Consider the following 60948-nt stretch of genomic DNA (forward strand, 5'->3'; position numbering starts at 1 on the left):
TGAAAGGGGGAGGGGAAAGAAAGACCAAAAGGGAAGGTCTGTGATAAGGTGGAAGACAGGAGAGATTTGAGAGACAAAGGGGATGATGGGCCGACTTGAGATGGTAATGGCAGAAGTTAGAAAAAGATGAGTCTAGATAGGGTGTGAGTGGCAGAATAATGCCAGCTGCCATGGGAAACAGAGAGAGAAAAAAAAATACATAAGAACGGGGGAGGGCGGGGAGGGGGGGCGGCGGAGTGGGGGGGTGGTGTTTGTAGACAGAGGAAGTTTTGAGAAGAAGAGGATAGAGAAAGAGGCCCTGGAACTCCGGAGTCCAGAAGGGTAGAACGAGGGCAAAGATTGGGCTGGACAGCAGGAGCCTGGAATGCTGGGTGTCTGTCCTTTTTACCAATTGTTGTGAAATTCCAAGGGTACACTTGCTTCTTCGTGACATCACTCAAGAAAGACTTGGATTTATATAGGGCCTTTCACGACCACCGGACGTCTCAAAGCGCTTTACAGCCAATGAAGTACCTTTGGAATGTAGTCACTGTTGTAATGTGGGAAACGCGGCAGCCAATTTGCGCACAGCAAGCTCCCACAAACAGAAATATAATAATGACCAGAAAATCTGTTTATTTGTTATGTTGATTGAGGGATAAATATTGGCTAGGACACTGGAGATAACTCCCCTGCTCTTCTTCAAAATAGTACCGCAGGATCTGTTACGTCCACTTGGCAGAGCAGGCAGGGCCTCGGTTTAACGTCTCATCCAAACGACGGCACCTACTGACAGTACAGCGCTTCTTCAGCACTGCACTTGAGTGTCAGCCGAAATTTATGTGCTCAAGTGCCTGGAGTGGGACGTAAACCCACAACCTTCTGACTCAGAGGCAAAAGTGCTACCCACTGAGCCACAGCTGACAGGAGGCAGGACTGGTGGGATAGCACCCTTCCCATCAGAAATCCCACCCTTCCCTGTGGTCACGATGATGTACACCAGCATGAATCAGGCATTCTTACAAAACCAAGCTGGAGTTGAGGCTTAATGCTGGTTTCCTGTCACATAGAGGTCACCTGCCTTTCAGAGATTGGCATTACTAACATTTAAAACAAATATAACTATTGAGCTGCAACATCCAGCCTCTTCCGCCCCTACCCCACGCTCAGTGGCAAGGTCTACTCTTGAACTCCCTGGTTTCCTTGGGGACGGCATACAGGAAGTACAGTAGGTGGCAAGAGGGCTTTTGTGCTAATGACCTTGGGATTTGTGACAGGTCAATATTGGACCACACTGGTGGCCAAAAGCCTCACACTCCTGCACTGAGGGAGGCTTGAAAAATGTCATTCCTGGAACCATAGAGATTACAGCACAGGAGGAGGGCACGCAGCCCATTGTGCTTGTACGGGCGCTGGCTTTTCAACTGGACTTGTCCACTCTACTCCCATTTCCTTACATTTTCCCTGTATCTTTTCATATTTCTCCTTTTCAAATACTTATCCAATTCTCTGTTAGATTTTGCTATAGCCTCTGTCTCATTAAGCCTCTTATGTTGAAGTAATTCCATGTTTTTAATTATACGTCTGTGTGAAGTTAATTCTTCTTACCGACCCCTTCATTCTTCCAGCATTAACGTTCTGTCGACTCCCCTCCCCCTTATTCCTGACTCGGAGTTGTCCCCTTTTTTAAAGATGGTCACGATTACTGCATCTCTGAGATCTCCCGGCATGCTCTCCTCCTTCCAGATGAGAGAGATGAGGTCATACATTCGTGCCAATAGTGCCTCTCCGCCATATTTTAATGCCTCAGCGGGGATTCCATTTGCTCCCGAGCCCCCAAATCGCAGTTGAGTCCCCAAATCGGTGGAAACAATGAGGGTAATCTTGACTTTGTGCGCTGGTGTAAAACATCTGATAGGCAGTCTGTCTCACACCTCCCCCCATTTTTATTTCCAATGCACTGTCGCACAAAATCAAAATTACCTCCAAACTTTCACTATCCTCGCAACAGCTTCATCATCCTGAAAACTTTTAATTACATCCCCCTCAACTTCCTCTGTTCAAGTGAAGAAACCTATTTTTGTTTTTTGTTTTGGTCATTTGTATTTTAATTTTTACTATTAGAAGATTCTTTTGTTGTTTCAGATGCAGCAGAAGGTGTTACAGGCTGGACCCAATTGACTAACTTTATAAAGCTGAGACACTGGACCTGAAATTGCTGTCAGAGGTTTCCCACGAGTGGATGTCTCCGACCTGCAAAAAACACGAACCTGCCTGATGGTCCCGGAGGTTCAGATACTTGAGTTCCCGGACCTCTACGCACAGGCCTACGTATCTCTGGGCGCATGTGGTTTGCAAGTGCCTCTGATATCACGTGGACCAGCCCAACCAATCAAAGAAGGTGGATCCCCATTCATACTTATGGGGATTCCGTATGTACAGAACTATGTATGAATGGGATACCCCCAAAAAATACATGTACACTTAAAATAAATTTAAAAAACATCACATTTTTAAAATTAATCAAAATGGCTTTTAATTAAATATTTAAAACAAAACTTAAATATTTTGATAAGTAAATTAACATATTTTAAAAAGTCTAAGAATAAATTTACCTTATTTTACATGTGTTTTAATGTTTAAATGAATGAAAAAAATGTACTTTATGTCTTTTAAAAGTCTTACATTGGTAAAATTATGCTTGCTTTTACCAGGCGTAATAATTTCACGAGCATTCGCTGGGCAGAAGTTGAGCAAATAGCCCAACTCTCCGCCCGCGGAGGCCCTTTTCCCGGGAAGGCATATGATCTGCCAAGAGGATTCTTAGGTCGCAAGTTCTGGGTTTCAGCGCATGCACTTCGCGTGCCTAAACCCAGAACCTGTGCATCCCCTACAAGCATATCCACACCTCGTACTCGCACCCGTAAGGGTCGCAAATTACGGCCCACTATAAGTAATCAGTTCCAACTGTCCACCGTTTGTTGTTTAATCCCCATGTGTGTTATAAACACAATACAAGTCTCACGTTTCCTACCCCATCATCATAGGCAGTCCCTCGAAGGAAAGATGACTTGCTTCCACGCCAAAAAGGGATGAGTTCACAATTGTTTCAATGTTCCTGATCCCGAACTAATATTCTAGATCCTGAACTACATCTTGAAGGGTGGAAGATGCCTGTGCGTGGATTTTTTTAACATGTGGTGGCCATTGCATACCAGCCACCACATGGGCTTGACAGAGCTAGGCCTTTATCCAGCGGCAAGGATTACTCAAGACGACTGGAGACCTGCTCTGCTGCACAGACCTAGCACACACACATATCGCAGTCTGGGCTGGCCCGTGCTGCCCCTGGGCCCTCGTCTCTTCTGAGCCCCAAACTCACGCCTCTCCCGGGCCCCGGTCACTTCCCTCTACAAACTCTTGCTGCTCCTTCGCTCCTCCTGCTGTGCCTGCCCGCACTGCAGTCAGTGACCTGGCTTCGCAGCCGTCGCCCTCCTGCAGCAGCATGCGCTGCTCCCTGCAGGGCATGCCGCCGTACATTGCTCCCTGTAATGGCCCCGGCCTGCTGATGGTCTTGCAGGCCAGGATCACGCCGATTTCCGGGTTGGGTACCCACATTGCTCCCTGTAACGGCCCCGACCTGCTGATGATCTTGCAGGCCAGGATCACGCCGATTTCCGGGTTGGGTACTCACATTGCTCCCTGTAACGGCCCCGACCTGCTGATGGTCTTGCAGGCCGGGATCACGCCGATTTCCGGGTTGGGTGCCCCACATTGCTCCCTGTAACGGCTCCGGCCTGCTGATGGTCTTGCAGGCCGGGACCGTGCCGATTTCCGGGCCGGGCCACTGCACGCTGCTCCCTGTTTCCTATTTTACAAAGGTGACTGCACATCAAAAGTACTTAACTCAAAGGTTCGATAGAACTCAAAGTCTTTCTTTCTTTCTCAGCTGTGGGGTAAATTTTGCATTCAGTCATTCGGTTATCGTGTGTCCTCTCACACTCTGACCTCTTTAGAGAGTCAGATTTGATTACTATACAATGGGAGGGTTTGAACAATTTGGTTTACTTGCAAAAACAAGGTCATCACCCTTGCCCCAATGATGTTTTCAACTTTTAGACAGGGAGAGAAAGATGAGAGAGTTGCTATCAATCTCTGTTTGCACAACAGAGGACATTTCGACTGACAAGCACAGAGAGGTAAAAGCATTCTAGAATTCAATCTATTTTACTGTTAATATTATTTTAATGGTATGTTATTCCACAGCTGGGATTGTTGTTTTATACCAGTCGCTGGTATCTCTTTCAAATTAATTGAAATAAGTCAAACCAGAACTATCTTCAACAGATGATACCAAGCTAAATGGTGTCAGCCATAGCTCAGTGGTAACAATTTCTTTCCTCTGAGTCAGAAAGTTGTGGGTTCCAACCCCACTCCAGGGAGTTGAGTGCAAAATCTAGGCTGATACTTCAGTGCAGTACTGAGGGAGTGCTGCGCTGTCAGAGGTGCTTTTTTTTGGATGGGACGTAAAGGATTTATGACACTATTTCGAAGAAGAGCAAGGGAGTTTCCTGACCAATATTTATCTCTCAACCAACACCTGAAAAAACAGATTGACTGTTCATTTATTTCATTGCTGTTTGTGGGAGCTTGCTGTCATGTATTCAACCAGCATTGTAACCCATGTATAATCTGACCTAAGTTGTACACTGTGAGAACAATGACTACTAGGTGGGAGACACTCCTAACCTGGACCTTCAGGTATAAAAGGGGAAGCTCCACCCACCTTCATCACTTGAGTGCTAAGGAAAAAGGGACAAGTCACAGACTGACCTTCTCTCAAGCATGGACCTCGTGTGCATTTATACTGTATAGTAAGGACGTATCAATGGTGACGAGAAACTGGGATTTAAACCACGCGACCATGGCCACTAGCAGAACAGACGAGAGGTACTGTGTTAAGGAATGGTTGGGACAGAGATTCAACATTGTCAAAGCAGCACACAGTTCTCCAGGCTGACAAGGTCAATCGGGCATGCCCCAACATGTAGTCGAACCCAGAGGGGGAGTTCGGTAGAGACAATGGCAAGCTGATCGGCGATTCACGCCATTGCAAGAGACAATGCGGCCAGTAATGGGGCCATCAACACCTGTTAATGGCGCATTCAAGGACAGTCACAGGGGCAGTCAGGGACGATCGACTGGCAAGGGACCTTTTGTTTCAAACAACAGCTCATGTTGGAGGCGTGGAGGCACACACTCAGCCAGAGTTTGCAGAGATGAGCAAAATACCTGCAGAAATTGCAGAAGTGAATGCTGGGGGAAATCGCTGGAAGCTGAAGTTCAGCGAGTTCATGTGGAGCAAGTATACAGTTCATACACCAGGACGCAACTGATAATGATGAAAGTGCTCCTCAATGGCATCCCAGTATCAATGGAGTTAGACACGGGGCTAGCCAGTCCCTGATGGGTATCAAAAAGTTAGAAAAGTTGTGGGCGTCCAAGGCCAGGAGGCCACAATTATCGGCAATTGATGCCCAGCTACGAACTTACACAAAGCAGATTATTCCGGTGCTAGGCAGCGCCACGGTAGTCATGACCCACAAAGATTTGGAGAACAGGTTGCCACTCTGGATTGTCCCAAGGGACGGTCCTGCACTAATGGGGAGGAGTTGGCATGCTGTCATGAACTGGAAATGGGGCGATGTCAATGCAATTTTCTCTGTGGAGCGAGTATCATGCTCACAGATCCTGGACAAATTTGACTCATTATTTCAACCCGGCGTCGGCACTTTCATGGGGGCCAAGGTAGTGATTCACATAAACCTGGACGCCAGGCCAGTACACCACAAGGCCAGAGCGATGCCATATGTGATGCGGGAAAAGGTAGAAGGCGAATTGGACCGCCTGCTGAGGGAAGGCATCATCTCGCCAGTCGAATTCAGTGACTGGGCGAGCCCGATTGTGCCGGTGCTCAAGGCGGATGGGTCGGTCAGGATATGTGGTGATTACAAGGCTACCATCAATCGGGTATCACTCCAAGACCAGTACCCGCTACCGAGAGCGGAGGACCTCTTTGCGACGCTATCCGGTGGCAAACTTTTTTCAAAATTGGACCTGACCTCAGCTTACATGACCCAGGAGCTGGCGAGTGAGTCGAAGAAGCTGACCACCATCAAGACACACAAGGGGTTGTTTGAGTACAACAGATGTCCTTTCGGGATTCGCTCGGCCACCGCAATCTTCCAACGAAATATGGAAAACCTTCTCAAGTCGATTCCAGGGATGGTGGTTTTTCAGGACGACATCCTCATCACGGGTTACGATACTGAAGAACACCTCCACAACCTGGAGGAGGTGCTACGCAGACTGGACCGGGTAGGGCTGTGACTGAAAAAGGCGCAGTGCGTCTTCCTAGCTCCAGAGGTAGAATTCCTGGGGATGAGGGGAGCAGCAGACGGGATCAGCCCTACTGCGTCCAAGACGGAAGCGATCCAGAGAGCACCCAGACCCCATAACATGACGGAGCTGCGTTCATTCCTGGGGCTCCTGAACTATTTTGGTAACTTTCTTCCCAAATTGAGCACGTGCTCCTACGCAAAGGTCGCGAATGGGTCTGGGGGGACAGCCAGGAAAGGACTTTTAATAGAGCACGCAATTTGTTATGTTCCAACACTCTGTTAACACTATACGACCCATGTAAGAAACTTGTGTTAACGTGCGATGTGTCGTCCTATGGTGTCGGGTGTGTGTTGCAGCATGTCAATGTCAAGGGTCAGTTACAGCCGGTAGCTTATGCCTCCAGGAGTCTGTCCCAGGCAGAAAGGGGCTACGGGATGGTAGAAAAGGAGGCGCTCGCATGTGTATATGCTGTAAAGAAAATGCACCAGTACCTGTTTGGCAGGAAATTTGAGCTGGAGACAGATCACAAACCCCTAACGTCCCTTTTGGCCGACAACAAGGCCATAAATGCAAACGCATCGGCCCGCATACAGAGGTGGGCACTCACGTTAGCCACCTATGACGATACAATTCGGCACAGACCGGGCACCGAAAACTGCGCCGATACACTCAGCAGGCTCCCACTAGCCACCACTGAGGGGGCTACCGAGCATGCTGCTGAGATGGTCATGGCTGTTGAAGCTTTTGGAAGCGAAGGCTCACCCATGACAGCCCGTCAGATTAAAGTCTGAACAAATAGAGACCCACTATTGTCTCTAGTCAAGAAATGTGTCCTGAATGGGGACTTGGCAGCCACGTACAGGGCATGCCCTGAGGAATTTAAACCATTTCACAGGCGCAGGAATGAACTCTCAATTCAGGCCGATTGCCTACTGTGGGGAAACCGCGTAGTCATGCCCCAGATGGGCAGAGAGGTGTTCATCAGAGAACTCCTCAATGAGCACCCGGGCATTGTCATGATGAAGGCAATTGCTAGGTCACACGTTTGGTGGCCAGGGATAGACGCAGATCTGGAACTTTGTGTCCGCAGGTGCAACACGTGTGCCCAGCTGGGCAATGCGCCCAGGGAAGCCCCCCCTTAGCCCCTGGCCATGGCCCGCCAAGCCTTGGTCACGCATCCATGTGGACTACGCAGGTCCTTTCATGGGAAAAATTTTTTTGATTGTAGTAGACGTCTACTCCAAATGTATCGAGTGTATCATTTTAAATTCAAGCACAGCCTCTGCCACGGTCGAAAGTCTACGGGCAATGTTCGCCGCCCACGTTCTTCCGGATGTCTTGGTCAGTGACAATGGCCCGTGCTTCACAAGCACTGAATTCCAGGACTTCATGGCAGGCAATGGAATTAACCATGTTAGAACGGCACCGTTCAAGCCGGCCTCAAACGGCCAGGCAGAACGAGCAGTGCAGATAATCAAACAGGGGATGCTCAGAATCCAAGGGGGTTCCCTACAAACCCGCTTATCACGCCTCCTATTGGCCTATAGATCCCGACCACACTCACTCACAGGGGTTCCACCCACAGAGCTGCTAATGAAAAGGCGCTCAAAACCCAGCTATCCCTTATACACCCCACCATGAAAGAAATTGTCGAGAGCAGGCACCAGCCACAATATAACTACCATGACAGGAATGCGAGGGCGCGGTGTATTGATGTAAATGATCCTGTTTTTGTCCTCAACTACGCTGCAGGGCCCAAATGCCTCGCAGGCACTGTGATTGCCAAAGAGGGAAATAGGATTCTGGTAGTTAAACTTGCCAATGGACAAATCTGCCACAAACACATGGATCAAACAAAAAGGAGGTTCAGCAACCCCATAGAAGAAGCAGGGGAAGAACACGATGTAGAGTTCACTCCACCACAAGTGACCGAACACCGGAACCAAAGGGAGGAGAGCCCAATCACTGTGGGCAGTCTGGATAGGCCTGAGGCACTGCAAACAGCAGACACAGCAGACACCGCCCAATAACCGGAGCCCCAACTCAGGCGCTCTACAAGAGAGCGTAAACCACCAGAGAGACTCAACCTGTGATCCCAATAAGACTTTGGTGGGGAGGTGATGTCATGTATTCAACCAGCATTGTAACCCATGTATAAACTGACCTAAGTTGTACACCGTGAGAACACTGACCACTAGGTGGGAGACACTCCTAACCTGGACCTTCAGGTATAAAAGGGGAAGCTCCACCCACCTTCATCACTTGAGTGCTAAGGAATAAAGGACAGGTCACAGACTGACCTCTCAAGCATGGGCCTCTTCAAAAGTATTTCATTGACTGTGAAGCACTTTGCGACGCCCTGAGGTCATGAAAGGTGCTATATAAATGCAAGTCTTTCTTCTTTAACTAATTATCACCCCTCGCCTTTCCCTATCTCTGTAATCTCCTTCAGCCTCATAACCCCCCGAGATTTCTGCCCTCTTGAGCATCCCTGATTATAATCGCTCAACCATTGGTGGCCGTGCCTTCAGCTGCCTGGGCCCCAAGCTCTGGAACTCCCTCCCTAAACCTCTCCGCCTCTCTACCTCTCTTTCCTCCCTTAAGACGGTCCTTAAAACCTACCTCTTTGACCAAGCACCTGCCTTAATTTCTTCTTATGTGGTTCAGTATAAAATGTATCTGTTTTGTCTTATAGCACTGCTGTGATGTGCCTTGGGAAGTCTTACTGCATTAAAGGTGCTATATAAATACAAGTTGTTGTTGTTATCACTGGTATATTGTATTGATTATATCTGATGTTTTTATTTTTGGCTTCTCATAAACATGTTAAGGCCTTTTGAGCGTGCAATCCAATCTATCACGCAGTCCAGTACTAAGTAGACTTCTACGGGGCAGTAGTTATCACACACCAGTAGGTAGCTGTTAACTCTGTTCCTTTCCATCGAAGGAACAGGTACATAAATTATTATATTTTCAAAAATATATGCAAGAAAATAAAATTAGTTGCAAAGTAACAGTAGCAAAGAAAACACATTTTTCTTTTAACCACGATAGAGTTCCCCTTGTCCTCACTTTCCACCCCACCAGCCTCCACATTCAACAGATTTCCACCATTTCTGCCACTTGCAGCAGGATCCCACCACCAAACACATCTTTTCCGCCCCTCCCCTTCCCGTGGCTCCTCCCCATGTAAGCGCAGGAGATGCAACACCTGCCCTTTGACCTCCTCCCTTCCCACCGTCCAGGGCCCCAAACGTTCCTTCCGGGTGAAACAGCGATTTACTTTTGATTCGGCATTTTACAACATTCACGCCTGAACATTGAGTTTAACAATTTCAGATATTAACCTGTTGGCACCCGAGAAATCAGCAAGCAAGTCGTTTGAGGAGTTGAGCACACTGGTGAGAGAACACCTGAAGCCAGCGAGCAGCCTACACATGGCCAGACACAGGTTCTACAACTATAGACGCTGTGTGGGCCAAAGCATACCCAACTTCATGGCGGAACTTCGGAAGCTGGCTAGTTCATGTGAGTTCCCCGATGAACTAAGGAGAGAAGTAATGAGAGACTTTTTCATTGAAGGAATAGGCCATGCAGGCATATTCCGAAAGCTTATAGAGGCAGCAGCACTGGTCGCACAGATGTTCTTGGCAGGCGAAGAAGAAACGAGGCTGATCTTTACTTCGGGTACGACAACCATCGAGGCATCGGAACAAGGGGTTCACATTGTGAAACAAACCGCTATCCCCACACATAGGCAAAGGCAGGAGAGCAGGCCTTCAACAGCAGACAGTGGCACCAGAAGCCATCAAAATCAAGGGCCACATGAACGGCTGATCACACCTCATCGACCCACAATGCGAGCAATCAACAACAGGTTGAGAGAAGCTCAAGGGAGATCAGCCAGATGCAGCTCATCCTTCAGAAACAATGGAAACGGTCTGTGTTGGAGATGTGGGGGAAGGCACTCAACCAGGGTGTGTCGATTTCTGCATGCCGTTTGCAGAAACTACACAGGGCATGCGCAGAAAAACAGCAGCTCGGCTGGTATACAAATCGGAAGGGTCAGAAAGCGGACCAGAAGATGGTTGGAACAGTGCACGGGACACCAAGGTACAGCGGGTTAACATGATCAATGTCCACTGTTCTTACACCAAGACGCCTCCAATTATGATGAGGGTTCCACTCAACGGGATACCCGTCAACATGGAACTGGACACGGGGGCCAGTCAATCCCTCATGAGCGTTCAACAATTTGAACAGCTGTGGCCGCACAAAAGCAACAGACCAAAACTCACAAAGATCGACACCAAACTAAGGACCTATACTAAAGAAATCATCCCAGTCCTTGGCAGCGCCATGCTCTTAGTCACACACAAAGGGATGGTACACCGACTTTCCCTGTGGATTGTCCCTGGGGATCTCCCAGCCCTGTTGGCTTGCAGAACTCAATTGGAAATGGGATGATGTTCACGCCATGTCGTCAGAGGAACGGACTCCTGCTCAACAGTTCTAAGCCGTTTTGAACATCTCTTTCAGCCAGGTGTGGGCACCTTCAAAGGGGCTAAAGTTAGAATCTACATCACACAGAATGCCAGACCGGTCCATCACAAGGCTCGAGCTGTGCCTTATGTGATGAGGGAAAAGATTGAAAACGAACTGGACCGGCTTCTGCGAGAAGGCATAATTTCTCCCGTGGAATTCAGCGACTGGGCAAGCCCCATCGTCCCCGTCATGAAGCCTGATGGATCCGTGCGAATCTGTGGGGATTACAAGTCTGCCATAAACAGAGTCTCCCTACAGGACCAATACCCGCTGCCCAGAGCGGAGGACCTATTTGCCACGTTGGCTGGAGGAAATCTTTTCTCAAAACTTGACTTCACATCTGCGTATATGACGCAAGAACTGACTGAAGAGTCTAAGCTACTCACCACCATCAACACACATCAAGGCCTTTTTGTGTACAATCGATGCCCGTTCAGCATCAGGTCGGCAGCTGCTATATTCCAGCGCAACAGGGAGAGTCTACTCAAGTCCATCCCGGGGATAGTTGTGTTTCAAGATGACATACTCATCATGGGCAGGGACACCAACTCTCATCTCTGCAATCTTGAAGAAGTACTAAGTCGATTGGATCGGGTAGGCCTAAGAGTTAAGAAATCCAAGTGTCTGTTTCTCGTGCCTGAGGTTGAATTTTTGGGCAGAAGGATTGCCGCTGATGGAATCCGCCCAACCGAATCCAAAACCTAAGTGATTCGCCTGGCCCCCAGGCTCCGGAATGTCTCGGAACTGCGCGCCTTTCTCGGGCTACTCAATTCCTTTGGGAACTTTATGCAGAACTTGAGCACGCTGCTGGAGCCTCTCCACGTGCTACTCAGAAAGGGGTGCGATTGGTTTTGGGGGGACGCCCAAGAACGCATCTTCAATAAGGCACGCAACCTCCTATGTTCCAAGAGTGTTTTAGCCTTTTTTGACCCAGGTAAAAAGTTAGTTCTTACATGTGATGCGTCAGCATATGGGGTCGGGTGCGTTTTACAGCACGTCAATGATGCGGGTAAATTGCAGCCCGTTGCTTATGCCTCCAGGTCACTTTTGCGGGCGGAGCACGGGTACGGTATGGTTGAGAAGGAGCGCTCGCGTGCATGTACGGTGTCAAAAAGATGCACCAATACCTTTTCGGGGCCAAGTTTGCATTAGAAACCGACCACAAACCCCTCACATCCCTTCTATTCGAGTGCAAGGCAATCAACGGCAACGCCTAAGCGCGCATTCAGCGGTGGGCACTTATGCTGGCGTCTTACGACTAGACGCTAAGGCACAGACCAGGCACAGAAAACTGTGCCGACGCACTTAGCAGGCTACTCCTGGCGACCACAGAAGGGTCTGACGAACAGGACTGTGAGATGGTCATGGCAATGAATGCCTTTGAATCCACAGGTTCGCCCATGACGGCTCGCCAAATCAGAGCCTGGACGATCAGCGACCCCATGTTTTCTCTAGTTAAAAGATGCGTTTTAACCGGTGACTGGGCAGAGGCTCATGATGCCTGCCCCGAGGAGGTCAAACCCTTCCATAGGCGCATGCATGAACTCTCTTTGCAGGCAGACTGCCTGATGTGGGGCAGCTGAGTAGTTATGCCCTTACGAGGCAGGGAGGCGTTTGTCCGGGAGCTCCATCGCGAGCACCCGGGGATCGTCCTTATGAAGGCCATAGCCAGATCTCATGTCTGGTGGCCTGGCATTGACGCGGACTTGGAGCTCTGCGTCTGTCGGTGCACCATTTGTGCCCAACTCAGTAATTTCCCCAGGGAGGCCTCCCTAAGCCCCTGGCCCTGGCTCACCAAACCGTGGTCGCGGGTGCATGTAGACTATACAGGCCCATTCATGGGAAAATGTTCCTCATAGTCGTTGATGCATTTTCAAAATGGATCGAGTGCACCATTTTAAACTCGAGCACCACCTCCACCACTGTGGAAAGCCTTAGAACCATGTTTGCAACGCACGGCATTCCTGACATATTGGTCAGTGATAATGGTCCGTGCTTCACCAGCGCAGAATTTCACGATTTTATAGTTGACCACGGTATAAATCACGTTAAGACGGCACCTTTCAAGCCGGCCTCCAATAGCCAGGTGGAGCGAGCAGTGCAGATCATTAAACAAGGCATGCTCAGAATCCAAGGTCCCATGCTGCAGAGCCGCCTGTCGCGACTGCTGCTGGTATACAGATCTCGTCCGCATTCGTTGACTGGGGCTCCCCCCGCGCAACTATTGATGAAACGAACCTTAAAGACCAGACTCTCGTTAATCCTCCCAGACATGCATGAAATTGTTGAGGCTATGCGTCAAAAGCTAACTGAGTACCATGACCGAAATTCGAGGGGGAGGTGGAATGAGATAGGGGACAAAGTGTTTGTGCTAAACTATGGCCGGTGTCCCAAATGGCTTGCAGGGACAGTAACAGACAAAGAGGGAAACAGGCTACTGGTTGTACAAATGGACAATGGCCAAACCTGCCGGAGGTATGTAGAGCAAGTAAAAAGTAGATTCACTGATAACACTGAAGCACCAGAGGAAGACTACAATGTGGAACTCACACCACACCTGGTGGACAGACAAGTGGAACAACCTGAGGAAAGGGCAGTCTCAACAGACAGCCCACGCGAGATACCAGCAATCACACCGAACGAAACAGAATCCCCAGGCGAGATACCAGCAATCACACCGAATGAAAAATCGGCACCAAGACAAACAACTGAACCACAACTAAGACGCTCTACGCGAGAGCGCAGATCACCTGAGAGACTGAATCTATAAAGGCAATAAGACCTTGGGGGAGGGTGATGTCATGTATCTCACAGTACTGTATATAACTGTATCTTACCATGCTATACATGACTGTAACTGGATATGACCTGTAACAATAAGCATACCTTACCACCAGGGGTGCACTTGCAGGAGACATTCCATACCTGTCCCACTGTGGTATATAAAGGGAGGTCTCAGACAAGTGCAAGACTGGGGAGAGCTGGAATTAAAGGTGCAGGTCCTGAGTGACCTTGACTTCAGCATGTGTCTCGTGTAAGTCAGTACATTAGAGTCAGGACTTAACAATTTTGGTCTCAGAGGGCTAGAAATTCGTGGCCTTAGTGTCACTGCATAACGCCTTTAAATGGCGCTAAAATGCCAGCAGTTGCTCTTTCGCCAGTTGGTGCTGGGTCCTTTGCAGCCGTAGTTTTGGTCCCTACCTTTGCGCTTCCGGTAAATGTCAACACCATTCCAAACAAAATGGCAGTACTATGACGTCAATCGGTGTGCAACCGCAACTTAACGTAACAAACCCGAACTTCGAGCCTAATGTTGAATTCAGCGCTGGGTCCTAAGCACACTGACATTGACAATGTCACCACCTCTTAAAGGGACACATACATCTTTCAGGTAAGTTTGTATTTAAACTTTTGGACTGGGTCCTTTTGATTTTATTGAAGTAATGGCTTGCTGCAATAGATGCTAAAGTTTTTTTAAGTGTATAGGGAGCGCTGCTGGACACTTGCAATACTTCGAATGGTAAAAGATGGCCTCTGAGGAAACAGAAAATGCTGCAAATACTCAACAGATCAGGCAACAGCCATGGAATGAGAAAGAAAGTTGACATCGCAGGTCAAAATGCTGCCTGACCAGCTGAGTATTTCCAGCATTTTATGCTGGCATTTCACATTTACACATCCACTCGCAAAGAGAAGAGGAAGACACAGATGAGGAAGAAGCCAAACAGGAGGAAGCAGAAGGAAGGCTGTATACAAGACTGCCCCTTTCTGGCCGGGCTATCTGGGATGGAATCATCCGCCTCTGGTCCCAGTGACCACAACCCTAATTCCCCTTTCAACATTAGACCCCACCTTACCATCCCTCTGTTACTGACCATCACAATGTCCTCTTGGTCACAGTGCTGAAATAAAAGCCACCACAAAGCAAACTTTCTATTATGCATGTAAACATTAAATGTGTAAGACTTGCACCAGGGGGCGCACCTGTGGGAGACCCAAGAGTCACCTGCACACCCTAGGCAAGCAGGTATAAAAGGCAGTCTACCATGCTGCTTCTTCATGCTGGAGTTACAATAAAGAGACCAAGGTCAGAACAGTTTGAGCTGAAGATGTGCAGTCTTGTGGAGTTATTCTAAATGTAACAATTAGCAACAAGTAACCGATCATGAACATTCACGCAGTTATGGCTGCCGTTGGTATTCTTGAGAGATTTGTTGAGGGTGATGATTGGGAAGCCTTCATTGAGCGTCTTGACCAGCAGTCCGTGGCCAACGAGCCGGAAAAGGAAGAAACCACGATCAAGCGCAGGGCGATTCTCCTCACCGTTTGCGGGTCCACGATATATGGCCTCATCAAAAGTCTGCTAGCACAGATGAAACCAACAGAGAAGGCATATGAAGAGCTGTGCATGCTGGTTTGGGAACACCTCAAGCCGAAGGAGAGTATCTTGATGACAAGGTATCACTTTTATATGCACCACCGCTCCGAGTCGCCTTGTGGGACCGTGCGTATTTGCTGGATTTTTGGGGAAAGTGTTGCGGGACTTTTTCGTGCTTGGAATCGTGAACTGCTGTCTGCCGAATCCCTAGATCTGAGCAAGTCCATCATGATAGCCCAGACTTTTATGTCCACGAACGATAAAACAAAACAGTTATTATTGCAGCATTGGAACTCACCGGCAAGTACTGTGCATAAAATAACGCCTTCAGCAGACAGAGCTGTATATGGCAGGGCCTACACACCTGCAGAGGCCAGACCTCGGATGATTCAAAGCCCGCCGTGGGGCGTGAATGCGAATCCATTTGCACCATGTTGGCGCTGCGGGGATAATCATCGAGCCCATCAATGTCGATTCAAGCACTACATGTGCAAGGGCTGTGAAACAAGGGGCACCTCCAGCGAATGTGCAGACATGCTGACTCACCACGTGGCAGAGTCGGCAGAAGATGACCGATCCGGCGTGGATCACGCTGAACAAGTAAGAGAGGCAACTCAACCCGAGGCTGAAGAGGAAGGGTATGGGGTATACACTTTCACCACCAAAAGCCCTCCGATAATGTTAAAAGTCAAAATAAACGGCATTCCAGTTTCCATGGAATCGGACACGTGGCTGAGTCAGTCAATTGTGAGCCAGAAGGCTTTTGAGAAACTGTGAGGCATCAAGGCACAAAGGCCAAAACTAAGCCCGATCCACACCAAGCTGCGCACTGACACCAAAGAACTCATTCCAGTCATTGGCAGTGTGGCAGTGAAGGTATCGTACGATGGAGCTGTGCATGATTTACCACTATGGATTGTACCAGGCGATGGCCCAACATAAGAACATAACATAAGAATTAGGAAGAGGAGTAGGCCATCTAGCCCCTCAAGCCTGCTGCGCCATTCAACAAGATCATGGCTGATCTGGCCGTGGACTCAGCTCTACTTACCCTCCCGCTCCCCGTAACCCTGAATTCCCTTATTGGTTAAAAATCTATCTATTTGTGATTTGAATACATTCAATGAGCTAGCCTCAACTGCTTCCTTGGGCAGAGAATTCCACAGATTCACAACCCTCTGGGAGAAGAAATTCCTTCTCAACTCGGTTTTAAATTGGCTCCCCCGTATTTTGAGGCTGTGCCCCCTAGTTTTGGTCTCCCCGACCAGTGGAAACAACCTCTCTGCCTCGATCTTGTCCATCCCTTTCATTATTTTAAATGTTTGAACTCCAACGAGTAAAGACCCAGTCTGCTCAATCTATCATCATAAGGTAACCCTCTCATCTCCGGAATCAGCCTAGTGAATCGTCTCTGTACCCCCTCCAAAGCTAGTATATCCTTCCTTAAGTAAGATGACCAAAACTGCACGCAGTACTCCAGGTGCGGCCTCACCAATATCCTATACAGTTGCAGCAGGACCTCCCTGCTTTTGTACTCCATCCCTCTCGCAATGAAGGCCAACATTCCATTCGCCTTCCTGATTACCTGCTGCACCTGCAAACTAACTTTTTGGGATTCATGCACAAGGACCCCCAGGTCCCTCTGCACCGCAGCATGTTGTAATTTCTCCCCATTCAAATAATATTCCCTTTTACTGTTTTTTTTTCCAAAGTGGATAACCTCACATTTTCCGACATTGTATTCCATCTGCCAAACCTTAGCCCATTCGCTTAACCTATCCAAATCTCTTTGCAGCCTCTCTGTGTCCTCTACACAACCCGCTTTCCCACTAATCTTTGTTTCATCTGCAAATTTTTTTACACTACACTCTGTCCCCTCTTCCAGGTCATCTATGTATATTGTAAACAGTTGTGGTCCCAGCACCGATCCCTGTGGCACACCACTAACCACCGATTTCCAACCCGAAAAGGACCCATTTATCCCGACTCTCTGCTTTCTGTTAGCCAGCCAATTCTCGATCCATGCTAATACATTTCCTCTGACTCCGCATACCTTTATCTTCTGCAGTAACCTTTTGTGTGGCACCTTATCGAATGCCTTTTGGAAATCTAAATACACCACATCCATCGGTACACCTCTATCCACCATGCTCATTATATCCTCAAAGAATTCAAGTAAATTAGTTAAACATGATTTTCCCTTCATGAATCCATGTTGCATCTGCTTGATTGCACTCTTCCTATCTCGATGTCCCGCTATTTCTTCCTTAATGATAGCTTCAAGCATTTTCCCCACTACAGATGTTAAACTAACCGGCCTATAGTTACCTGCCTTTTGTCTGCCCCCATTTTTAAACAGAGGTGTTACATTGGCTGCTTTCCAATCCGCTGGTACCTCCCCAGAGTCCAGAGAATTTTGGTAGATTATAACGAATGCATCAGCTATAACTTCCGCCATCTCTTTTAATACCCTGGGATGCATTTCATCCGGACCAGGGGACTTGTCTACCTTGAGTCCCATTCGCCTATCCAGCACTACCCCCCAAGTGATAGTGATTATCTCAAGGTCCTCCCTTCCCACATTCCCGTCACCAGCAATTTTTGGCATGGTTTTTGTGTCTTCCACTGTGAAGACCGAAGCAAAATAATTGTTTAAGGTCTCAGCCATTTCCACATTTCCCATTATTAAATCCCCCTTCTCATCTTCTAAGGGACCAACATTCACCTTAGTCACTCTTTTCCGTTTTATATATCGGTAAAAGCTTTTACTATCTGTTTTTATGTTTTGCGCAAGTTTACTTTCGTAATCTATCTTTCCTTTCTTTATTGCTTTCTTAGTCATTCTTTCCTGTCGTTTAAAAATTTCCCAATCTTCTAGTTTCCCACTAACCTTGCCCACCTTATACGCACTGGTTTTTAATTTGATACTCTCCCTTATTTCCTTGGTTATCCACGGCTGGTTATCCCTTCTCTTACCACCCTTCTTTGTCACTGGAATATATTTTTGTTGAGCACTATGAAAAAGCTCCTAAAAAGTCCTCCACTGTTCCTCAATTGTGCCACCGTTTAGTCTGTGTTTCCAGTCTACTTTAGCCAACTCTGCCCTCATCCCACTGTAGTCCCCTTTGTTTATGCATAATACGCTCGTTTGAGACACTACCCTCAATCTGTATTATAAATTCAACCATACTGTGATCACTCATTCCGAGAGGATCTTTTACTTGGAGATCGTTTATTATTCCTGCCTCATTACACAGGACCAGACCTAAGATAGCTTGCTCCCTTGTAGGTTCTGTAACACGCTGTTCGGCAGAAGCTGGCTAGGAAAGATCCAATGGAACTGGGGTGACATCAAAGCACTGTCTTCGGAGGATGACGCCTCGTGCGCCCAAGTGCTAAACAAATTCCCGTCGTTATTCGAGCCAGGCATCGGCAACTTCACAGACGCCAAAGTGCAGATCCATCTAGTCCCTGATGCACGACCCGCTCATCACAAGGCCCGATCGGTTCCACACATGATGCGAGAGAAAGTCGAAATTGAGCTGGGCAGACTTTAACGAGAGGGTATCATATCGCCAGCCAAGTTCAACGAGTGGGCCAGTCTAATTGTGCCGGTATTGAAGAGCGACTAGACGGTCAGAATCTGCGGAGACTACAAGGTAACAATCAACCGAGTCTCGTTACAGGATCAGTACCCACTACCCAAAGCGGATGACCTGTTTGAAACACTAGAAGGAGGGAAGTCGTTCACCAAGCTGGATCTAACTTCTGCTTACATGTCACAGGAGCTGGCTGAACCTTCAAAAAAATAGACGTGCATCAACACACACTGAGGACTATTCATATACCACAGATGTCCCTTTGGGATACGTTCGGCGGTGGCCATCTTCCAGAGCAACATGGAGACTCTGCTAAAATCGGCTCCATGCACCGTGGTGTTCCAAGATGCCATCTTGATCACTGGCCGCAACACCACCGAACACTTGCACAACCTGGAAGAGGTTCTCAAGCAACTGGACTGAGTGGGGCTCAGGCTGAAACGCTCCAAGTGTGTTTTCCTGGCGCCAGAGGTCGAATTTCTGGGGAGAAAGATTGCGGCGGACGGCATCAGACCCATGGACTCCAAGACGGAGGCTATCAAGAATGCACCCAGACCACAGAATGTGACGGAGCTACATTCATTCCTGGGACGCCTCAACTATTTTGGTAACTTTCTACCGGGGTTGAGCACTTTGCTGGAACCATTGCATTTATTGCTACACAAGGGTGATGACTGGACTTGGGATAAATCTCAAGAGACAGCCTTTAACAAGGCCAGAAACCTGCTATGTTCAAACAAGCTACTTGTATTGTATGACCCTCCAAACCGTGGTCAAGGGTCCACGTAGATTTCGCTGGCCCCTTTCTAGGAAAGATGTTCCTAGTAACAGTGGACACTTACTCTAAATGGATTGATTGTATAATAATGTCGTCATGTACGTCCACTGCCACCATTGAAAACCTCCGGGCCATGTTTGCCACCCATGGTTTGCCCAAAGTCCTTGTTAGTGACAATGGACCATGCTTCACCAGCTCGGAATTCAACGAGTTCATAATTCACAATGACATCGAGGTCTGCGCCGTTTAAGCCCGCATCCAATGGTCAAGCGGAACGGGCAGTCCAAACTATCAAGCAAAGCTTGAAACACATGACGGACGGTTCCCTGCAGACCCGGTTATCTCGGATTCTGCTCAGCTACCGCAAGCGACTCCATTCACTTACTGGTGTTCCCTCTGCAGAAATGCTAATGAAGAGTGCACTCAAAACCAGGCTCTCCTTAGTCCACCCGGATCTCAATGATCACGTAGAAACCCGGCGTCACCGGCATAACATGTACCATGATCGTGCGGCTGTATCACGCGACATTGACGTTAATGACCCTGTGTTTGTTCTTAATTATGGTCATGGGGCCCAAATGGGTTGCTGGCACAATGTTAGCCAAGGAGAGGATTAGAGTGTTTGTTGTCAAACTTTTGAACTGACAAACATGCAGAAAGCACTTGGATCAGACCAAACTGCGGTTCACTGACAACCAAGAACAGTTTGAAGAGGACATTACCATCATTGATCCACCCACACACACCCAGCCAGCAATGGCTGCTGACTTTCAGTGCGGGGTACTGCACCTGGCCTTGTTGGTTGATCTTGAGGAGCTGGTGGCTGGGAGTGTCAAATCAATCTTCTTCTTTTTGTTCGTCTACACTCTCCTCCCCCCCTTCTTGATCACCCACTGGCTCTTGGGTGTGTGAAATGAGGGAGGCACAAGGGTGCAGTTGTGATGACAGGATGTCAGGAAAGTACAAATGCATGCCAGAAAGAGGATAATGTATGAGAATACCAGCATCTTGTATCCTTTCAGCCCCAATGCTGGCCAATGCCTCTACCATGCCCCTGCCAAGAATGGTCTGCACTATCTCCTCCAAGGGGGTGAGGCTAGGAATGGGAGATGTGCCTCGTAATTGGTGCAGATTGTTGGGAGGTGAGCGATTGGGAATCATGCATTGAGTAGTGTGTGAGGCTAGTGGACCAGTTGGTAGGAGACGGCTTTTGAAGATGTATTCATTGACCTTGACCACTGGTCTGAGGTTATGAAGCTTCTTTGGGCACTGGAGCCAGGCACTGGAGGTGACACTGCTGCCAGTGAGGGCCTCAGTGATGTGGTCCCACATCCTTCTGTGGAATTTGCTGCCTCAGAGAGCTGTGGAAGCCGGGACATTGACTAAATTTAAGACAGAGATAGACAGTTTCTTAACCGATAAGGGATTAAGGGGTTATGGGGAGCGGGCAGAGAAGTGGACCTGAGTCCATGATCGGATTAGCCATGATTGTATTAAATGGCGCAACAGGCTTGAGGGGCCATATGGCCTGCTCCTGCTCCTATTTCTTATGTTCTTATGTTCTTTCTGGAGGGCCTCCTGGCCTCTGTGGGTGGAGGACCTCTCTTGCAATGTTGACCCCCTGCACAAAGCTGGAGTGCTGCGTGCAAGACCCTGGGTGCCCTTTCCCTGGCTTGCTAAACTATTTGTGTTACTGCTGAGGCAGTTTTCCCATTCTTTGAGGTCAGGTATGGAATTCAGCTTTCAAAGCTGAATATTCAATTTTGGGACTTCTTTTAATGTTAATTTTTTTTAAGCCAGAAAGGGCTGAAAACTGCATTGTTTCATTTCATTTGAATTTGTACTACTTCAGAGCGCATGGCCCCTTTAATTCACAGGCCTTTTCATCGCTTCCGGCGGCTGTATGAAGCTCGACAGGAACTTTGCTTCGGAGATCTTCACCAACACCACTAGGGGGGGTGTTGCACAGTAGGTTAGCGCTGCACCAACAATCTCCAGCCCCCCAAACACATTTTGCCCCGTTCGCGGCGGCCATTTTCAACGCCATTAACACCAGTTGCCGGTAACACACTTTACTGGCAAACACGTATTTCTCCCCATAGTCTTTACTTCTGTTATCCAGCTCCCCTCAAGAAATCTAATGAATTGGGTGCAGTCTGTGATCGAGCAAATTGTACATGCTCTCTTGTAAAATCCAATTTATAAATTGCACCTTCAGACAGGTACATATCACCTGGAAACTTAGGGATAGAATTTGATTACTGTTGCAAAGAATCCCTCACTGCTCAATGAAAGGCTAAACTAATGTCTTTGCTTTACTATAACTAATTCACAATCCACTATAGTATGTGCCTCCTCACTGAAGTCACAACTCTAAAAAAGCACTGTTGGGAAGGGACAAGCCAATAATCTGTTTAATAAGGAAACTTAGGCAAAATGCCAAGATACATACCGGAGGACATCACACATTTTGAAAAGAATAGGAGAGAAGGTGAGGTAAATCAAGAGGTAATGGTTAATTAGTTGCAAGCGTGGGTTTCAAAGCTTAGAGTTTGTCGGAGAACGTAAAGGCTGAGGGAGGTTCCACATTTCTGCGGTCCCGGGAAAGAATGAATTAGGAAGGGGCGCAGAGAGAAGGAAGAACATAGAGTAGGAATCGCAGGATAGCACAGATGAATACCTGGCTTGAGCAGTGGTGCAGCAGGGAGGGATTCAAATTCCTGGGGCATTGGGACCGGTTCTGGGGGAGGTGGGACCAGTACAAACCGGACGGTCTGCACCTGGGCAGGACCGGAACCAATGTCCAAGGGGGAGTGTTTGCTAGTGCTGTTGGGGAGGATTTAAACTAATATGGCAGGGGGATGGGAACCAATGCAGGGAGACAGAGGGAAACAAAAAGGAGGCAAAAGCAAAAGACAGAAAGGAGATGAGGAAAAGTGGAGGGCGGAGAAACCCAAGGCAAAGAACAAAAAGGGCCACTGTACAGCAAAATTCTAAAAGGACAAAGGGTGTTAAAAAAACAAGCCTGAAGGCTTTGTGTCTTAATGCAAGGAGTATCCGCAATAAGGTGGATGAATTAATTGTGCAAATAGATGTTAATAAATATGATGTGATTGGGATTACGGAGACGTGGCTCCAGGATGATCAGGGCTGGGAACTCAACATTCAGGGGTATTCAACATTCAGGAAGGATAGAATAAAAGGAAAAGGAGGTGGGGTAGCATTGTTGGTTAAAGAGGAGATTAATGCAATAGTTAGGAAAGACATTAGCTTGGATGATGTGGAATCTATATGGGTAGAGCTGCAGAACACCAAAGGGCAAAAAACGTTAGTAGGAGTTGTGTACAGACCTCCAAACAGTAATAGGGATGTTGGGGAGGGCATCAAACAGGAAATTAGGGGTGCATGCAATAAAGGTGTAGCAGTTATAATGGGTGACTTTAATATGCACATAGATTGGGCTAGCCAAACTGGAAGCAATACGGTGGAGGAGGATTTCCTGGAGTGCATAAGGGATGGTTTTCCAGACCAATATGTTGAGGAACCAACTAGGGGGGAGGCCATCTTAGACTGGGTGTTGTGTAATGAGAGAGGATTAATTAGCAATCTCATTGTGCGAGGCCCCTTGGGGAAGAGTGACCATAATATGGTGGATTTCTGCATTAGGATGGAGAATGAAACAGTTAATTCAGAGACCATGGTCCAGAACTTAAAGAAGGGTAACTTTGAAGGTATGAGGCATGAATTGGCTAGGATAGATTGGCGAATGATACTTAGGGGGTTGACTGTGGATGGGCAATGGCAGACATTTAGAGACCGCATGGATGAATTACAACAATTGTACATTCCTGTCTGGCGTAAAAATAAAAAAGGGAAGGTGGCTCAACCGTGGCTATCTAGGGAAATCAGGGATAGTATTAAAGCCAAGGAAGTGGCATACAAATTGGCCAGAAATAGCAGCGAACCTGGGGACTGGGAGAAATTTAGAACTCAGCAGAGGAGGACAAAGGGTTTGATTAGGGCAGGGAAAATGGAGTACGAGAAGAAGCTTGCAGGGAACATTAAGGTGGATTGCAAAAGTTTCTATAGGTATGTAAAGAGAAAAAGGTTAGTAAAGACAAACGTAGGTCCCCTGCAGTCAGAATCAGGGGAAGTCATAACGGGGAACAAAGAAATAGCAGACCAATTGAACAAGTACTTTGGTTCAGTATTCACTAAGGAGGACACAAACAACCTTCCGGATATAAAAGTGGTCAGAGGGTCTATTAAGGAGGGGGAACTGAGGGAAATCTTTATTAGTCGGGAAATTGTGTTGGGGAAATTGATGGGATTGAAGGCCGATAAATCCCCAGGGCCTGATGGACTGCATCCCAGAGTACTTAAGGAGGTGGCCTTGGAAATAGCGGATGCATTGACAGTCATTTTCCAACATTCCATTGACTCTGGATCAGTTCCTATGGAGTGGAGGGTAGCCAATGTAACCCCACTTTTTAAAAAAGGAGGGAGAGAGAAAACAGGGAATTATAGACCGGTCAGTCTGACCTCAGTAGTGGGTAAAATGATGGAATCAATTATTAAGGATGTCATAGCAGTGCATCTGGAAAATGGTGACATGATAGGTCCAAGTCAGCATGGATTTGTGAAAGGGAAATCATGCTTGACAAATCTTCTGGAATTTTTTGAGGATGTTTCCAGTAAAGTGGACAAAGGAGAACCAGTTGATGTGGTATATTTGGACTTTCAGAAGGCTTTCGACAAGGTCCCACACAAGAGATTAATGTGCAAAGTTAAAGCACATGGGATTGGGGGTAGTGTGCTGATGTGGATTGAGAACTGGTTGTCAGACAGGAAGCAAAGAGTAGGAGTAAACGGGTACTTTTCAGAATGGCAGGCAGTGACTAGTGGGGTGCCGCAAGGTTCTGTGCTGGGGCCCCAGCTGTTTACATTGTACATTAATGATTTAGATGAGGGGATTAAATGTAGTATCTCCAAATTTGCGGATGACACTAAGTTGGGTGGCAGTGTGAGCTGCGAGGAGGATGCTATGAGGCTGCAGAGTGACTTGGATAGGTTAGGTGAGTGGGCAAATGCATGGCAGATGAAGTATAATGTGGATAAATGTGAGGTTATCCACTTTGGTGGTAAAAACAGAGAGACAGACTATTATCTGAATGGTGACAGATTAGGAAAAGGGAAGGTGCAACGAGACCTGGGTGTCATGGTACATCAGTCATTGAAGGTTAGCATGCAGGTACAGCAGGCGGTTAAGAAAGCAAATGGCATGTTGGCCTTCATAGCGAGGGGATTTGAATACAGGGGCAGGGAGGTGTTGCTACAGTTGTACAGGGCCTTGGTGAGGCCACACCTGGAGTATTGTGTACAGTTTTGGTCTCCTAACTTGAGGAAGGACATTCTTGCTATTGAGGGAGTGCAGCGAAGATTCACCAGACTGATTCCCGGGATGGCGGGACTGACCTATCAAGAAAGACTGGATCAACTGGGCTTGTATTCACTGGAGTTCAGAAGAATGAGAGGGGACCTCATAGAAACGTTTAAAATTCTGACGGGTTTAGACAGGTTAGATGCAGGAAGAATGTTCCCAATGTTGGGGAAGTCCAGAACCAGGGGTCACAGTCTGAGGATAAGGGGTAAGCCATTTAGGACCGAGATGAGGAGAAACTTCTTCACCCAGAGAGTGGTGAACCTGTGGAATTCTCTACCACAGAAAGTAGTTGAGGCCAATTCACTAAATATATTCAAAAGGGAGTTAGATGAAGTCCTTACTACTCGGGGGATCAAGGGTTATGGCGAGAAAGCAGGAAGGGGGTACTGAAGTTTCATGTTCAGCCATGAACTCATTGAATGGCGGTGCAGGCTAGAAGGGCTGAATGGCCTGCTCCTACACCTATTTTCTATGTTTCTATGTTTCTATGATTCGGTGGTTGAAGCTTCGGAAAAACAAGAGAAAGAAGTTCAGAGGAACAATAGCAGTATTAATGGTGGAATAGAGAGTAACTGCAAAGTAAGTAACTGGGAAAGAAAGAGGGTTGAAGCTAGAGATGAGAAAAGGATCACTCATCAGGCAACAAGCTCTTTATTTGACCCTGTATAGGATTGAGAGAGATGTCAAAAGCACTTTTCCCAGAAGAGTAACAAATCCAGAGCCAGCAACAGTGACTTTCTACTATGTAACAGTAAATTATGCTAAGCACTCAATTACGCAAGATTCTAAAGTCATTAATTTGCTTCCATTAGCTCTTATCTAAACGTAGCTCACTTACTTGAGTATTTGACAGACTGAAATTGCTTATTTATGCAAAATATTGACTTTGAGATTCATTCCCATTGCCTTGTTTGCACATTTCATCACCGTTCAGTCTCTCGATCCAACCAACCCTGTGTCATTTTAACAAGGAGCTCATTTATCAAACTGTGGAGTGGACATTTTAACTGAAACAGATCACTAACTCTCACCGTGTTTGTGTTTCTGCAGATACAGAGCTCCAGGTTCCCTTGTTCAACACTGACTCTTATTTATTCAGCGATAGGAAGGGATGGGAGTGAAAGTCATTCAGATTTTCTCCCTGTTTCTGACCTTCCTGGGACTAGTCCTTGCCTCTGTTTCGCTGACGTCTAATGAGTGGAGAATCTCAAGCACATCGACCACGCCAATCATTGCTAGCTGGATCTATGATGGGCTCTGGAAGACATGCAGTGCCAATGCCATGGGGATAGTACAGTGCACCTACTATCAGTCCATGCTTTCCTTACACTGTAAGTGGCTGCTCCTCCTGAGTTTTCAGTCATCGGTCATTTAAAAAAGTTCAAGGGGAACTGATATTACCCATTTCCTAACTGTAATCTATTTGCTTCATGGATTCTTTGCTTAAGAATTCATAGCAACATATTGCTATTAAGAACTAGTTGGTTTAGTAGCCCCCCACATGGGCCGGCCCACACTGCGATATGTGTGCGTACTAGGTCCATGCAGCAGAGCAGGTCTCCAGTTGTCCTGGTTAACCCTTGCCACTGGATCAAGGCCTAACTCTGTCAAGCCTGTGTGGTGGCTGGTGTCCAAAGGTCACCACACATTAAAACAATCCACACACAGGCATCTTCCACCCCTGGAGTTCAGGACTGGAATATCGGGTCCTTCATTGAAACATCTATGAACTCATCCCTTTTGGTTTGGAAGCTATTCATCCTCATTCGAGGGACCACCAATGAAGATGATGGTTTATTAGCAAAGGTTTAACAATCACATTACACATTTCATCCAGCAGGCTCACAACCACCTGCCTCATCGTGGATCCCCCGAACCTAACTGGCTGGGGTTTTATTGAGTCTGGTGAGCATCACGTGACTGGCTAAGCCACTCCCAACTCAACAGCTCAACCAACCAGTGAGCAACAGGTGCATACATTAGACTAACCAAACCTTTTTTTGAATCCGAGCAGGCCTCCGATTGCATTGCTGCTGGTGAGGACACACTGGCTGGAAATTTCCTTGGAGCTGCTCCGCATGGTAACTCCACTGGAAGTTTGGTCGGAAACCTCACTCACACATGTAAACGGGGTTTTCGCTGCAGTTATGGTGAAGTTACGGCAGCGGAATGGGAGCGTCTTCAAGGAAATTCTATGGCCCTTGTTGCTGTACTATAATACGCGCAATTATGACATGTAGGAGATGACCACTGATTTACAGTGACTAAATAAGCCAATCTCGTGCAGGGAGTCAAGGGTTATGGGGAACGGGCAGGGAAGTGGAGCTCAGCCCAGGATCAGATCAGCCATGATCTTATTGAATGGCGGAGCAGGCTCGAGGGGCCCAATGGCCTACTCCTGCTCCTATTTCTTATGTTTTTAAGGGCTAGAATTTCCATTGGCTTAGTGTCCTATTGGCCATTGTGAGCGATAACCAGGTGAGCGAGAAATTCCCGACCTGAGTTACGCTGGCAGTTTCGAGGTACCGCTGGGGAGCAGACCGCCAGCGTGCACCGTCCATAGATCGCCCTGGCGCGATATTTGGCTCAGCGGTGACCTGTAGGTAAGTATGAAAAAAAATGTCCACGAGGATCAGCGGAGCTGGGCGGTAGGTGAGTAGCTCTGCAAGAAAAAGGTAAGTAATTGTTTTTTTACTAACTATTTTAAAATTCTGTTATGTTTATTTAGGTTATAAGGGTCTTCAGAATGGGTTTATGATTTTTTAGGTGATTTTTTTGAAAAAATATTTTTAATGTTTTTCTGCTGCTAGGCCCAACCCACAGCCTCGGGGTAAGTTTTTAGTGATTTTTAAATTTATCGCCCATTTTCTTTAGGAACCACGCAATCGACCCTAAATTCCACTTTTTCATCCAGAATGAGAGTGCAATGCCCATTTTTTTCGCTGGGAGGAATTTTTTTCTTTTTTGGGGGAAGTTTTCACTGGCGATAATCTTGGGAATCTTAGCAGTCAGCAATCGGGCACTAGCGGGCTGTTAGGAAATTCTAGCCCATAGTTCTTATGTACAGCAAGCAATAAGGAAGGCAAATGGCTTGTTGTCCTTTATTGCCAGGGGGCTGGAGTATAAGAGTAAAGAAGTTTTGCTACAATTGTACAGCGTCTTGGTGAGACCACACCTAGAGTACTATGCACAGTTTTGACCTCCTTATCTAAGGATATACTTGCCTTGGAGGTTCACTAGAATGATTCCTAGGATGAGAGGGCTGTCTTATGATGAGAGATTGTGTGGAATGTGCCTATACTCTCTGGACTTTAGAAGAATGAAATATACAAGATTCTGAAGAGGATTGACAGGGTAGATGCTGAGAGGTTGTTTCCCCGGGCTGGAGTGTCTAGAGCTAGGAGTCACAGTCTCAGGATAAGGGGTCGGACATTTAAGACAGAGATGAGAAGGAATTTCTTCACTAAGAGGGTTATGAATCTTTGGAGTTCCCTGCCCGAGTGGGCTGTGGATGCTGAATTTCTGAATGTATTGTAGGCTGAGATAGATAAATGGTTGGACTCTAGGGAAATCAAGGTATATGGAGATTGGGCGGGAAAGTGGAGTTGAGCCATGATCTTATTGAACGGCAGAGCAGGCTCAAGGGGCCGTATAACTTATGCCTGCTCCTATTTCTTATGTTCTTATGTTCTTAAATTATTAAATGGTGGTTTGGGGATTTTCACCAGTGCTTACAGGATCGAATTCTACAACTGTGGCCAATATTCTGTTAGTGGCAAGCTGGTATATGCAAGATGCACCGACTGGGGGGCAATAACTGAGCCTGGAACTTCTGCTTCTTGTTGGGGTGAATGTCGGGTATGGTGGCTGTGGAAGGACTGTGGCTGAAGCTGAAGCTGTCACAGCAGCCACCACAAATTCCAACAAAGCTGGGGGATCAGGTACTTTTATCGTTCTGCAATTCAGTACTTTGTAGATGCCTCAATTGTACCACAACTGGAGTGGGCACTCATCTCAATCATGGCAGTGACCTCCATCCTCGGAGTTATTCTTGGGCAAAAGTGTGGGCGTGCGGTAGCAAATGGCACGGACCTCTAGCCTCTGATATGCAGGAGTCCTGGGTGGGTTTTATTGACATTACAAATGGTTCCTCACTCTGGTAGCATCAGGAGATGGTCCTGGGTTTTATGCAGAACTGGATACGGGATCCTGTATGTTGGAAGCATTGCTGCGGGGTTACTGGGGCCTGGCAGCATTGGGAGATGACCCTTTGATCTCCAATCACTGTGTAAGGGAGAACCTGAAGTTCAACAAAGCTGGGGGTGGAAAGTGAGTCTTGGCTCACTGGTGGGTCCCTGGGGCTTGTCAGTAGTGAGGGAAGAGAGCAGGCATGATATTGGCAGCACGGGGAATGTAACTGAGCTAGGATTTCTATGGATCAGTTCTCAAAGAACACAAAATATTCTGTTAGCCTTGGAAGGCCATCTTTTTTGGGGTAGAATGAGGACACTCCTTCTAAATGTCATTAATCCAGTTGTCATTGAACCCAATGCCGCATGGTATAGGAGACAACTTGACATAGTTCTGCTTAATACTTGGATTGTTTAATCCTCAGCTTTTCACAAAAAAACAGATTAATTCATTCTTACTGAATTAATTTGCAGAGAAATGGTCCATCACAGATCATAGAGCTACAAACTAGACGAAATAGTTAAGCAGAGTCTAACAAAAGATCAATAAATGGGTTACAAACTGCTCGCGGCTGGATAGGGGAGGAATAAGGGATAATTGAACGTGGCAGGGTGACATGGTTACAAGTTGCTGTGGGTTACCAAAGGTGACGATGCTTATCCAAGGTGAGGGATTTGCTGCCGAGGGAATTCAGAAAGAGTGGTTCAGATGGGAGCCCAAAGTCTTGTCATTATTAATCGCTGGTCCTCAATTGTAAACAAAAATCCAATTCTCCTTTAATTATTATTTCCCCATTCACATTAAAACTCTGCTGTAGTAATACCCGCCCTCTTGTATGACTCAGAGACATGGACCATGTACAATAGATATCTCAAGTCGCTAGAGAAATACCACCAACGATGTCTCCGCAAGATCCTGAAAATCCCCTAGGAGGACCAGGCCAACAGCCCCAGCATTGAAGCACTGACCACACTTGATCAGCTCCGCTGGGCAGGCCACATTGTTCGCATGCCAGACACGAGACTCCCAAAGCAATCACTCTACTCGGAACTCCTTCACGCCAAACGAACCAAAGGTGGGCAGAGGAAACGTTACAAGGACACCCTCAAAGCCTCCCTGATAAAGTGCAACATCCCCACTGACACCTGGGAGTCCCTGGCTAAAGACTGCTCTAAGTGGAGGAAGTGCATCCGGGAGGGCGCTGAGCACCTCGAGTCTCATTGCCGAGAGCACGCAGAAACCAAGCGCAGACAGCAGAAAAAGCATGCGGCAAACCAGTCCACTTACCCTTTCCCTCAATAACTGTCTGCCCTACCTGTGACAGGGACTGTGGTTCTCGTATTGGACTGTTCAGCTGCCTAAGGACTTATTTTGAGAGTGGAAGTAAGTCTTCCTCGATTCCGAGGGACTGCCTATGATGATGATAAAGCTCTGACATCAAGTGCAGCTCTTATCTCACTTCCACCACTGTAATGTAAATGATCACCATCAAATGGCTACAGTCAATCATTGACCCTGGCCATTCGCATAGACTCAAGGCATGTTAGTAAAAATCACTCGACACCTCTGCCCTTCTGGATAGCTTGGATCCTTATTCTGTGGCAGATAACTTCAAGTACTTTGTTTCATGGTCTGAGCCAAGTATGTTGAATAACTGTGATGACAAGCAATTAGCATGTTGTCTAGCCAGGTCTCAAGGACACTACTTGGCAGAATAAGGCCATTGATTCTGCATTTAATCACATTAGCAGATTAAACTTGCGCTTGTTTGACAGAAACTGAAACCTTGATTTTAACTCCTGGTGGAAATCCGGGCTGAATTTTCCATGGTGGTAGCGGGCGCGATTGGTGGCGGGTCAGGTGGGAAAGTTTTTTTTGACAGCGGATCGGGCACAGAACAGGCCATTCGGCCCAACCAGCCCATGCTTGAGCCTCCCCCTGCCTTTCCTCATCTAACTCTATCAGCATAACGTTCTAGTCCCTTCTCCCTAATATGCTTATGTAACCACCCCTTAACTGCATCTATTCACTTCAACCTACCTCTGTGGGAGCGAGTTCCACTCGAGTTTCTTCTGAATTCCCGATTTGATTTCTTGGGGCCCAAAATTGATGGACTCACCCCCCCATTGCCGCCCACTGCCGCCGACAATCCTCTTCGGGTTCTGCCCAGTGCCACTTTCGACTCGGGCAGGAGCGGGCAGGAGGGGAAAACCACCGGGAACCGCGGTGGACTCCTGAGCGGGCGGGAGTCGACGCCAGAACGGGGGTGGAGGCTGGTCTGTCCCCGATGGTGAGTATGAAGATCTTAAAAAAAAGGTTGGTATACATTTTTTAAATATTTTTTTCACAGCGATTTACCTGACTGGGGTCCCCTGAAGGTGTTCCGATGGGTTTTTTTGCCGATGATTTTTCTTTGCAGGTTTTCGACCCTCCCTGGGCCCGACTCTATCCTTGGCGGCACTTGGGTGGCAAGCGCCTTTGCCACCAAAAATGAGAGCTCCCACCCGCTGCCGCCCAGATTGGCGGTGTTAGCCCCTCTTATGTCGCCCACTGCCCTTTGAAGGACTTTTTTGATAAAAACCCGGCCCAAAGTACCATCAGGTACCTTGGCAGCCATCAGCGATCCTTTGGGCGGCACTTGGGCGGTAGGAGGCCTTCATCAATTTCCGCCCCTTAGTGACTATCTTCGGCATACTTCCAAAGGTTTGCCATTTTGCTTCTAATGAAGTTTTGTTCAACAACATTGCCCAGTCTTTACCTCACACTGATCACAGTCCCAGCACAGTAATGTAAATGGGAGAATATTTAATGCCGAGGATTTAACGCAATATAATCATGCAAACTGAAATAGTGGGGAAGATGTTTCTATTTGAGCTGTCTTGGGGTGGAGCTGCTCAGGATGGGAGCATATATCAGAAATTATGGGGTTGAGGTCTGCGCATCTTAATCACGGCCTGCCCTATTTTTCCACTTTCATTCACATTCTATTCTACTTTTGGAGATTAAAGTGCAATAATTTACTGAGAGGAGCATGTCATTGTATATATATGTGTGTGTGTGTGCATGTGCGTGTGCGTGTGTATACACAAGCCACACATTCAAAATAGATGGGTTGACACCATATTTAAATATTGGAGGGAGGAATTTGTTACTAGCCTATTACATTTGTACAATAGCACCACTTATTGCAACTTCCAGACTGGGGCATGCAAATGATACAAGAGCTATCGCCACATTACATGGTACTGCATAATAGAAGGTGTGTTAAACAGACAGAAAAAACCATTCACTTGCACTTTGTGGAGAAAACATGATGGGGGGGGTCAATGGTTTATTGCTAAACAAACTACCTGGACAACCCCCCGATGACCTACTTTGAAATGCACTGCTTAATGTGGTCCTGAGCCAAACAGAGCAGGAAGATGTCTACAGTTCTGACAAAGGGTCACATACCCAAAACATTAATTCTGTTTCTCTCCACAGATGCTGCCTGACCTGCTGAGATTTTCCATACTTTCTGTTTTAATTTCAGATTCTAGCATCTGCGGTATTTTGCTTTTGTATTGAGGAAGATGTGAGATTTGGAGGGAGAATTTCCATGCGGATTCTCTCGATCTCTGCCTTAACTTTGGCGGAAGGTCAGCCGAAATCTCTGATTCAATATCCGTTCACACCATCTTTACAGGTTTTACGACAATCTTCTCTTGAAGTTATGGCAGGGGATTGGGAGAACTCTAGCAGAGATGCTATCCCTGGCAACCATCCTCTCGCTGATTATGTCAGTTTGGCTCAGTTGGTAGCACTCTCAACCTGCGGCAATGGTGACTTTGCCTTCTTCGGTTGCCTCTAACTGAGGTTAAACATGTTGCAATTAACGCTTTAGTATATTATTTTAAATGAACTCACTTAATCACACACTTGGATAATAAAAACAGAAAATACTGGAAATCTCAGCGGGTCAGGCAGCATCTGTGGAGAGAGAAACAGAGTTAACGTTTCAGGCCGATGACTCTTCGTCAGAACTGGCAATAGTTCAAGATGTAACAGATTCTTAAGGAAGTGCAAGGGTTGGGAGGGGAGGAAAGAACAAAAGGGAAGGTCTGTGATAGGTGGGAGACAGGAGAGATTTGAGAGACAAAGGGGATGATGGGCCAAATTGAGATGATAATGGAACAAGTTAGGAAACAAAAGTTGAGTCTAGATAGGGTGTGAATGGCAGAATAAATGCCAGATGCCCTGGGAAACAGAGAGAAACAAACTAAAAATAAAAAAAGAGGGGAAAGTTTTTGTAAAAAATGTGAGGAAAGGGAACAAAATATGGGCAGAGGTTATGGTCTGAAATTGCTGAGCTCGATGTTGATTTGTATTATATTGTATTTTGCTTTGTATCAGTATTTGGGTAGGTAGGTTGGTTAAGAAGTGCTGTTCGCTGGAGAAACCGTTTGTGTAAAACTGGAGAAAAACTTTATTTTTCAGAAAGCTGAAACTCGAATTGAGAACCGTCTGCTTAGTATAATACAAGAGAGATTGCCTGTTTTGTTGTGGTTGGTCATATTCTTTGTATCTCTCACAGTGAAGCTGTGATGTGGAGAGGGCAGCTAAATAAAATATTCAAAGAGATGCACATCAGCCACAGGTGGGTCATGAATGGCTCACAGGGTGCCACTGCCTCACTCCCTTGCTCCATAAGGACGGCTTTCAATTGCCTCCTTTCAAGGCTTATAATTCCAAGTTCCTTTGTGCCTAACTCAGCCCTCTGCACTAGAAATCAATCTCATGCCTCTTTTGTGAACCGCCTTCAGGGCTTGACGATCTCCCTTCCTTTAAAAATGGGGTCCAAAAGGCGCTGGCTAGAAAGAAAAGAAAAAGAAAGACTTGGATTTATATAGCGACTTTCATAACCTCAGGACACCACAAAGCGCTTTACAGCCAATTAATTACTATTAGCCACTATTGTAATGTAGGAAATACAGCAGCTAATTTGTTACAAACAGCAACGATATAATATCCAGGTGATCTGTTTCAGTGATGTTTATTGAGGGATAAAATTGGGCAACTGGGGAGAACTTTTCTTTGAATGGTGCCTTGGGATCTTTTAGGTCAGAAAGGTCAGACAGAACCTCAGTTTAACGTCTATGATGCACTCCTAAAACCGGGACAGGATTGGACATTTCCATGGGCACTGGTCACCCCAGTGGGCATTATGTGAATCTTGCCAGTCAGTGCCCATTTGCAGAGGACATTGAAACCAAGTGCTCCTGCCCTCACAAGTCCTCATGTTCTGCCTCTATGATGCTTTATTTTTGAGGGTGTAAAACATGAAGCACATCTGTGGTCATAATGTGAAGATTTGATTTAATAAGTTATGGAATTGTGGGGGGGAAATTAAAAAGCAATGAAGTCCCAACATGTAACAAAATCTTTTATTTTTATATTTTCTGGGTTATTATGTGGAAATTCAAAAGCTGCTGTCTGTACGCAAACAATGTGCAAAGTTTTAATTGAATGCGGACACATTTCTCTAAAAATGAAAATTAATTTTGTTTTCCCCAGTACCTTTATCACAAAGAAGCTTCACTGGGTATCAGAAGAAGATACAGTGAGCCAGTGAACAAGAACATGTAAATTGTTCAAAGGAATTAGTTTGAACGAAACAGGTCTACTAAATTAATATGTTACTGTATGTGATGATGTTTGGCACCAGAGGGGCTTCAAATGGCACGAAACTTGGAAATGTAGTAAGCGGTGAGGAGGATAGTAACAGACCAGCAGGACATAGACTGACTGGTGAAATGGGCAGACACATGGCAGATTACATTTATCACAGAGAAGTGTGAAGTGATGCATTTTGATAGGAAGTGAGGAGAGGCAATATGAACTAAATGGAACAATTTTAAAGGGGATTCAGGAACAAAGAGACCTGGGGTGAATGTACAAAAACCTTTGAAAGTGGCAGGATAAATTGAGAAGGCTGATAGAAAAAAGCATAAGGAATCCTGGGCTTTATAAACAGAGGCATAGAGTACAAAAGCAAGGACGTCATGCTAAACCTTTATACATCACTGGTTAGGCCCCAACTGTTTTAAAACAACAACCCAACTTGGGAGCAGCAAAGCAGCATTACAGACGGCTTAATGCCGAGGTCCAACAAAAAACCCGCGACCTAAAGAATAGATAGTGGGTGGAGAAAGCACAGGAGATTCAGCAGCTGGCCGACAGCCATGACGTGCGAGGATTCTTCACCGCAGTCAAGGCTACCTACGGCCCAAGCACACAAGGCCCCACCCCACTGCTGGCCGAGAATGGGGAGACACTCATCAAGGACACCAAGGCAGTCAGGACCCTAGGAAGGAGCACTTCGAAGAGCTCCTTAACCGAGACTTTGCCTTTGACACGAGTGTCCTTGACTCCATCCCGCAGCATGCTCCCCGCCACCATCTCAGCAAAATCCCAGCCCTGCGTGAGGTAGAAAAGGCCATCCGTCAGAACAACAAGGCAACGGGAGCAGATGGAATCCCCGCTGAGGCACTGAGGTATGGCAGGGAGGCACTATTGGCATGAATGCATGACCTCATCTCTCTCATTTGGAAGCAGAGGGACCTGGGGGTCCTTGTTCATGAATCCCCAAAAGTTAGTTTGCAGGTGCAGCAGGTAATCAGGAAGGCGAATGGAATGTTGGCCTTCATTGCGAGAGGGATGGAGTACAAAAGCAGGGCGGTCCTGCTGCAACTGTACAGGGTATTGGTGAGGCCGCACCTGGAGCACTGCGTGCAGTTTTGGTCACTTTACTTAAGGAAGGATATACTAGCTTTGGAGAGGGTACAGAGATGATTCGCTAGGCTGATTCCGGAGATGAGGGGGTTACCTTATGATGATAGATTGAGTAGACTGGGTCTTTACTCATTGGAGTTCAGAAGGATGAGGGGTGATCTTATAGAAACATTTAAAATAATGAAAGGGATAGACAAGATTGAGGCAGAGAGGTTGTTTCCACTGGTCGGGGAGACTAGTACTAGGGGGCACAGCCTCAAAATATAGGGTAGCCAATTTAAAACCGAGTTGAGAAGGAATTTCTTCTCCCAGAGGGTTGTGAATCTGTGGAATTCTCTGCCCAAGGAAGCAGTTGAGGCTAGCTCATTAAATGTATTCAAATCACAGATAGATAGATTTTTAACCAATAAGGGAATTAAGGGTTACGGGGAGCGAGCGAGCGGGAACGGGGAACTGAGTCCACGGCCAGATCAGCCATGATCTTGTTGAATGGCGGAGCAGGTTCGAGGGGCTAGATGGCCTACTCCTGTTCCTAATTTTTATGTTCTTATGTAAGTAGGAGAGGATTCCGAGAGATCACAGAGATGCAGTAATCGTGACTACCTTTAAAAAAGGGGACAAGTCCGACTGCGCCAACTATAGAGGAATCTTCCTGTTATCAGCCACTGGGAAGTCATCGCTAGAATCCTCCTCAGTCGTCTTCTCCCTGTAGCTGAGGAGCTCCTCCCGGAGTCACAGTGCGGATTCCGTCCACTACGGGGTACAACGGACATGATCTTTACGGCGCGACAATTGCAAGAGAAATGCAAGGAACAGCACCAACCCTTGTACATGGCCTTCTTTGATCTCACAAAGGCCTTTGACACTGTCAATCGCGAAGGACTATGGAGCATACTCCTCCGTTTCGGCTGCCCCCAAAAGTTTGTCGCCATCCTCCACCTGCTCCACGACGACATGCAAGCCATGATCCTGACCAATGGATCCATTACAGATCCAATCCACATCCGGACCGGGGTCAAGCAGGGCTGCATCATCGCATCAACCCTCTTCTCGATCATCCTCACTGCAATGCTCCACCTCACAGGCAACAAGCTCCCCGCCGGAGTGGAACTAAACTACAGAACCAGTGGGAACCTGTTCAGCCTTCGTCGTCTCCAGGCCAGGTCCAAGACTGTCCCAACCTCTGTCATTGAGCTACAGTATGCGGATGATGCTTGCATCGGAGCACATTCAGAGACTGAACTCCAAGTCATAGTCAACATCTTCACCGAGACGTATGAAAGCATGGGCCTTACACTAAACATCTGTAAGTCAAAGGTCCTCCACCAACCTGACTCCACCACACAGCACTGCCCCCCAGTCATCAAGATCCACGGCATGGCCCTGGACAACATTGACCACTTTCCATACCTCGGGGGCCTATTATCAGCAAGGGCAGACATAGACGACGAGGTTCAACACTGCCTCAGTGCGCCAGCGCAGCCTTTGGCCACCTGAGGAAGAGAGTGTTCGAAGATCAGGCCCTCAAATCTGCCACCAAGTTCAAGGTTTCCAGGGCTGCAGTGATACCCGCCCTCCTGTATGGCTCAGAGACGTGGACCATATACAGGAGACACCTCAAATCACTGGAGAAATACCACCAACGATGTCTCCGCAAGATCTTGCAAATCCGCTGGAGGACAGACACACCAACGTTAGCGTCCTCGATCAGGCCAACAGCCCCAGCATTGAAGCACTGATCACATTCGACCAGCTCCGCTGGGCAGGCCACATCGTTCGTATGCCTGACACAACACTCCCAAAGCAAGCGCTCTACTTAGAACTCCTGCGCAGCAAGCGAGCCCCTGGTGGGTAGAGGAAACAATTCAAGGACACCCTCAAAGCCTCCTTGATAAAATGCAACATCCCCACCGACACATGGGAGTCCCTGGCCAACGACGGCACTAAGTGGAGGAAGAGCATCCGGGAGGGCGCTGAGCACCTCGAGTCTCACCGCCGAGAGCATGCAGAAAGCAAGAGCAGGCAACGGATGGAGCATGAGGCAAACCAGACTCCCCACCCACCCTTTCCCTCAACGGCTGTCTGTCCCACCTGTGAAAGAGACTGTATTGGACTGTTAAGTCATCTGAGAACTCACTTTTAGAGTGGAAACATGTCTTCCTCGATTTTGAGGGACTGCCAATGATGATAATGAGGCCCCAGCTGGAGTAATGTGTCCAATTCTGGGCACCACACTTTAGGAAGGATGTCAAGGCCTTAGAGAGGGTGCAGAGGAGAATTACTAGAATGGTACCAGGGATACAGGACTTCAGTTACGTGGAGAGCCCAGAGAAGTTAGACTTGTTCTCTTTACAGCAGAGAAGGTTATTGGGAGAGTTAATAAAGATGTTTAAAATCATGAAGGGTTTTGATAGAGCAAATAAGAAGAAACTGTTTCCAGTTGCAGAAAGGCCGGAAGCCAGAGGACACAGAATTAAGATAATTGGTAAAAGAACAAGAAGGGGGATGAGGGATACAAATGTCTGCAGCGAGTTGTTGCGATCTGGAATGAACTGCCTGAATGGGCAGTGGAAGCAGATTCAATAATAACTTTTAAAAGGGAGGGCTTTTGGGGAAAGGGCAGGGGAGTGGGACTAATTGGATAGCTCTTTCAAAGAGATGCCACAAGCATGATGGGCTGAATGGCCTCCTTCCACGCTGTATCATTCTATGATTCATTGCATCACGTGTAATAATATCCTCTGTGATCTGGTTGAGCTCCTAAAACAGCCTGCAGTGGGCTCTATTGGAGGAGCAGCTGTACGTTCAGGTTGGGAACATCAGCTGTTGATTTGGGTTGGGCTCAGTTGGGAGGTGGGTGCTGTAGAAACAAGTCAGGTCACTGCGGACAGCAATTCTAAGGTCAGTCTCAATGTTCTCTTTAAGCGGCCGGGCAGCTGTCCGGAGTTCCCACGTAGCTGGCTCACCAGCTTCTAAATGCAAAAACCACTCATGTATAGATTTCCCTTAAAGGGGTCGTGCACCCCTCTAAATATTAGAGGGAACATTGGTCAGTATGCGAGGGAGTTCATTTTGGGAATTCGGAGAAATGTGGGGACTCCAGTATCAGACACAGAGTCTCCGAATGCAGTTTCATGTGAATTCGTTCAATTCCACTCTACTGTGCTGGTTGCATAGGTCAGCATTCTATTTGCTTTGTTGATTGCTGTTCTGCGGCGATTGTACATATTGAGGGCTGAATCTATTAAATCCCCTAGATCTCCTTCAACGTCACCCGTAGCTATTTCAACACACTGGACCAAGACCTAGCTGTCAAGCCCATGTGGTGGCTGGTGTGCAACGGCCACCACACATTAAAAAAATTCACGCACAGGCATCTTCCACCCTTCAGGATTTTGTTCGGGACCTGGAATATTAGGTCCTTCATTGAAACACCTGTGAACTTATCCCTTTTTGGCATGGAAGCAAGTAATCCTCGATACGAGGGACCACCTATGATGATGATGATTCATTGAGTGTCTATGTCACCCACCTTTCCTTCTTTGTGCAGTGCTTTACACTTCTCCCAATTAAATTTTATCTGCCATTGTTCCATGTTGTAATTCCTGAGTTGATTCCTCAGTTTCAATGCCCTGCCCCACCTCTTAGTTTGATATCATCTGCTAATTTTACATTTGCATTGAGCTTCTGAACAACCTTCCACCCATCCCTGCTCCCCAAATGAGTTTAATTAAGGAGTTTGTTCATTTCCTTTGTTGCTCCCTTTAAAGTTATATTTCATCATCATCTTCATCATAGGCAGCCCCTCGAAATCGAGGAAGATTTGCTTCCACTCTAAAAGTGAGTTCTTAGGTGACAGAACAGTCCAATATGGGAATTACAGTCCCTGTCACAGGTGGGACAGACAGGCATTGAAGGAAAGTGTGGGTGGGACTGGTTTGCCGCAGGCTCCTTCCGCTGCCTGCGCTTGGTTTCTGCATGCTCTCGGTGACGAGACTCGAGGTGCTCAGCGCCCTCCCGGATGCACTTCCTCCTCTTGCAGCGGTCTTTGGCCAGGGACTCCCAGGTGTCAGTGGGGATGTTTTATTTTATCAAGGAAACTTTGAGGCTGTCCTTGAAACATTTCCTTTGCCCACCTTTGGCTTGCCGTGTAGAAGTTCCGAGTAGAACGTTTGCTTTGGGAGTCTTGTGTCAGGCATGTGAACAATGTGGCTCCGCCCAACGGATCTGGTCAAGTGTGGTCAGTGTTTCGATGCTGGGGATGTTGGCCTGATCAAGGATGCTAACATTGGTGCGTCTGTCCTCCCAGGGGATTTACAGGATCTTGCGGGGAATCCTAGAGCACATCGAATGAAATCATCCTGCATTCGCTAATTCCAGAGGGTGCCACAAGGTCCATTTCCTGCATCCTGTCTGAGTCACTTGCTCTTACCAAGCCAAGGTAGTGGCTGCTTCTTACAGCTTTCTGACACACTGGGCCATCAAGCAGCCGTGCATTACCATTACCAACTGGAATTCCTGACTTTGTTTTCAGACCAAAAGATCCTGAAGGGGAAAAGAGAAAACTGGCCCAGTGCATCAGGTAAGCCATAAGAAGCAGTGCACATCTTGACTTGGTAATAGCAAGTGACCCAGATAACACACAGGAAATGGAATTAGTGCGACTTGTAGGATAGCAACTGCAGAATAACATGTCTGGGGACTCAGGCATACTGAAGTCCAGATGTCAGCTATAAATCATTTTAAAGGGGCTAACTTCAAATGAGGGACCTGCTTAAGCAAACTGATTTTTTGGATAGGAGAAAAGTGTTGTGCAACAACACTTCAGTGGAAGACAAGTGGAACACCTTTAAAGGCATATTGAGTAGTCTAATTGTACTCTGGCGAAACAGCAGACCCTGACACAAGCACAGCCAGGAGAAAAGTGGACTCACTTTTAATGGCAGTCTCTGACCACTTATCTCTGAGCAAGAGGACAAAGCCAGCTGATCTCCAACATTCATCAGTCCACCTAGTTTAGTATCACATCTGTATTGAAGATGGAATTCTACCCTTAGTTCCCCCTATTGTTTCCGAGTTTCTTCCCTTCTTTCTTTAAGGTGTATGATTTTTGCAGGGCTCCATTTTCATGGTCATCGACCACCCTCCAGTATCTTGTCCAAGTGAGTCTAGGCAGTGCGTGTCAGCAGACTATTTGACCAAGCCTGATGCTATCTCACCCAATGTCCAAACAACACACACATTCCAGAAGGGCTCACTGAGTATCAATCAAGAGCTCTCGAGCCCAGGGCGCTGGGGGTAATTGTAACGTCCCCCATGACTGCTCCAGCTGAAACCGGGAAACTCAGCGCAGGCTAGGTTGAATGTGGGACCTTATGATTGTTATGGCTCCATGTACTCACAGCATACAATGTGTTCATCCACTGGGGGAACTCTCTCCTTATACTTTTTATTGTGTTCCTAACACAGATGAGGCTGCACACAGGGAGGTTAAAGTAACAGTGACCTCAGTCTTTAATAAGACACTCCAGAGTGAGGAACAGGCCTTAGGGGCAGGCTTACATACAGAGCTCCCAAGCGATGCTGGGATCCCTTGGGACTTCATGGGATGAGCTCCCTGGTGGTGGAACATGCTTTACAGATACACAACACTTTTATCTATTATTTGAAGGGGAAATTATCTGAGGTTCATCCAGTTGAGGAATACAATTCTGGAGAATTATATCTTTTCCCCATTTTGCCACCCTATGTCAGCATCAAGCACTCCAACGTTAGATAAAGTTGAACCTCTTTTGCTTTGCCCCAACAATTTGCCTTAACCTTAATGTCAACAAACACTGCATTACTATAAGGTAACAGTGGCACGTCCTGTATGAACCATTATAAATCCCTTTGTGAGAGAGACTACAATTTATTAACTTTTCATTTAGGTGGGAGTGGATTAAAAGTCTACCCAAACTCATCAGACGGAGGAGATTGCCAGCAAGTTTTAGAAAGAAAGCTTTCACTCTCCCCATTAGGAACCGGATTCAAACTCTGATTCCATAGAATAAAATCTAGCATTTGAATCCACTGCTCTACCCAGTCATTACACCGATGACCAGATCTTTCCCAACTTTTTCTCTGTGCTATTTTTAAAAATCTAACTACTGGTTAGCAATCATTGCAACATGGATATAGGTTCAAAATATATCTTCTGGTTCAGCATGAGTGCATTTCGATAATAAATCCTTTCCCAAATTGAATCATCTCCTCACCCTAAAGTATCATTCTCATTGTCGAGTTTCACTGAAAGTCCCGTGTGGCACTGATACTGCAGATCAATATCTTGTCAAACATTAACTGAACTTAACTGTCTGACTCAAGGGTTCCAACCTATGGAAACTAATCAAAGCAAAGAGATTCTCTCGAAAATATGCAGCTGCAATCGAATCAATTTGCAACATTTGTGTTTCTGTTCATTGCACAAAATTGATGATGAGTAGCAAAGATCTCACTTAAAAGTCAAGGCATGGTTTCAACAAAGTCTTAAACTGTGGCTCGTTGCTTCACCTGAATGCCAATTCAAATATTTCCTTTCAACAAAGAGTTTATTGCACCATTTTGCAGTCAATAACTGTCTGTGTAAGATACACAAGCATGAATAAATAAGTCACCAGTTGCACCACTCATTTTGCTGATTATTTTTTTAACGTAATGTAGAATCAATACCATCATGACCAAGAAACTCTATCCCTTAGTCATTAACACATCTACCCAAGGTCACACCCAGTTATTACCGTATACGTGCCACCTTATCATTTTATGGTCTTTGAGCAAGAGAGCGAAGGTTGGGTTGCCTTTATGAAGCACACAGAGCGACAGAGAGGGAAAGAGTATCTGAACTTGAAGCGAGAGGTTTCCCAGTGCTCGAGCTCGTGACAAGAGGCAATCTTTTCCTCGCGACTTTCAACTTGGGACAAGACTGTATCACTAAGATTGACTATGGCAGCGGCTATTGAGATTACTGGGTTCCTGATGGGGCTTGCAGGGTGGATGCTTACTGGATCCACATTGGCGAACAATAACTGGAAGATTTCCACTGTTTTTGGGAGTGTGATCACAAGCTCCAGGTTGTATGAAAATCTGTGGAAAAGCTGTGCCCAGGACAGTACAGGCGTCTTCAACTGCCGAATGTTTGAGACTATGCTCGGCTTATCTTGTAGGTGCTTTATTCTTAATAATTACAGTAGAATTGTGTTTCCTTAACCCTTGGATATTTAACAATTGACAGTTTAAGTAGAAGGGCAACTAAATATTCATCATCATCATAGGCAATCCCTCGGAATCGAGGAAGACTTGCTTCCACTCAGCTTTAGGCGGCTGAACAGTCACAGTCCTCTAAATCTTGTACTCTTTTAGTTACCGCCCTTAAGCAATTAAGCGTCCTTGCAAAATGGCTGCCACATGAAGTGATCGCTTTTACAACTTTTTTAAAATTCGGTTTCGCTGTGACTTTGTCTCAATGATTTAGTCCGTGTTAATTAGCAATTTTAAGTAACCAGGGTCTCTATGGCTAAAAGATGGCCCAAGGACAGCCACATTAAATAAAATGAGTTTTATTTAAAAAGCAATAGATTAATAATTGGACAAGAATGATATTTAATCCAATTGACTTTCAAGTTAACATTGAAGCCTTTGAGAATCTTCCTTTAAATTTCCATTCATTTAATAGTCATTTTTAGAAAATGATTTGCCTTTTGACACCGACATGTGACATCTGTGAAAGTCAATTGAAGGAAGTTATGCTGCTTTTTGTTTAACACTGAAATAATGCCTCTTACCTAAATCTAAACAGCCAAAGGAAAGATATTAAGAAAGGTTTAAATTTGTACCATTATTCTAGAGCTGTTGCAATCAAATGAAAGTTTGGACTTTCATATTGTCCCCCAGAAAGTAGTCTTTTTCACTACAGGTACTTTTCCAAACTAGGTTTAAATATAGAATTTTTATTGTTATTTAGAGTTGATTTTTCAGTTGAAAATAGTTAACAAGTCAAAAAGCTATTGGAAACTCGAATATATGTAAGTACAGTATCAACCTTCTGTGACCTTCTCCTATAACTATTGTAGTAGATCTTCTCAAAACCAACCAATTCAGTGGGTTATGTCTTATAATGGGAGTCTTTGATTCAACACAAGTCAAACCCTTGCCAAGGACAGGGATGTTCTGATAGTTGTAGCTTGGAGTTAGAAAAAACAGTTAATGTTAATTGAGACGAAGCTTATTTTATTGGATTAGTTGCCACACGGACCAACAATGATGTCAGCATTTTGCTTCTCCTAAGCCATTAGCCCTATTCCTGGTCCTGTAGAACAAAGTTACCTCATGAAAAAAATATTAAAAAGCAAGTAAATGCTTATAGGCCACCATCTCAACATTTGTAACCTTTAAAGGAACAAAAGCATCGATAAAAATATTATACTCGTTTTAGAATGAATTATTTAAATCACCAGTAAAGCTTCAGTTGGTTTACAAGTCGGTCAAAACGTTACCGGGTAGTTCTTAACCGCCATTTTGACTACGAGTCTCACCATTGCCTGAGGAGTCCTGAAACTACATTCTCAAAATGGAGGACTCAGAAGCCCTGAGCAGCATTGTCGATGTGGAATGCAATCCTTGTGGAAATAACTAAACATGACATGGAGATAATGTAAAATATTGAAACCATATTTCTCGAGTGAGAAACGTGTAAATGTTCTTGGGATCTTGTGTATTTTGGCACAGACTGAATCTTTATTCAATTCCTTTAAATTAGTTCCATCAATATACATTGACCTAAGATTGATTCCATCTGAAAGACTTTTATTACTCAGATGTGATCTTTATTTAATTAACCTCGAAGAATCATCCTAATTGTTATGCAAAGATACTGCAACTCAGTTGATTTGTGTAACTGGGATCAGACCTGTTTAGAAAGACAATGGTAATTTTAGCAGATATTTCGTAGCAGGTTTCTGTCTCACTATAATCCGGAAATATATTTAAAAAAACAACTTCCAATTGGCCAAGTTTGCATGCAAGCGCTCAACGCACTTTTACTGTGTGACTGCACACTCTATTTTTACACAAGGATTAGTCATTGATTCCTCCAGCACAGTCGGAGGCCATTCAGCCCACCGTGCCTGTGCCGGCTCTTTGAAAGAGCGATCCAATTAGTTCCATTCCCCCTGCTTTTTCCCCATAGCCCAGCAGTTTTTTCCTTTTCAACCATATATCCAATTCCCTTTTCAAAGTTACGATAATCTGTTTCCACCACCCTCTCAGGCAGTGCATTCCAGACCACAGTAGCTTGCTGTGTAAAAAAACATTTCTCCATCTCCCACCTGGTGCTTTTGCCAATTACTTTAAATCTGTGTCCTCTGATTAGCAACCCACTGTCAGTGAAAGCAAACGATTAAGAGGGGACCTTACCAAACTATATTAAATATTAAATGGTGCAGAATAGATAAAACCAGAATATTACCTCAAAGTCAATTAGATTAGTCGGACCAGAGGAGATAAATTTAAATCACTGGCAATTTTAGATGGGTATTGGGAAATGTCTTTCTTCAAAGGGTAACAATAGGGTTTCTGATAATGCTGCAGAGCCATTGGAACATTCAAAATGCAGTTAGGTGGTAGTCAACGCTGCATTTGGTCTTTTCTCTCACCTTCTTTGACTGCTCTTATGTTCTTTTGTGGATTGTACGGTACTGCTCCAGGTTTGTCTGGCATCTGCCAGATAAACAAACTACTTTGCACTTCGCCATTGCAACAATATGGCAAAACTGGTGCATTGTGAATTGAGGCCCAGAGGACTGCTGAGTGCTGTGGGTGATGTGGGTGTTTCCCACAAGTGGCCTCTGAGCCCTATTGTGAGTAACAGCAGACCTTGACACATCACCACATTACAGGAAAGATGTGATAGCACTGGAGAGGGCACAGAGGGGATTTATGAGGATGTTGCCTGGACTGGAGATTGTTAGCTATGAGGAAAGTTTGGCTAGGCTGGGGTTGTTTCCTTTGGAACAAAGGAAGCTGAGGGGAGACCTTATTGAGGTGTATAAAATTATGAAGGGCCGAGATAGAGTGAATAGGAAGGACCTATTTCCCTTAACAGAAAGGTCAACAACCAGCGGGCATAGATTTAAAGTAATTGGTAGGAGATTTAGAGGGGTTTTGAGGGGACATTTCCTCACCCAGAGGGTGGTGGGGGTCTGGAACTCACTGCCTGAAAGGGTGGTAGAGGCAGAAACCCTCACCACATTTAAAAAGTACTTGGATATGCACTTGAAGTGCCGTAACCTACAGGGCTACGGACTAAGAGCTAGAAAGTGGGATTAGGCTGGGTAGCTCTTGGTTAGCCAGCACGGACACGATGGGCCAAAATGGCCTCCTTCCGTGCTGTAAATTTCTATGATTCTATGATCCCTCCTGAGAACAGGACTCCAGCTGTGTGTCTTCATATCAAACAAAAAGGAAGATGTTCTTCAAATGGGTTGCTTTTGCTTTATCTAGCCTGCATTTTACCTGGATCAGAGGTACCTGACTCTCTTGCCCACCAGAACTATACACAGTGTCAGGCATTACTAGGCCTGTTTATCACTAGTGGATGATATTAATTTTCAGGCAGTAGCTTTGGTTGTGTGGTAATTAAAGGGTAAATTCAGTGATCCCACGCTTCCAGTGTTGAACCTTGTTCCAAGGGAAGACGGGTCGGAGGATTAGCCCTGTCGCTGCCCACAGCTTGCTTCAAGTAAGGCATAATGCAGGTTGGGGAGGGTCATTAAATTTACCTATACATTTCACCATCCTGTAGTGACAGAAAACTCATTCCCCATTAAAATATCTATACGTTTGATGTGCATTCATCATATTTGCCAATATACCAAATTGCAGGAGGAATTAAATATATAGTTGAACAGGAATAATTTGCAGGGCTATGAGAAATGAGTGGGGTGGGGAGTGGGACTAATTGGATAGCTCTTTGAAAGAGCTAGTGTCGGCACGCTGGGCTGAATTGTAAATCTATGATTCGATGACTTGTTTAATCTCAACATGTGTCAAGCTCCAGAGCATTCCAAATTCAGTGTTTAAACTCACTGACACAGCCAGAAATAAAACCAGGTGCAGTGTGGATTTACCCAGTGCTGACATTTTAGGAAAAATGACGGCTGTGAACATTTACTGGTTGTTCCAGGAAGTTACCCAACCAGGAATTCCCCTATCAATGAAGCCTATCCTCTAAGGAAATATTCATTGCATGGAATGCAACTAAGGTTCACCAGACTGATTCCTGGAATGGAGACATTGTCCTATGAGGAGAGATTGAGTAGACGAGGCCTATTTTCTATAGAATTCAGAAGAATGAGAGGTGATCTCATTGAAACATACAAAATTTTTACAGGGTTTGACAGGATATATGTTGAAGGTTGTTTCCTCTAGCTGGGGAATCTAGAATCAGGGGTCACAGTCTCAGAATCGGGGATCGGCCATTTAGGGCTAAGATGAGGAGAAATGTCTTCACTCAGAGGGTGGTGAACCTTTACCGCAGGGGGCTGTGGAGGCTCAGTCTTTGAGTATATTCAAGACTGAGATCGACAGATTTTTAGATATTAAGGGAATCAAGGAATATGGAGATCAAGTGGGAAAGTGGAGTTGAGGTCGATGATCAGCCATGATCTTATTGAATGGTGGAGCAGGCTCGAAGGGCCGAATGGCCTACTCCTCTAATATTTCTTAGGTTCTTATGTTCTTATGGCTCAGAAGTTTATAGGAGAACTCGATTCGGTCAGATGCCCAAAAGCAGAATGATGAGATTTTGACCTTTTTAGTTGAAACATTGGACAAAGGCTTGTGGAGTATCTAGCTGATTAGCAATCAATAACTAGTATGTAGGTGGTTGACACACCCTTTCTGTGATCTCACCACATATCTGCTGTTGTGTGGTCTCCTCAAATACTGCCAAGGAGGCTTCCGTGGAATAAGAAATCTGATTTTCCGAGACTTTGAAGGCTACAGATTGAAGACATTGGGGCTAGATTTTAAATTTGGCGATCGGGGTATAAAACTGCTGCAGCAGATGGACCGCACGGTTTTCATTATCATTGATAGCTATGGAAATTAAAATTGGGTGGTGGGGAGTGTGGTGTTTCTGTAACAGATGGGACTAAGCCAATTGAAAATCTACACCATCGAGTCAAACATTCACTGGGAGCAAGTATGTCCTGAAAGTTGAGGCTTGATCATGGAGATGGGCAAAAGGTCCACCCACCTGGTTTGGTGTCATGTTTTCTATGAGTTACGTTATCAGGAAGATGACCAAAAAAGGAGAAAGAATGCTCACTAAGTTGAAGGTGTTGCTGATAAATGTCAGCCATTCTAAGGGTGCATCTTATTGGATAATTTAAACCTCTCCCACAAGAGTAAGTCAACGGTCATTTTTATAGTCAGAAGGAAGTAGTTTGATACCATTTCAGAATGAAACTAGGAAACAAATTCACCTTTCTTGGCAATTCTGGTCAACTGAATTATTTATTGGCCCTGAATTCAGGGCCCCTACGGGGGGAGGGGGTACGAGGTACGCACATGCTTGAAGGGGCAGCGCAATTTCCGGGCTCAGGCATGCGAAGCAAATCGCACACATCCAAAGGTAAAGGGCCTCCGCAGGCGGAGAGTTGTGTTAATTGCCCAACTTCTGCCCAATGAGAGCCCTTGAAATTCTTCTGACTGATTAAAGCAGGTGTAAGACCCGCTTTTATCAGTGTAGGTGTGTATGAGTTCATGTGTGTATGCGTGTGTTGCAATGGGACTTAATCAGAAAACACCGCTATTTCGATTATAAATGAATATCAAAGTCCATCTGTAATAACACAGCTGGGGCAGCGAGGGATATTGATGATAAATTTCCAGCCGATTAGAAAAATAACAGCAAATAGTCAACTGACAAAACACGTGGTCGCACTTCTGCACTTGCACAGTGACACTTTCTGTGGCATGAGTGTGTCTGCTGCTGACTCCATTATATGTTTATTATTGAAGAGTCCATGCCTGAAGTGGATGATACCACCAAGGTGGAAAAGAGTAGAAAAGAAGATGAAATCATTGAAGTAACAGTGGTTAGATGATTCCAAGCTTGGATTTTAGATTACAGGAGGAAGGGAAGGCTGAAGGAATTCCACAATTTTGAAATGAGTCAGAATTGGAGATATAAGACTATAAGAAAGAGTCAAGGATGAGGAAAGGTCATTTGATGCACTGAACCTCATCTGTCCATTACTCACCCATTACCATCCACTGTATTTTGACCACCAACACCACTAATATCTCTGACTCCATTACAACCCCCAGTTTTTATTATACTTTGAGTAAGGACATTGGGCGTGAAATTAATCTTGGGCGGCAATGCAAAGTAGGTGGCAGCGAATCAGCAGCCCACTTTACAATCTGCCCAATTTTTTTTCCACGACGGAGATTAAAATCGGCTGCAGATTCGCTACTGCCTGTGTTATGCTACCACCCAAGTCAAATTTTGCCTCCATTCATTGTCGGATCTATTTTAAATTTACTTTGTATTCCTTTCAACTTCAGCCTTCCAAGCCTACAGAGGGATGTGCGGCTGTGGAATGCACTAACAGTTAGTAGTTGAGGTAGCGACAATGTCAACTTTTAAGAATACATTAAAGAAAGACGACTAGCGGACATCTCAAAGCGCTTTACAGCCAATAAAATACTTTTGGAGTGTAGTTACTGTTATAATGGAGGAATCGCGGCAGCCAATTTGCACACAGCAAGCTCCCATAAACAGCAATGTGATAATGACCAGATAATGTGTTTTTGTTTTGTTGATTGATAAATATTGGCCAGGACACTGGGGATGATTCCCCTGCTCTTCTTCAAAATAGTGCCATGGGATCTTTTATGTCCACCTGAAAGAGCAGATGGAGCCTCGGTTTAACATCTCATCCAAAAGACAGCACCTTCCACAGTGCAGCATTCCCTCAACGCTGTACTGGAGTGTCAACCTAGATTTTTTTGTGCTCAAGTTCCTGGAGTGGGATTTGAACCCATATAACTTTCTTGACTCTGAAGCAAGTGCACTACCCACTGAGCCACAGTGTTGGGTAAGGTTAGACAGGTGGTTGAAGGAAAGGGGAAAAATGGATATGGGAATGGGGCAAATGCATGGAATTAGAACCATTGCGCATGTGGAGGAAGAACGCCAACACAGACTGGTTGGGTCAAACGGCCTGTTTCTATGACCTGATTTACCATTAAGTAATCCTCTGGATTTATCTAATTTATGACATTTTAAAATTTATACACTTTGGTGTGGTCTCCCCATTGGATTTACAGTGAGGATATGAGGAGGAAGAGAGACAGACAGACACACTGAAAGAGAGTGTATGAGGTCGTATTTGGAGTTTAGGAAGAGCAACATTTAGAGAAACAATGATCATTGTAACATTGATTATAAAAAGATTATAAGGGACGATTGTAAAATTCTGCACTTCCAAATGGGAGATGGTTGCACTCAACATGAGTATGGGTAGTGATTATGAGCTGCACTGTCGAGTGGTCTCCAATTCATTCTTCCTTTGTACATGGCTTCCCACAGGGAGCTTGGGATCATGAAGTCAGCCCTTATGTGTGCAGCTCAGGTTTTGAGACGCTGAAGGGATGCATAAGGACTTGAATTGGACTTCGGTGCCCAGATTACCCTGGATTGAGATTTCTTAAAGTGTGGGTCTCAGGACACCCTGTTGTCTCGAAGCTCAGCCTGCATTCAGCAGGTTTCGTCATTGTACTCCCAACATTTTTAAAATCTCACTGTCTCATGCCCACTCAGAAGGATTAAGAGCTTTATTTTGATTTGGAGGGTGGGGGGGATTATTTTGGTGTTTATCAAGTGTTGAGGAATGGAACACTACCCCATTTCTTGCACTTATACCAGTTTCTACCGATTGACCATTGTACCTTCAATGCAAGAGCTATGGATACCTGGAATGCACGAGTCGATGGCATTAACGCCAATTTTACAGCAGCCGATTGAGAGACCTACCACCCCCTCCCCACCCACCCACCTGAGGAAATTCCTCGTGGTCGTGTCAGTATGACAAGACAAGCAGAACACAGCCAGGTTCAGAGTAAAACACTCTACATTCTGCCCAAGGTGCTTCTCTAGCAGCCTCAGAGAAGCAGTCTCTATCGTACCAATGTGGCACTTCCACTTCTCACATCAATCAACGTTGTGGCGTCTCTGAGAGAGATTGCGAACCAAAGTGGCAAATGAAACGTATTTGCTTCATGGGTTCTTTGCTGAAGTATTCATAGCAACACATTGCTAGTAAGAACTAGTTGGTTTATTAGCAAAGGTATAACAATCACACTACACATTACCAGTTCATCCGCAAGGCTCACAGCCACCTGTCTCATTGTGGATCCCCCGAGTCCAACTGGCTGGGGTTTTATTGAGTCTTGTGAACATCACGTGACTGGGTAAGCCACTCTCAACTCAACAGCTCTACCAACCTGTGAGCATACTCACAGGTGCACATATTACAGCAAACACAAGTGCTGTGGCCACTTGAAAATGGACTGTGATCGTTCAAACTCTTCACATAGGATTCTTAGGGCCAGCAGAGAGGACAGACCTTGATGGCTTCAATATGGGCTGGATTAGGTAGCTGGGGAGGGAAAAGTGACGTCCTCAGAGCACAATAAACAAAACACACACTGCTTATATGACCTTCAGAACTGTTCATGCAGACTGAGGTGGCTCATATGCAGGTGCTGTCCTGGTGGTTGTTTCTGCACCAGGCTCGGCTCAGTCTTGCAGCACTAAAATGTTTTCTTTCCTTGCAGCTTATATCCAAGCATGCCGTGCTCTGATGATCATCTCCATCCTTCTAGGAGTTATCGCCACACTCATGTCTCTGTTTGGCCTGAAATGCACCAACGTTGGGAGCATCGATGAGATGCAAAAAGGAAAGATTGCCCTTTCCGGTGGGCTTGTCTTCATTCTGTCAGGTTAGTGAAATGACAAGGGCTTTCAAAGTAACGGTGTTCAATGGCGAGTCGCACACTGAACAAATGGGCCAACCAGCCCATGACCAAAGATACTTTTCCAGTGGAACTGAAAGGTCGATTTGATATGGAGCCTCACTCGCTGGGAACAAGTAAGAAAGTTACAGACATACTTTCCCATACTGGAAAATCGTGGGTTGTGGAGCCACAACTTCACATACTTGTGCTGCAGGCTGTCGAGCCAGGAGCACTCATTTGTAAAAGAATTTGTATAGTGCCTTTCATCTTGGTTGAGGAGTAAAATACTGATTAGGACCTCCCCAGCTCTTCTTTGAAATAGTGCCATGGGGTCGTTTGCATCCTGAGAGGGCAAACTCCATTTAATGTCCCTTCCCAAAGACGGCACCTTCGCCAGTGCAGCACCCCCTCAATACTGCACTGGGAGTGGCAGCCTGGATTATGTGCTCAAGTCTCTGGAGAGGGATCGTCCCTTAACCTCAAGATACAAAACTGAGTGCTTCTGCGACATCTGTCTGTAGAGGTAGTGAACATAACACATTAAAAGATATGCGAGTCACATTAGGTCCTGCAGCTAGCAAGTAAATTACGAGTTATAATTTAAATGATAGCTTGGAAATAAAAATACTGTTATCTCAAGCAAGCTTTCCTGAGTGTATCATCTTGAAACCTGGTTAAGAATTATAAAGAATCATAAAATCATACAGCACGGAAGGAGGCCATTCGGCCCATTATGCCTGTGCCGGCTCTTTGAAAAGCTATCCAATTCGTCTCACTGCCCTGCTCTTTCACCATACCCCTGCAAATTTCTCCATTTCAAGTATATATCTAATTCTCTTTTGGAAGTGACTGTTGAATCTGCTTCCACCCTTTCAGACAGTGCACTCCAGATCATAAAAGTTGCCGTTAGCCACTAACAGCAAATGAGTCCCAAGTGCCAATCGATAGTGGGATTCAAGCTTTGACTCTCTGCAGTGTGCGAGCCCCTTTTACTACCAGCTACTCCAACTGAGTGACAACTGATACAGAGGCTGTGATAAAAGACAGTCGTTAGTTCCTTCAGGGAGTACACTGACATCGGCATTGGATGTTTCACTTAACATGAATACTAGAACATAAGAACATAAGAAATAGGAGCAGGAGTAGGCCATACGGCCCCTCGAGCCTGCTCCACCATTCAATACGATCATGGCTGATCTGATCATGGACTCAGCTCCATTTCCCCGCCCACTACCCATAACCCCTTATTCCATTATCGCTCAAGAAACTGTCTATTTCTGTCTCAAATCTATTCCATGTCCCAGCCTCCACAACTCTCCGAGGCAGCAAATTCCACAGATTTACAACCCTCTGAGAGAAGAAATTCCTCCTCATCTCTGTTTTAAATGGGCGGCCCCTTATTCTAAGATCATGCCCTCTAGTTCTAGTCTCCCCCATCAGTGGAAACATTCTTTCTGCATCCACCTTGTCAAGCCCCCTCATCTTATATGTTTGATAAGATCACCTCTCATTCTTCTGAACTCCAATGAATAGAGGCCCAACCTTCTCAACCTTTCCTCATAAATCAACCCCCTCATCTCCAGAATCAACCTAGTGAACCTTCTCTGAACTGCCTCCAAAACAAGTATATCCTTTCGTAAATATGGAAACCAAAATTGAACACATTATTCCAGGTGTGGCCTCACCAATACCTTATATAGCTGTAGCAAGACTTCCTTGCTTTTCTACGTCATCTCCTTTGCAATAAAGCCATTGACCTTCCTGATCACTTGCTGTACCTGCATACTAACCTTTTGTGTTTCATGCACAAGTGTACCCAGGTCCCACGGTACAGCAGCACTTCGAAATCTTTCTCCATTTAAATAATAACTTGTTCTTTGATTATTTCTGCCAAAGTGCATAACCTCACACTTTCCAACATTATACTCCATCTGCCAAATTTTTGCTGACTCACTTAGCCTGTCTATGTCCTTTTGCAGATTTTTTGTGCCCTCCTCACACATTGCTTTTCCTCCCATCTTTGTATTGTCAGCAAACTTGGCTACGTTACACTGAGTCCCTTCTTCCAAGTCGTTAATATAAATTGTAAATAGTTGGGGTCCCAGCACTGATCCCTGCAGCACCCGAGTAGTTACTGGTTGCCAACCAGAGAATGAACCATTTATCCTGACTCTCTGTTTTCTGTTAGTTAGCCAATCCTCTATCCATGCTAATATATTACCCCCAACCCCGTGAACTTTTATCTTGTGCAGTAACCTTTTATGTGCCACCTTGTCAAATGCCTTCTGGAAGTCCAAATACACCACATCCACTGGTTCCCCTTTATCCACCCTGTTTGTTACACCCTCAAAGAACTCTAGCAAACATGACTTCCCCTTCATAAATCCATGCTGACTCTGCCTGACCGAATTTTGCTTATCCAAATTTCCTGCTACTGCTTCTTTAATAATGGACTCCAACATTTTCCCAACCACAGATGTTAGGTTAACTGGTCTATAGTTTCCTGCTTTTTGTCTGCCTACTTTTTTAAATAGGGGCGTTACATTTGCAGTTTTCTAATCTGCTGGGACCTCCCCAGAATCCAGGGAATTTTGGTAAATTAGAACCAATGCATCCACAATCCCTGCCGCTATTTCTCTTAAGACCCTAGGATGCAAGCCATCAGGTCCAGAGATTTATCTGCCTTTAATCCCGTTATCTTACTGAGTACCACCTTCTTAGTGATTGTGTTCCTCCCCCCCCTCTAGCCCCTGCCTATCCAATGTTGGAATATTGTTACTGTCCTCTACCATAAAGACTGATACAAAATATTTGTTCGCCGCTTCTGCCATCTCCATGTTCCCCATTACTAATTCCCCGGTCTCGTCCTCTAAGGGACCAACATTTACTTAAGCCACTCTTTTCCTTTTTATATACCTAGAGAAACTCTTGCTATCTGTTTTTATATTTTGTGCTAGTTTACTTTCAAAGACTATCTTCCCTTTCTTAATCATTTTTTTAGTCGTTCTTTGCTGGCTTTTAAAAGCTTCCCAATCTTCTGTCCTCCCATTAGTTTTGGCCACTTTGCATGCCCTTGTTTTTAATTGGATATCGTCCTTTATTTTTTTAGCTTCTACCAGCTTCCATACGGATGTAGCCTGATTATTCATCGCTCGGGATAAACTTAACTATTTCATGGCTCAGATTTTTTATTAGTCATGTGATGCCTTGGGTTGGAAACCGGTATGCATTGCACCTGTTTTTCAGGCGTAGATGTTGCTGATGTTGTAGTTTGAAACAATCCCAACTGAAATAGCTTCAAAAGGCAAAGACACTTATAATATTGGCTCAACTCCAGCCTTGGATAAATTGAAACCTGAACACATATGAACATTAGGAACAGGAGGAGGCCATTCAACCCCTCAAGTCTGCTCTGTCATTCAATTAGATCATGGGTGATCTGCAAGTCAATGCGATTTACCTTTGCTCCATATCCCTTGATACCCTTACCTAACAAGAATCTATCAACCATAGTCCTTCAAGCTCCAATTGTCCCAGCATCCAAGCCTTTTGGGGGAGAGAGTCCCAGATTATTACTACCCTTTCTGTCAAAAAGAGCTTCCTGATTTCACTCCTGAATGGCCGAGCTCTCGTTTTCAGATTATGTCCCCTCGTTCTTAATTCCCCTGACTAGAGGAAATCATTTCTCTTGCAATCGAATCCTTTCAACATTTTACATACCTCGATTCAATCACCATTCATGCTTCTATTCTTAAGTAAGACTTAAGTAAATCAGTAGATTCGTTTCTGTCCATTATTTGTTGTTTCTGGAGTTCAGTGTATTCTTTCCGTTTGATTGACAGGTCTGTGCGGGATGATACCAATTTCCTGGTATGCCTACAACATCACTATGGAGTTCTACAACCCCATCTATGGTGGAACGAGGTACGTATGGTGCTTTCCATTAAAGAATAATCTTATCAGCTGTACTGCTTTCAGACTCCAAACATGTTACATAAGAACACACGAGCATAAGGAATAGGAGCAGAAGTAGGCCATACAGCCCCTCGAGCCTGCTCCGCTATTCAATACGATCATGGCTGATCATCAACATCAACTCCACTTCTCCGCCCGATCTCCATATCCCTGGATTCCCCTAGACTCCAAAAATCTATCCATCTCAACCTTGAATATATTCAGAGACTCAGCATCCACAGCCCTCTGGGGCAGAGAATTCCAAAGATTCACAACCCTCCGAGTGAAGAAATTCCTCCTCATCTCAGTCTTAAATGGCCGACCCTTTATCCAGAGACTGTACCCCCTAGTTCTAGACACTCCAGCCAGGGGAAATAACCTCTCAGCATCTACCCTGTCAATCCCCTTCAGAATCTTGTATGTTTCAATGTTAAAGGAGAATTAAGGATAGATTTTTCAAGTGTGCCCTCTGAGCATGGACACTGGCCTATCAGGCATGTATCAGGACGTTGGAAAAGGAATGAATGGCTGCGACAAGGATCTTTGCTGAAAGTGTACACTTGCCCAAATGTGTCTACAGGAGTGAAGTTTAACATCCTCCATAATCAATTCAAACAGAAAATGCTGGAAATACTCAGCAGGTCAGGCGGCATCTATGGTGAGAGAAACAGAGTTAGCGTTTCAGGTCGATGACCTTTCATCAGAACTGGAAGATGTTAGAGATGTAAGAGTTTATAAGCAAGGGAAAAGAGTGGGGTTGTGGGGGTGGGGGGGGGGGGGTGGATGAACAAAGCAGGAGGTCTGTGATAGGGTGGAAGGCAGGAGAGATTAAATGACAAAAGGGATGATGGTGCGAGGCATAAAGGGGTGATAATGGGACAAGAAAAGAAACAAAAGACGGGTCTAGAGAAGGTGCAAATGATCACAGCAGAACCATTACCATCACCCGATGTTCAAGAAGATGGTGGTTATGATCTGAAGTTGTTGAATACAAGGTTGAAGCCAGAAGGCTGTGAAGTGCCAAGTGTCCTGAGGTGGTAAACAGAGGAAAAAGGCTCCATATAAATGTACACTGTGTTTGTTGCTTGACCAGCTTATGTTGCCAAAAGGTGCAGTTTCCAAGCCAGATATGAGACTGATAAATACACTCTCTACAGGTGTACAAGCTTTACACCAGCAGGTGCTGACTGTTCAAATAGGTCTTGTTGCTGCATCCATTTATTGCCTGGTAATTTAGTCTTACCTGGGGAAAATCCAGTCAGAAACAAAGATCAGATTACGCCCTTGTGCGTTCGTGCCTACTAAATCAAATGATAAAATTCATAAAATCCGTTTCTTATTCAACATAGGTCATTTGTTTCAGTTTGCTGCCCTGCTCACATAAAAGGCACCGTGCGCCCATTGCTGGAGTATGCCTCTGCCACCATAGGCACCTTGTCCAAGTGACCTTTCACCATGTGTGAACCTAGGCTGTGAACATTAACGGGAATCACACCTCACTGACCTACATTGGCTCCCGGTCCAGCTACGCCTCAAATTTAAAATGCTCATCCTTGTGTTGAACTCCCTCCATGGCCTCTCCCCTCTATCTCTGTATCTTCCTCAAGCCCTACAGCTCTCGAGAACTCTGTGTTCCTCCAATTACGGCCTCTTGTACATCCGCGATTTTCTTTGTCCCATCATTGTCAGCCTTCAGCTCCCTAAGCTCTGGAATTCCCTCCTTAAACCTCTCCGCCTCTCTCTCCCCCTTTAAGATGTTCCTTAAATCCTACCTATCCTAATATCTCCTTATGTGCCATGGTGTCAATTTTTATCTGATTACACTCCTCCGATGCTCTTGGGATTTTTCAGTATATTAAAGGTGCGCTAAATATGGGAGTTGGTGTTGTTGATGATCCCGTACTCACCCGACATCCTTACACAGGATAGCGATTAGAAATGGCTGATCTTTCCACCCCCTAGTCTAGAGGCTCTGTGACCAACTGTAGCACCCCAAATAATATCACCCCAAGACTGGCGAGCAAATCCGAGACCCTCGTGGCCCATATACATTCGTAACATACATTGGATGGTGCACATATTGATTGAGACATCGTCGGCGAATGGGCAGTTGGTTCTAATTGGTTAGAAAATGGTTACATTTAAGAGTCTAATGATTTCTTTGCTTATAGGTACGAGCTGGGATCTGCCCTCTATATTGGATGGGCTGGGTCAGCCCTCCTCATCTTGGGAGGTGCATTCTTATGTTGTTCCTGCAAAAGAAAAGATGGGTAAGTGGCTTTTTTTGGCCATATAATCTTGTACCCGCTGTGTTGCATCTTTATCCTCATAGAGTGGCTGCTCCATATGTGTACCTGACTCAGGAGTGTTTGGAGCTGAAACTCCACACCAACACCTCCAACCATGCTGACCATAAAAATATACCCAAAATACTAAAGAAAACACTCGGTGGACCTATTAGACTAACATAAAGTCACTGGATTGGGTAACAGTTTCAAATTCCAACATTCTTATCAGAATCTCTTATGATTCTCACAGGGTGACTGTCAAACCAAATTCAAAAAAGGAACTGCCATGATAGGGTAACCTTAACAAATAGAATGCCCAGTCATTTACATAGCAACAATGACTGTGATATTGTGGCATATTACCTCACTAAAGGTAGGCCCTAGGCAAACCTCAGTATAAGTAGGGACAGTGCAAATCTCAGTATAAGCAGGGACCATAGCGGCCTCACTTTAAGCAAGGTCCATATAGGCTTCATTATATAAGTACTGTCTATCCTTTGCTCACTCTAAATAGAGTGTATAGACACCTCATGTTGAGTTGACTTTGTACAGGCCTCACTCTAAGGTGACTTAATATAAGCCCCACTATGAATAGGTTCTGTATAGGCCTTACTATGAGCAGCCTCTGTACAGGCCTCACTATGGGCAGGCTCTGTACAGGCCTCACTATGAGCAGGCTCTGTATAGGGCCTCACTATGAGCAGGCTGTGTATCGGCCTCACTATGAGCAGGCTGTGTATAGACCTCACCATGAGCAGGCTCTGTATAGGCCTCACTGTGAGTCGGCTCTGTACAGGCCTCACTATGAGCAGGCTCTGTAGAGGCCTCACTATCAGTCGGCTCTGTATAGGCCTCACTATGAGCAGGCTCTGTATAGGCCTCACTATGAGCAGGCTCTGTATAGGCCTCACTATGAGTCAGCTCTGTATAGGCCTCAGTATGAGCAGGCTCTGTTTAGGCCTCACTATGAGCAGGCTCCATACAGGCCTCACTATGAGCAAGCTCTGTATAGGCCTCACTCTGAGCAGGCTCTGTATAGGCCTCACTATGATCAGGCTCTGTATAGGCCTCACTATTACCAGGCTCTGTACAGGCCTCACTATGAGCAGGCTCTGCATAGGCCTCACTTTGAGCAGGCTCTATATAGGCCTCACTATGAGCAAGCTCTGTATAAGTCTCACTATGAGCAGGCTCTGTATAGACCTCACTATGATCAGGCTCTGTATAGGCCTCACTATGAGCAGGCTCTGTTTAGGCCTCACTATGAGCAGGCTCCATACAGGCCTCACTATGAGCAAGCTCTGTATAGGCCTCACTCTGAGCAGGCTCTGTATAGGCCTCACTATGATCAGGCTCTGTATAGGCCTCACTATTACCAGGCTCTGTACAGGCCTCACTATGAGCAGGCTCTGCATAGGCCTCACTTTGAGCAGGCTCTATATAGGCCTCACTTTGAGCAGGCTCTGTATAAGTCTCACTATGAGCAGGCTCTGTATAGACCTCACTATGATCAGGCTCTGTATAGGCCTCACTATGAGCAGGCTCTGTAGAAGCTTCACTATGAGCAGGCTCTGTATAGGCCTCACTATGAGCAGGCTCTGAATAGGCCTCACTATGAGCAGGCTCAGTATAGGCCTCACTATGAGCAGACTCTGTATAGGCCTCACTATAAGCAGGCTCTGTATAGGCCTCACTATGAGCAGGCTCTGTATAGGCCTCACTATGAGCAGGCTCTGAATAGGCCTCACTATGAGCAGGCTCAGTATAGGCCTCACTATGAGCAGGCTCTGTATAGGCCTCACTATGGGTCGGATCCATACAGGCCTCATGCATTTCCGTTGGTAAGGACCACCTCTTCACAACATAATTGTTCATTGTTCTCCAAGTTCGTGTCCGACAGATGGAGCAACTCCCAGGGCTGATTTGGCTGCAGCTGTTATATCTGTTCGAGGCAGGGAAGGTTTGCCATGATTTGCCAGAAGATATATTTGGATCAATTTTTTTCTTTCTGTTTTTTTTTTGTGTTACTTCGAGAGCCACTCGTCTTTTTTGTCCTTATGGGAAAGATGAGCAAGAGTAGCAATAGAAAAAAAAAATCAATACGTGTGAAAAGAGAGGAGAAAAACAGACAACAGCCAGGCTTTTATACTGCAGTAGTGATAGCTGAAAGGATACTGGTATGTCCCTGTGCAAATAATGATGACCGTGTGTTCTCTTTCACAGTGCCTACAAGTATTCTTCTGCCCAAAGTGGGCAAAAGATCTACACAAAGACAGAGTCAGCTCAATCAAAAGCCTACGTCTAAACCAGAGACTCTCAAAAAAAACCGCCTCTTATGTTACTCAGGTCTTCGAAAGTCATGCCAGAAAAAATATGTATTTCGTCAAATCATTATGGCACTCTGTGAAGCATTTAAATAAGTAGAGTAGATTTCTGCACTGCAGTACTGAATGTCTTGAACGTTCCAGCGTCACAATGCCAGAGCTTTTTTTGTTTTAATCTACACGGAGGATGTTGGCCCAGTAACTCCATTTGTGCAACAGCTCTATAACACA

General features: G+C 45.8%; 1 protein-coding gene across 1 annotated transcript; it reads left to right on the plus strand.

Moving 5' to 3' along the window:
• Positions 1–26235: 26235 nt before the first annotated feature.
• LOC139265255 (claudin-15-like) lies at positions 26236–60698 on the plus strand. Its single transcript, XM_070882194.1, has 5 exons — positions 26236–26455; positions 51972–52136; positions 55994–56075; positions 58277–58375; positions 60617–60698. The coding sequence occupies exons 1-5, from the start codon at positions 26236–26238 to the stop codon at positions 60696–60698; spliced, it is 648 nt and encodes a 215-aa protein (XP_070738295.1).
• The last annotated feature ends 250 nt before the right edge of the window (positions 60699–60948 follow it).

This window comes from Pristiophorus japonicus, chromosome 6, assembly GCF_044704955.1.
Source record: "Pristiophorus japonicus isolate sPriJap1 chromosome 6, sPriJap1.hap1, whole genome shotgun sequence".
NCBI classification, from domain to species: domain Eukaryota; kingdom Metazoa; phylum Chordata; class Chondrichthyes; family Pristiophoridae; genus Pristiophorus; species Pristiophorus japonicus.

Excerpts from the sequence above, each read along its gene's own strand:
- LOC139265255 (XM_070882194.1), top strand. The coding sequence starts at position 26,236 with ATGGGAGTGAAAGTCATTCAGATTTTCTCCCTGTTTCTGACCTTCCTG. Across the intron at positions 52,137-55,993 it reads GCTTGTCTTCATTCTGTCAG|GTCTGTGCGGGATGATACCA; the intron begins GTTAGTGAAATG and ends TTTGATTGACAG. Across the intron at positions 56,076-58,276 it reads CCCATCTATGGTGGAACGAG|GTACGAGCTGGGATCTGCCC; the intron begins GTACGTATGGTG and ends CTTTGCTTATAG.